Genomic DNA, 60,362 nt, shown 5'->3' on the forward strand with positions numbered 1-60,362 from the left:
CGAAGTCTTATATTTCGTAAAAAAAAAAAAAAAAAAAACCAAAACCGTGACTATACGAAATTTAGCCGGGCCCAGTCTTGCAGTATCTCTTAGATTGACCGAGTAAAAACGCCGAACACATCTTCGCTACTCGGAAACGACCTAAGAGGCTAACAGGTGGGCCGAGCTTAGACTCGCACTTACAACATATTAAACCAAGTCCTCACTCGTAAACAAAACAGGATAAGCCAAGAACTCACCTCGCACCTATAGCTTTATAGCCGAGTTTTAAACCTCGCATTTAAAACCTTTCCATACTTCTTAATCAAGCGACAACAATCGAAATATTCAAAGACCAAAAAAATTTTTTCTCTTAAAAAAGGCGTTCCATTAAAACGAGGCACAAAATAGCCCATCGAGCTACATCGCAAAGAGAAAAAGGGCAAGGAACAAAGAAGCGAGGCCAAACTAAACCTCAAAGAAAAGAAAAACAAGCTACTCCTCGAGCCGAGCATCCCCTTCAACCTCAGGCTCGTCAGCATCCGAACCCATTCTAGGGGTCTCGGGAAACGGAGGCGGCAGATCCCCATCCTCGAGGTCTGTCAATGTAAGATCAGCGAGCTTCGCTTCGCACTCTCGCTTCGTCTGCTTGAGCTCAGCTCGCATCTTCTCCTCAGATATGGAATCGTCGCCCTTCATAAGATCGAGGCACTCCAAAGTACCCCGGGCTTCGACGAGTTCAAACTTGACCGCATCAGCTGCGTTCCGCTCGGCGATGTGCGTCCTTAGCCAGCCAATGCGACCCGAGAACCTCGCTTCAGCTTCCACTCATATCTTGGTGGTCTTTGCATCGATCTTCTCTTCGGCGTGACGCTGTGCATGCGCGACCTCGGAGGCCATCGATTTCTCAGCCTTCAGCTTCGCCTCGTTCACAACCTGCAGATTGTTGATCAGATCCGTGTTCTCAAACTGCATCTCCTTGACCTTGTCGGTCAACTCTTTGATGCTCTACTCGATCTGAGCTTTTCGACCTGCCAGTTCTCTACGGCGGACGAGCCGCCTCACGTTCAGCAACGGCCTCTTTGCCCGCGGTTTGGGCATTCAACAGCTGCTTCGAGGCACTTCGAAGCAATCGGAGGTACTGACCTCGCATTTTATTGCAGCTTGCAATGAACTAAAAATCAAATGAAGACTTGTTATCGATTAGAACTATTAACCCACGAAATGTATCGAGTAAACAAAAGATGAAGAGTAAACCTTAAAGGCGTAGCTTGCCATGTCCTTAAAAATGGCGTCTTTGCCCGTGGGGATCTCCGTGGTAGAGCCCTTGATCATGTCAAACAGCTCGGCGCATTTCTCTTTGTTATTGATGAAGGGCTCGTCCCGGTTGCCGTAATCAAACTGGAAGCTCTAGTCGATCTTTTTGATCTGCTCGGCGCCAACAGGGCTCACCTTGGCCTTTTTGGAGGCCTCCCCACGAGTGACCTCCTTGCTCACATTTGCCTGCGAGGCGACGCACTTCTTCTTCTTGTCCTGCGATCGAGGAGCTTCATTCCCGGCCTCTTGTTCAGAGAGGCGAGAAGCCCCGATGTCATCCTTCTTCTTCCTCTCTTTCTTCTTCCGTCTCTTCATCGACCTGGCTGCAGACCTCGCCGCTTCTACGGTCACGTCATCAGTCTGTTGGGCCTCCCGTTGAACCTCGACCCCAATCCCGACTTGATCAAAGTTCTCGGTCTAGTCTCCGCCCTCACCTTCGCGGACGACCTCGTTATCGGGAGAGACCCCTTTTTCATGTTGAGGAGCGAGCTCTTCCTCACGCTGAAAAACGTTCTCTTCACGCCTGGGCACAGGGGCCTGACTCTCAGATCGGGATGCAGAGGCCCCCTGACTCGCCACCGAACCCTTCTTCTTTTTGGCTCGAAGCCTTGCGGCCAAGCTAGGAGCATTGACTTGAACTGGAGCCATCTCAAGTGCTTCTCTGGTATAGCGATCAACTCTTCCCCAACTCACTGAAACCAGAACATAGTTAGATCGATGTATACAAAAAGGAAAGAAGGCAAACGAGAAGGAAAAGCATCGAGATCACCATTCACAATCCGAGTAATAGCAGCTCGAACTCTTTGGCTATAAACTTCAAGCCAGTTTTGAATCTCAAAAGACTGAATTCTTGATGTCTTTCCAATAGTTATCCGGGAAAGCGCTGAAGTTGATGTTCCGATCTGGAAGAAAGAAGTAATCAAGATATCAGAGGCATAGAATAAAAGTCAAAGAAAAATTTGATTGAGCTTGCTATCTACTGATGTAACTGCTCCATTCATTCCTAAAATTCCGCGATGTGTCAACGACTAGCACGTCATTAACCTTAGCGAAAAAAAAGGTCGACTCCCAGCCCTGTGTCTTGTTGACAGAGTATACAAGCGAGCACCCCTTCCTGGCCTTGATCGTGTAAGTACCAGAGATCGAGTTGTTCTTCTGAACCATCATCATCTCCTCGAAGAAACGCCAGTCGACATTGACGCCAACCTCGATCCTGAACACGAGCGCTGCGACCATAAACCGAATCCCAGCCGGAGGAAGCTGAGTGAAAGCCACGCCTTGTCTGTCGACGTAATCAGTTAGAAGCCGAGGAAAAGGAACCCAGAGGTGGCATTGGCTGAACCAGGCCTCGTACAGCGTAACCCATCCTTCGGGAGCTCGCCACGGACGATCCTCATGTCCAGGCGATCTCAATATTATGCTCGGAGGAAAGCGATGGAGAACTTGCATCTCGGCCAAGCATTCTGGCGTCATTCGAGACTCGATCCTAAGCAGACGGTTCTCGATGTTCCCTTTCCGCTTGGAACCCTTCCTCCGAGTTCTGCCTCCGACGTTTTCTTCTTCTTCACCCTCTTCTTCATCTCCTTCTTCCTCGCCCTCTACCTCGACACCATCATCATCGCCACCATCCCCTATTTCCTCGCCCTGCTCTTCATCGCCATCTGCGACTTGGGCATCGGCGTCACTCTCACGTGCATCTCGATTGGGTTCGTCCAAGCCGTCGAGACACTCCCTGGTCGCGAATCCGAACGGCGAGCTCATTCGTGGATGAGACCTCACGATCCGATCGATTTTGGATCTCAACAAAGTAACAGGCGAGGAGCTATAGCTCACTGTGGCAGCCTTTTCAGAACGAGACCCCGACTCCAAACTCGACTCAATTCTCGAGGTCATATTCGATGTCTTTTTGACGGCCGTGAATTTTGGCGTTCAACGAAAATGAAACCGGAGACGACGGAGAAAATAAAATCTAGAGAGAGAAAGCAAACAAAATTCTAGACAAAAGTCAGAGAGAAGTTACCTTTTATCAGCAGGAGAAGAAGATGAGGAAAGCTGAGGTCTTGGGCTTTTTATAGAAGAAAAAGCGATGGTTACCGAGGAGAATAATCATGATGCGGACGCGTCTCTACGAAATAAATGAAGATCGGATTTCACGCGCCTTGATCCACTCAAGCAGTAAATCGCATCTCTTCGTCTTCTCGCCTGAAAGTCACGCGCGACTTTTCGCTTTCGTAACTACCGACAACGCACGTTCATCCTCCATCCATCTCCCACCTCGACAAAAGCGTCAGTAGAGGTCGAAGCTTGAGCTAAACCGCGATCTCCCCAGAACCGCTGAACATCGATGCAACATCTTCATTAATGAACTCGGGGGCTGAGCACAGTCCCTATTTAATAATTTAGCATCGGTCCAATAATTTTTCTTTAAGGCCCAAGCGACATCGAAGGCCCGCTATGGAAGCTAAAACGAGGCCGTTTTCATATGGACATTCTATGATCCGAATCATCAACTCGCCACTTCGACATTTTATGAGGCGGTCGGGCAGATAGACCTGACCGACCATTAGGCTACCCGTCTTAATTTAACTTGTAGTATAACTAACCTTGTAATTTCATTTATTACATGATCAGATTTTTACCGCAGAACAATTAATACAAAAAATTCAAAATTCTCTAAGTATTTATTCGACTTCTACTTCACATAAATTATCTCGCATATATCCTTTTTATCGAGCTGAAACTCATCAAACAAAGATCTCCAAATTTTACGTCTTATATTACTATTTTACCCTCTCGTTACTACAATTAGGTAGAAGATGAAAGAAAAAATTGTCTTTACTTCTCATTAATGAAAATATGAGAAAAGGAAAGTAAAAAAACAGGTATATGGCTCGATATAATTATTAACTTGGTGACCTACCCATGCTATCTTGACCACCAGACTATGCATCATTATTAACTTTTGTTACAATAAAGAAAATACGTATATATATATATATATAATAAAAATATAATATGTATATTCTTGATTTTTTTTGTTAGGCGTTAGTCCCCTCTCGACCGCGTAACCATTTTTTAAACATGGATACTATAGTATATATAGTTTGGAAAGTTCACACTCTTAAGTTTTATAATATTAATTTCTATTGAACTGATTTCCTGGGAAATGATTTAGATCTGGATCTGATTTAGATCGTAAATGAAAGATGGCAGTAGGTTGGGTTTTCTTTTATTCATCAGATCCAGATCTAAATCATTTCCAGATCTAAATCTTACGCTCATATATAATACATATATAATACTTTCATTTCCATGCTTACATAAAAGATAAAAACTGACAAGAATAAAAGATAGTTCCGATAAAAGAGTGAGTGATTTCGGCTAGGGAGAATGAGAAATTACAATAATAAATAAACTTAGTGTATACAAATAATAACTATTTTAGATATGAAACTTAACATAGTATTAAAACTACCAAAAAGATTTTTTAATTACTTATGTTCTCTTGTCAAACTTTCGTGTTCGCACATGCATAAAAGATAAGTACCGACAAGAAGAGATAATTTTCGTGAAATAAGGAAAAAATTCTGGAGAAAGAATAACAAAATTTATCTTTAAAATTAATTATAGATAAAACTAAACATGGTATCAAAGATAGTAAAAGGGATTGGTTAATTACATACGGTCTAATAAAATAGTTTAATGTCCATGCTTACGAAAAATATAAGAATCGGTAAAGAGAATCATTTCTACCAAAACATGGAGAAATTTAAGGTTAAAGAATGAATAAATAAATTAATGCGTAAATTTAATTTACACAAATAATTATTATTTTAGAGATGAAGTTTAACATGGTATCAAACTACCAAAAGGATTATTAATCTATGTTATAATATTTTTGTTTCGTGCATGTGCTTGCGTGAAAGATAATAGCCAATAAAAAGAAACAATTCCCATGAAACGGAGAAAGAGTTCTGGCTAGGGAGAACAAAAAATTTAGCAGTAATATCAAAGAAATAACTCAAAATTTTTAGTCATAAATCCAAAAAAGAGTCAAAGTAGAAGACTATGAACATTGTATATAAAAAAGTGTTTTAGACTATTTTTTTTAACTTGTCTTTTGTTTTATTTTAATTATCTTTGTTGTTTTGATACAATAATTGATTTTTGTTAGTTTTTATAGATATATATTATTATTACTTATGTTTTTTTGTTTGTTGATCATATGTCTTACAATATTTTTATATTTCTCTAAGTATTTATTCGACTTCTACTTCACATATCCTTTTTCTTGAGCTGAAACTCATCAAACAAAGATCTCCAAGTTTTACGTCTTATATTACTATTTTACCCTCTCGTTACTACAATTAGGTAGAAGATGAAAAAAAAAATTGTCTTTACTTCTCATTAATGAAAATATGAGAAAAGGAAAGTAAAAAAACAGGTATATGGCTCGATATAATTATTAACTTGGTGACCTACCCATGCTATCTTGACCACCAGACTATGCATCATTATTAACTTTTGTTACAATAAAGAAAATACGTATATATATATATATATATAATAAAAATATAAATATGTATATTCTTGATTTTTTTTTGTTAGGCGTTAGTCCCCTCTCGACCGCGTAACCATTTTTTAAACATGGATACTATAGTATATATAGTTTGGAAAGTTCACACTCTTAAGTTTTATAATATTAATTTCTATTGAACTGATTTCCTGGGAAATGATTTAGATCTGGATCTGATTTAGATCGTAAATGAAAGATGGCAGTAGGTTGGGTTTTCTTTTATTCATCAGATCCAGATCTAAATCATTTCCAGATCTAAATCTTACAAGATGAAAAGTGTTGCTGCTCTTTGATTGTATGTGAAATGTATGCTTGCGAGTAGATCTGGTTTTTTTTTTTCAAATCAAAGATTAAGGATTTGGACTATATTAGCATTTAATTAAGGGAAGAATAACATTTCGGAATAGAAAATACTAATCACATCTTGTAAGAATTCGATCGAAAGATTTATATATATACATCGACATGTCTTCCTCAAGGTAAAATTTATATTCTTCTTTTCACACTCGTGTGTATCAATATTAATGCATATTGTATAAAAAAACTTATGTGTCATTGTAAAACTTGCGACTTTTTTATTAGTGGTTTAGTCGTCTTTCCGTGAGGATGTAATTTAGGTTACGGAGAACGAAAATAAACTCATCTATAATATATAAAAAATAACTAATTTAGATTTGAAACTTAACATAGTATCAAAGCTAACAAATTAATTGTTAACTATACTCATATATAATACTTTCATTTCCATGCTTACATGAAAGATAAAAACTGACAAGAATAAAAGATAGTTCCGATAAAAGAGTGAGTGATTTCGGCTAGCGAAAATGAGAAATTACAATAATAAATAAACTTAGTGTATACAAATAATAACTATTTTAGATATGAAACTTAACATAGTATTAAAACTACCAAAAAGATTTTTTAATTACTTATGTTCTCCTGTCAAAGTTTCGTGTTCGCACATGCATAAAAGATAAATACCGATAAGAAGAGATAATTTCCGCGAAATAAGGAAAAAATTCTGGAGAAAGAATAACAAAATTTATCTTTAAAATTAATTATAGATAAAACTAAACATGGTATCAAAGATAGTAAAAGGGATTGGTTAATTACATACGGTCTTTTTTTTTTAACTTGTCTTTTATTTTATTTTAATTATCTTTGTTGTTTTGATACAATAATTGATTTTTGCTAGTTTTTATAGATATATATTATTATTACTTATGTTTTTTTGTTTGTTGATCATATGTCTTACAATATGTTCATATTTGTGTTTGATTTGTTATTAGTAATAAATTAATAATCTAGTTAATATAGTTATCTAATAAAAATTTTCGGTGCGCACCAAACACCTAGTTACATGTATTTACAAAGTAATACACTATTTAGAAAATGTTTTAAATTTATGAAGTTTATATAGGAATAGATTGATTTCTATAACATAATATTGAAAACTTGCGCTTAATGTGCCGATATTAGTCTAGTATATTAAGAAAATAGCTAATATTAACACAATAGATCATAAAATTATTACACTAACTATCATACATTCATACAAATCGAATATCAAAATATCTTGATCAAATTCATAGTCACAAAGAAAGAACAAAAGGTACATATAGATTATGTATTCGTCTCATTTCAATCATATGGTTCTTTTCAAGATTTTCTAGTTATCAGTTTTCAATTATATAGTTTCTATTTTTTTCTTACTCAGCTATTATTTTTTGAATTTATAATTTTCATTTTAAAAATGATTACCTTTTGTTTTTTTGGTATTTTTTTTATTTTTAAAAAATAAATAAATAACAATAAAAATTATATATTACTACATTGACACATATCAATCTAAATTAACAGTTGGTGAAATATAATCATCTTATATGTCTTGTTTATGTTGAAAGTATTTAACTTTATATCTTAATAGATTTAAAACCTACATGATCTCTTGTTTTATGTATCTTCTTTAAAGATGGCAGTAGGTTCAGGTTTCTTTATTGATTTCTTGATCAAAGTAACGTTGTGATTTGTATTTTTTTCTATTCCAAAATGCTATTTCCCTTAGATTAATGCTACCATTCCAAATCCTTGACCTTTGATTTGAAAAAAAGCCAGATCTACTCGACCACCATACATTTCAAATATAATCAAAGAGTAGCAACACTTTTTATCGTGTAAGAATTTGATTGAAAGATTCATATACATCGACATGTCTTCCTCAAGGTAAATACTATTTTCTTCTCTTCACACTCGTGTGTATCAATATTATGCATATTGTTTAAAGAGGTACTCTTACAAACTAAACACACTTAATAAATTTTAGGGACTCTTTCTTGAACGCTCTTAGTATGAATGGAGGAGAAGGAGAACACAGCTACTCTAATAATTCTCGTCACCAGGTATTGTACTTATATAGAGTTGTTATTAATGATGATTTTGATTAAATGAGGGCTATTCGTCTGTGTATTTTAAATTTTTATTGATATATATTCAAAATTTTGGCTTGGCAGAGAGATGTTATCTCTAAAACACGACCGATTGTGGAAGAGAACATCAGAGAAATGTTACTCAAGTTAAATTTTCCTAAGCATTGCATCAAAGTAACAGATTTAGGATGTTCGTCCGGACAAAACACGTTTTTGGTCATGTCTGAAATCATCAACACAATCACAAAATCATACCAACAGATAAATCAAAGCATACCAGAGATCGATTATTGCTTAAACGATCTTCCGGAGAATGATTTCAATACAACATTCAAATTGGTTTCTTCGTTGAACAAAGAGGTTAAAGGAAACTGTTTCATATCGGGAGTTCCAGGTTCTTTCTACTCAAGGCTCCTTCCCAAGAAATCCCTTCATTTTCTTCATTCATCTTATAGTATTCACTGGCTTTCTAAAGTTCCTCAAGGGCTTGAAGATAATAAGAAGAATGTATACATTAGTAGTGGATGCTCTCTAAATGTGTGTCAGAGTTATATGGAACAGTTCCAAAACGATTTCTACTTATTCTTAAGAATGCGTTCTGAAGAGATGTTGCCTAATGGACGCATGGTTCTCACGTTCATAGGAAAAAAAGATGTAGATCCTTTATGCAGAGACGGTTTCTACCTTTGGTCCTTGCTCTCTGATGCACTCGTCGACCTAGTTTTGGAGGTATTCATTTACTATACATGACTAGTTAACTAGATGTGTATTATGTCCTATATATAATATAATCTAGTGATTTGTGCTTATTTTCTCAATGCGACGCAAATCAACCTAATGTATGCTGTTGACAAAATAATTATTAGAAGTATTTTATACATAAAGATAGATGATGTACATTTGATCATTGTTCTCTCTATCTTTGTTTTATTAGAAAGTACAATTAATCTCTTTTCTATTTTAAGCTTTTTAATGAAAGCTTGTAAGTTGTAACGAAACATGTTATGACAGGAGGTTGTGAAAGAATCAGAAGTGGACTCATTCAACTTACCGTTCTACCAACCGAACGAAGAAGAAGTTAGGGAGGTTGTCCGAAAGGAAGGCTCCTTTGAGATTAAGAAAATAGAGACACATGAACTTCTTGTTTCCAACAAAACCGGTGAAGATGAAGATGATGACTATGATGACCAATCTCATGGAATCAAAATTGGGAAAAATATGGCAAATATCACAAGAGCCATCACCGAACCTATGCTTGTTGCTCATTTTGGTGATACCATTATCGTTGACTGCCTCTTCAAGAAGTTTGTACACCATGCGACCCAAAATTATGCTAGCTTCCCACGCCAAACAACGTTCAATATAATCATTTCTTTGATTAGGAAATAAAATCAGTTTTTGCGAAGAATTGAGTTTTTTTTTTTCCTATACCGCCTGTCTACAACTCTAAGATCATTTACATAAAATAATAATATCAATGAATCATTTAAAAAAATAATTTTTGTTTTGTAAAAAGTTTTTTTACATATTATGAAATAGGGCTAATAATAAAAAAATATCGATTTATCGATATGACCCTTTTAATTACTCGAATTCTAAAAAATTTCAACTAATTGCAACAAGTGCTTCGTTTTCTATAGTGTTCCAAAATTTAAAAATAGGTTCTTAATTCTTACTAGTCTATTCTTGTGTTAGACCAAACAAAAATTTTGGTTGTGAATTTGTAATCTATATTTTAATTTTTTTATTATACTAAACTGAAATATAATTTTTTTTTTATAAATGATAGTTGTTTTTTTTTTGATCTATTATTTTTTTTTAGCTAATTATAAGTTTTTCTTTACTTTTTAGGATTGGAAACCAACTATAGAATTTCCTTTTTAATAAATTTGTTGAAATATAAGAAAAGTTAGTTGAACAAGTGTCAAAATACTTTGAATCATTCTCCTATATATACTAAGATATTCATTACTGTGAATATATCTAAATTTGAAAATGGAAAAAATTCCAAACCAAATTTATCAATATGAAATGGTCAATATCCTGGTAACTAATTATAGGCAACAATTTTGACGAACCAAATAATCAAGTTGTGTGCCCAGCCCTACATTAAAAATTGACAGCATTAGGAGCAGTCAATGCGGTATTTTATTAGTTTTGATTTGGTTTTTTCTCTTTCAAGTTTATGTGATATATTAATACTCTATTTATTTCAAAATAAGTATCATTTTAGTTTTTTAATACAAATTTGGCATTAAACATCGTATTCAAGGCATCATATATTTTGAGGATATGATTGAAAATAATACTTATTATGAAATTGATAGAGGAGTAAACCATGCGCTGGTCAACTCCTATTATAAAATTCATTTAATGTTAACAGAAAATGAAAATAAAGTCCTTTTTGTTATAAACTATAACATATATTTGATCTATATGAAGTGAAATATGTGTTTTATATATAATATATATCTTTGTTATATTAAAGAGATTGAGATACGAGAGAGAACAAGTAAGAGACAAGAGAGAAAATGTTTTCTCTTCATCTTATTGTTGATCTATTTTCTTCTTAAACTTATGTACATATTTATAGCACCAAAGTTACCGACTTATTCAAGTCGGTGAAAGAAACTTCTAGTACAAATAAATATTAAACTATTCAAATGGATAATTATCTTCTAACATTTCTTTTTAATTATCCATCATATATTTTTTTTTTTAAAAATTGATATAATATTCTTGTATGTTATTTGATATTTCAGTAAAAAAAATAATTTATCTTAAAAAAATTTATAGAGACAAAAATCATGACAAAAAAAATACATCTATGCACATTATTATACTTCTTCTGGAAGTATTCTTCTTTAAATGTTTATCTTTTTGCGTCTTCTTTGCTACCTCGTTAAAAACCTCGTCATAGAAAAAATTTTTATGATAAAAACCATGATGAAGAAAAATGAATGCAGCCATACAATTCTCCTATTGAAAACATCATCTTCAGGAAATGTGTTCCAATTATATACACCATCTTTTTTGAGAATCTTTATAAGTAGAGCCTTCGTAAACAAACTTGTATGATCGTCATCCTCAAATCTTTGGACTTCTGGTCCGTAGTTCGAGTTAGTCATGCTCTTTTCATGAAATATATTATATATCCTGACTTTCCAAGATATCTCATTTCAAACTTTTCTTTTGATCAATGTAACTTGACCAAATAAAATTTTCAGATGCTTCAAACATCTTTGATCCTTCTGGGATATCAACACATTACTGTATGTGATTATATTCACGACCGAGGAACATCAATTTTCGGTCTTTGAGAAAACTTTTGTGCCACAAACCGGGCTTTATGTCTTGTAACTTCATTTTTCTCATTCTTTTCGAACAACGACCCATTTGGTCTCAAATGATATTACATCTTCAGGTGTAATGATTATAAGTCCTACGACATTTTCTTTTATTGATTTTTTTGGAATTCTTTCATTTTATTCTCTAATTTTCATTCTATTTAGGAGAATTTTATAGTCCATCGGCCTCCCATTTTTCACTGAACCTCGGGTTCATTTACTCTGCTCCAATGAATTTTTGTTCTTCAGGAACATTAATTTTTTGTGGAGCACTTCCAAGTTTTATGAACTTCAAGTTCGAAATATTTTGTAGGGAGGATTAAATAGTATTTTCTATATGTTAGATCCTACTGGGATATTTCGAGATGAGATTTTCAATTGGGATACCTATAACAAACTGAACATAATATTTCTTTCTTAAACGCATCATATCTTATGATTAAAATAAGGATCACTTTCTTTGATCCATGTATTGGTTAACCTTAACTAAAACTGTTAAACTATATGCAACATATATTCATCAAGTAGAGTTCCCGGGAACATAATTATGATATCATTAATCTTTCAGGATTATTTTCTTTGAAATTCAAGTCGCTCATTTTTTGCCAGACTTGATATTATTTTTAATGTTTGGACTGCTGGTCCAAAAATTTCTCATTTTTCATACGAGCTTAATATATATTTGATTGCCTCTTTTCACTTTTTGGCTAATATTTTCACTTTCTACACTCATCCATAGAGGTAGTCTTATGATCCTCATTCATATCAAATCGCGGCTATATTATTTATTGTCGATAATGAATTTGTCTTTGGTTCCATCTTTTTACGTAATGACATGGTTAATAGAGATCTCTTTATCATTATCAATGATATAATTCAGGTATCTGATTTTATTACTAAACATATCAACGTGTCTCTTCAGGAGATTCATCCTCTTTTCAACATATATTTGCTCCTTTCTTTTTGAGGATTTTATATTTGGAACCAAAATAGTCTATCACGTTTCTTACATGCCATAAAATCTTTATTGATAAATCGTCCTTCAGGGACATATTTTTGGAGCATTTTGAGTTAAACTGAGATTTTCTTTCATTGTATGTCTGGCATTTACATATGAATTATCCTTTGAACTTCAGGTTCAAAATCATTTATACTAGGATCCATAATTCCAATGATAATTCATTTTAAGAAATATCATTCATTTGCTGTTTCAAACCAAAACATGAAGATTAATTTTCACCATTTGTTGATTTTACGATCTTCTGGATCTACTTTATAAATTATCCATAAAACTCATTTCAAGTGTGAACATAATCTTCTGGATATTTGACTACTTTTGATATGGAATTCTTTAATTCTCCCCCTCGAGATGATGATATTTCAAGTTCATCCATCTTGAAATGAATCCAACTTTAGGACCAAAACATATCCAAATAACCAATCTTTGGGCCTTGTATTATGCATCAAATCCTTTAGTGGACTCTTAAAACCCCCTCTGATGATAGCTTTTTTAGCCCATACATCTTGAACTGATTTTCTTTAACTTAGGGTATAATTTGGGGACTGCTTAAAGAAATCCAACCATCATATCTAACAATTGTTCAACAAAAAATGGTGATTTATCTCTCATGATGGTCCTTTTTTATTTTCAACAAGACATGCTATGTGTGAAAAACTTCGAATTTTTTCACATAAATTCTCAATACCATTATTACATCAAGATGGCTTAAACCGATTATGTTATATACTAGTAAACTTCAGGTTTACTATCTTAAACAATTTGCCATATGTATGCATGTCTCCATCATATATTTTTTGATAGCATTTCGTTCTTTTTGGAGCTTTCCACTATCTTTGAATTTCTCTCTTGAAGAGTGTTTAGTTCTTCAAGAATTTCTAACATTTCAGAAATTTCTATCTCTTTCGACACTTCTAACTCTTCTGGAATTTTTAATTCATAAAATTTTTGCAGTTCCTAATTCTTTCAGAGCTTTCAACTTTTGAAATTTCCGGAGCTTTTTAACTCTTCGGGAGTTTTTTAACTCGCAAAGCTTCCAGAACTTTTAGCTCTTCAGAAGTTTTTTAGCTTTTGTAAAATTTTCAGAACTGTTTACTTTTTAGCTTTTTTAGAACTTTTAGTTCTTTTGAAAGTTTTTAGTTCCTCCGGGACTTTTAGCTCTTCCGAAACTTTTAGCTATTCCAGATTTTCTAGCTCTTCTGAAGCGTTTTCTATTTCCGATACAACTCGCTCTTCTGAAACTCAAATTTATCTTCAAATTATAATTATTCTTCTGGAACTCACATATTTAATTGACAAAAATAAATCAAATAGTTAAACAAATTAACAATTAAATGATAGTAAACATAAATTTAAAAACTATAATTAACACAATCATCTTCTAGATATAAACGTACAGGGATTGAAATTAATTAAACTTCATCTTTTTGGTATTAAAATAGATCTTCTTTATTCGATATCAGATCGAGAGACGATTGTGCTAATAACGTGTTATAAACTATAAAATATATTTTTTCTATACGAGGTGATATATGTGTTTTGCATATAATATATATCTTTGTTATATTAAAGAGATTGAGATACGAGAGAGAGAGAGAACAAGTAAGAGACAAGGGCGAAAACGATTTCTCTTCATCTTATTATTGATCTGTTTTCTTTTTAGCCTTGGGTACATATTTATATAGCACCAAAATTACCGACTTACTCAAGTCGGTGAAAGAAACTTCTAGTACAAATAAATATTAAACTATTAAAATGGATAATTATCTTCTAACACTTTCACTACAAGAAAACAATCGTTTTCCAACGGTCCATTACGACGGTTTTTAAATCGTCGCAAATTTACAACAATTTTACGACGATCTAACGTCTAATTTAAAAACCATCGTAAAACCATCGTATAAAAAAATCGTCGTAAACTCGACGTACAATTTACGACGAATTACGACGATTATACATCGATAATGAGAGATTTTCTAGTAAATGTAAAACCGTCGTAAATTCGTCGCAAAATTACGACGAGTATACGACAACTACATTTCGATGTACATATTACGACGATTTTACGTCGAAAAAGGAGTTAGGTGAAAAACATTTAAAACATGTTTACCTAACAATTGTAGATGAAAAATTTTATCGCAAAATCGTCGTAAACTCGTCGTAATATTATTATTGAATGTAAAACCGTTGTAAAAAGTCGTCGTAAAAGCGTTGTAAAGCCCGAAATTTTCCTATAAATAGATCTTCATTCCTTCATTCAATCACAACACATCATCATTCAAACATAAGAGCATCTTCATCTTGGAGACCCATTGTAGGTCTCTTAAATTTTAGTATAGTGTTGTAAATCCTTATATATTGGGTTGTCCATTGCCGGAAACCCGAATTAAGAGTTATATTACTTTGAAAAAAAAAGTAATAATATTATAAGGTTAATTTACTCTATTCACGTGGCTAGACGTGACACAAGAGACCATCTCCTTTATTGTCTAATCAATAAAAAGAGATAGTATTGTGAGTTTATTTTCAAGATGTCTATATACGAGCTAAGAAGTTGGATGTATATGTGTAAAGATTCAGATGGGGCGTTGACAGAAGAGTTCAAGAACGGGTAAGAAATATTTATGTATCAGGCTACAAATATGGAGAGAACGAAAGATAGTGGGAAGATGTTTTGTCCTTGTTTGAAATGCAAGAATACGAGGTATACACTAACCAAAACCGTGTGGACGCATTTATTAAATAGAGGGTTTATGCCGCAATATTTTGTTTGGTATCTACATGGAGAAGGATATGGCAGTAATACTGGGAATGCTGGTAGTATTAGTAATTATCAAAGTCATGTTGATATTGATGAATCGAATTATGGTCATCAGCCTAATCAGTATCAATATGACCAAAGTGTAGATCATGATAGGATGCATGAAATGGTGACTGATGCATTTCATGAAACGCATACAGGTAATGCTGTTGAGGAACCTAATGTAGATGCCAAACGATTTTATGATTTGTTAGACAATGCTAATCAGCCAATCTACGAAGGATGTAGAGAAGGCTTGTCTAAATTATCGTTGGCAGCTAGGATGATGTCAATTAAAACAGATCATAACCTGGCTGAGGTTTGCATGGATGATTGGGCTGATCTTCTGAAGGAGTATCTACCGGAGGATAACTTGGCAGCGGGAACATACTATGAAATTCATAAGTTGATTTTTAGTTTTGGTCTACCTTCTGAGATGATAGATGTATGTGTTGACAATTGTATGATTTTTTGGAAAGATGATGATCAGCTGGAGGAATGTCGATTTTGCCAAAAACCAAGATACAGGCCGCAAACTGGTGGGCGTAAAAGGATATGGTACCAACGTATGTGGTATCTCCCTATAACTGATAGGTTAAAACGGCTTTATCAATCTGAAAGGACAGCTGCATCAATGAGATGACATGCAGAACATACACAAGTAGATGGAGAAGTTGTTCATCCATCAGATGCAAAGGCATGGAAACACTTCAATATGGTATACCCAGATTTTGCTAAGTTCAAACGGAATGTCTATCTTGGTCTGTGCACTGATGGTTTTAGTCCATTTGGTATGTCTGGTAGATAATATTCATTATGGCCAGTAATCCTAACTCCTTATAACCTTCCTCCAGATTTGTGCATGCAAAGGGAATTTCTTTTCCTAAGTATTTTGGTTCCAGGTCCAAATCATCCGAAGCGAGCTCTCGATGTATTTCTTCAGCCACTCATACATGAGTTGAATCAGTTATGGTATACTGGCGTTCGTACATATGACTGTTCTACGAGGAAAAATTTTACTATGCTGGTTATGCTAATGTGGACAATAAGTGATTTCCCCGCTTATGGTATGCTATCAGGATGGACTACACATGGGAGGCTATATTGTCCTTATTGTCTTCATCGAACTGATGCGTTTCAGCTAAAACATGGTAGAAAAACTTGTTGGTTTGATTGTCACCGGAGGTTTTTACCGGATAACCATCCATATCGGAGGAACAAAAGGTTATTTATGAAGAAAAAAAGTGTACATGTCCCTCCACCCGTTAATTTAACAGGAGCTGATATACAGGCGCAAATCGATCATTGGAGGGCAGAAGAAACAGTAACTCGTGGGGGAAACTGGCACACTCCTGCAAATATGCCTGAAGGTTATGAAGTTCATCATAATTGGCACAAGAAAAGTATCTTTTGGCAACTACCTTATTGGAAAGATCATCTGCTCAGACACAATCTTGATGTCATGCACATTGAAAAAAACTTTTTTGATAACATCATGCATACAGTTATGAACGTAGCGGGAAGAACAAAAGACAATGGTAAGTCAAGATTGGACTTGCCTGATTTATGCAACAGAAGTGAGTTGCATCTACTGAGAAACGGGAAAGCACCAGTTCCTGTATTTCGGTTGAGTGCAGATCAAAAGTCAGCATTGTTCAGATGGGTTTCTTCTGACGTTAAATTTCCTGATGGGTATGTCTCTAATCTTTCCAAATCTGTTGAGAAGGGGGTAAAGTTTGCTGGGATGAAAAGCCATGACTGCCATGTGTTTATGCAACGATTATTTCCATTTGCATTTGCTGAACTCTTGCCCAAAAACGTCCATGAAGCTATTGGAGGCATTGGTGCTTTTTTTCGGGATCTTAGTACACAAACATTATCAGTTGATGTAATATCACAACTGGCATTGAATATTCCAATCTTGTTGTGCAATTTGGAAAAGATCTTCCCACCATCATTTTTTGATGTTATGGAACATCTTTCTGTTCATCTCCCACACGAAGCAGAGCTCGGTGGACCCGTTCAGTACAGGTGGATGTATCCGTTCGAGCGTTTCATGAAGCATCTTAAAGGTAAAGCCAAAAACCTAGCTAAAGTGGAAGGCTCAATTGTGGCGGGAAGCTTGACGCAAGAGACTTCACACTTCACTTCATACTATTTTGCACCGAAAGTATGAACACGCAAAAGAGCTACTCGTCGATATGATGATGGAGGAGATTTTCTTAATAGACCCTCGGAACAGGCAAGTTGAAGATTTTCCCGATGATACAGAAGAAGAAGGTGATGATGAGTTTGCTGAAACCGATGATGACGATTTGGCAGAAGAAGACGACGGTGATGGTGATGAATTAATAGAGGAAGATGAATCTGATTGAGTTTCATGCATTGTATTTAGTGAATGTTTGTTATTATGTAATTTGTAACTTTGTTTGTTTGAATTTTTTAAAAACCCTAAAATTCGATTTTACGACGGTTTTACGACGGTTTTTCTAAACCCTAAACCCTAAGTCTTTACGACGAACCATCGTAATATCGTCGTAAAGTTACGACGATTTTACGACGAGTACACTATTTCATCGTAAAATCGTCGTAATGTTGAAATCCAAGAATTTGAATCTTTTATATCTTATTGGTTGTAAGGTATTTCACAAATGTTTTTGATTGGTTATCTTATTTTATATGAAATGCTATCAATCTGATCAAAATCAAAAATTTGAAAAAAAACATACATATTTACAAGTTCATGCATGTTTTCGTAAATGTTAAGTGAAAGGTTATATATTAGATTACAGAATTTCAATTTTTACTATCTCATGTCATAAATCCATCATACATGCAAAGTTGTAAACCTTTTGTTATATGTTAGGATACAATAACTTTTGCATTGTTCTTTATGCAATATCCCATTTATAAGATTTAGGGTTTACTCACTTTTTTAAAAAACATCGTAAAACCGTCGTAATATAATCGTAAAGTTACGACGGTTTTACGACGATTAAACCCAAAACCGTCGTAAAACCGTCGTAACGTTTGCACCGGATAGGCTCTTGATCCGAGGTACGAGGTTATGAATGTTTAGACGTTACGACGATTTTACTACGGTTTTGGATTTAATCGTCGTAAAACCGTCGTAACGGTCAAATGCTCCCATCACGACACGTGTCATGTCATGCAGTAGACCGACTGTTATACAACCGAATCGTCGTAAAACCGTCGTAATGTTACGACGATTTTACGACGATCACAAAATCTATATAAGGGACGCGAGAATTCCTCTTTCGTCGCTCATTCCTCTCTTCCCTCTCTCTCTCTAGAAACCTCTCTATCTCTCTAGAAATCTACCTCTTCTTCTCTCCCTACTCTCCAGCCAATTAATTTGTAAGTATTTTTGTTAAATTAATTTCATTACATATTATTTTAGATTTAGGTTCGGAATTTAGATTTAGGTTCGAAATTTAAATTTAGGTTTCGGAATTTAGTTAGGCCCGGATTTTGGTAAATTTAAATAAATATTTGAAAAATTAGTAACTAATTTTTTAAAATTTTGTAGGTTCTATCGATATGGCTCCTCGGGCTAAGAGATTTCACTACCGACAGCTCGTCGATTCTGACGGTACGGCCCCGTCTACCTCGGCGACCGGATCAGCCATCCCGGAGTCCTCGGGAACACAACGGACGGTTTCCCAACCGGTCTTTGTTCCGCAGCCGGCACCGCCTCCACCACCACCAGCCGAACCAGCGGCTCCCGCACAGGCCGATCCTGAGGCTGATCCGATCCCGCCTGTACCGTATGCCCAGTTTACGGTACAGAATCTTCTGGCGCAACCCGGTCGTGAGACCATGAACAAACTCGACCCGGATCGAGCCCCGGGCACCTTTTGGTACGTAATTTTTTTCCTACAATTTTTTTAAATTAATTAATATTTATTCTTATATATTTGATATTAATTTACTTTTTCTCTTTCCATTTGACTAGGTTTACGACCGACAATGCAGTCGGTCGTAACGTTGCGGATATCATCAAGGGGTTTTTCGTACAACCCCATACCAGCTGGAAGAAGCTAGATCATGCCACACTTGACACTTGGTTCAAGTGTTTTGCGGTAAGTAATTTACCATTTCGTTTAATTGTAATTTTAAATTTTAACTTTTTACAATAATTACTAACTTCTTTTTTTTTCCTAGCAAAACTGGCATTGGAAAACATCCGCACACGGACGTGTGGAGACGGCCGGTTATCCGCCAGGAGATCGACCAGATGCGGACCCGGTATGAGACGAGGATCGACCAGCTCTACGGTCTCTTCGAGATCATGGGAGCCGACAACCCGGTACTCATGGCGCAGTTGGACAAGCTGCGCGCTGATGGGGTTGTCGGATCGTCTGCCGCCGGGTCATCCACTAGGACACAACCGCCGGTGCAGACGGACGAGGAGATGTTCCGATCTCTCGGGGTTGAGCCTCCTAGAGCCGGAGATAAGGCGCCAGCGGAAGCATCAAACCGAAAACCCGGCAAGGAACACGTCCAGGACGATGGGGAGGAGGCCGGTGACGGGATCGACGTGATCGACGATTTAGATTTAGATTTAGATCTGTAGGATTTTTATGTAAATTACAATTAATTTTAATTTCAAATTTTAATAAATTTTTAATTATAAATTATTTTTTTTAATTTAAATTTTAATTCGAATTAGTTTTTTTTTAATTATATTAAACGTCGTATAATCGTCGTAATAACTTTATTAAAACCGTCGTACATTCGTCGTAAATATTACGACGAATTTACGACTAAAATGTACGACGACAAATACGACGATTATACGTCCGTGCTTTATGATGATTTTACGACGAAATGATTAAATACTTTACGATTGATTTACACGATTTATGCGTCGTACATTTTACGACGATCTTACGTCGACCATTAACGACCATTTAACGACGGTCCAGGCGAAGACCAAGTCGACGCAATTCGATATAAAATCGTCGTAAACTGTACGACGCATTTACGACGATTTTGTTTCCCTCGATGTTACGATGAAACGAAACCGTCGTATATTATACGACGATTTTACGATGATTTGTCTATTACGACGATGATTTTACGACGATTTTGAAATCGTCGGTAGTCCGTTGTAATAGCCTTATTGCGACGAAATAACGACCATTTCGACCGTTGTAAAATGATGTTTTTCTTGTAGTGTTTTAATAAAACAAGATTAAAACATATATATATATATATATATATATATATAAAACAAAAACAATTTTCCTAAGTACTGGATCAAAAATACAAAATAACGATATAGGATGTTCTTCCGGAAACACGTTTTTGGTTATGTTTGAAATCGTGAACATAATCACAAGATTGTACAACCAAAAAAATCGAAACTTGCCAGATATTGATTATTGCCTAAACGATCTTCGAGAAAATGATTTCAGTACTACTTTCAAATTGGTTTCTTCCTTGAATAAAGAGGTTAAAGGAAACTGTTTGACTGTTTCATATCGGGTGTTCCAGGTTCTTTCTACTCAAGGCTCTTTCCCAATAAATCCCTTCATTTTCTTCACTCTTCTTATAGTGGCTTTCTAAAGTTCCTCAAGGGCTTGAAGATAGTATAAAGAACATATACATTAGAAGTGGATGCTCTTTAAATGTGTGCAAGAGTTATATGGAACAGTTCCAAAACGATTTCTACTTATTCTTAAGAATGCGTTCTGAAGAGATGTTGCCTAATGGACGCATGGTTCTCACGTTCATTGGAAAAAAAAGAGGTAGATCCTTTATGCAGAGACGGTTTCTACCTTTGTTCTTGCTATCTGATGCACTCGTCGACCTAGTTTTGGAGGTATTCGTTTACTATATATGACTAGTTAACTAGATGTGTATTATGTCCTTTATATAATATAATCTAGTAATTTGTGCTTATTTTGTCGATGTGTCGCAAATCAGCCTAATGCATGCTGTTGGCAAAATAATTATTAGAAGTAATATACATAAAGATAGATGACGTACATTTGATCATTGTTCTCTCTATCTTTGTTTTATTAGAAACTACAATTAATCTCTCTTCTATTGATTTTAAGCTTTTTATGAAATTTCGTAAGTTGTAACGAAAATATGTTATGAAGACAGGGGCTTGTAAAGGAATCAGAAGCGGACTCATTCAACTTATCGTTCTACCAAACGAACGAAGGAGAAGTTAGGGAGGTATTTCGAAAGAAAGGCTCCTTTGAGATTACAAAATAGAGACACATGAACTTCTTGTTTCCATCAAAACCGGTGAGGAAGAAGATGACGATGATGATGATGACTATAATGACCAATCTCATGGAATAAAAATTGGGAAAAATATGGCAAATATATATTACAAGAGCCATCACCGAACCTATGCTTGTTGCTCATTTTGGTGATACCATTATTGTTGACCGCCTCTTCAACAAGTTTGCACATCTGTAAATGATGATGATGTAAATGATGTCCCTTTACGACGGAATCAAAAGTAGGTGAATACATTAAAATATATATAGGGAATCAAATGAACCAACTGAGAAGTTGAGCTGACCCCTAAGTTTGAAATATTTTTATTTATTCATTTTCTTAGGAAATGAAAGTTTTTAATAGGTCCGTTTTATATTCGTTTATTTTGCTTGTTTTGGTTTTGTGCTTGTTATATTAAAATAAAATGATGTCCCTTAGAGAGGGAATCCAAAGAAGGTGAGTACGATAAAATTAAAGAAAACAAGAATATATATACCCCCAATAGGGAATCAAATGAACCAAGCTGATAAGTTTGGTTGTCTCCAAATTTTTTCTTTTATTACTCTATCGGTGCAGTCATTGGTGGCTACTCTTATTTTTGCGTCTTAAAGTATTGCTCTTTTGAGTGTTTCGTTATATCGTTTACCCAAGCCAGATCTACTCGACCATAATACATATAATCAAAGAGAGCAACACTTTTGATCTTAGTTACAAAAGAAAAAAACATTTTTGATCTTGTAAGAATTTGATCCAAATTATCGCCATGTCTTCCTCAAGGTAAAATTTTTTTTCTGTCTTCACATTTGTGTGTATAAATTGATTAAATGTGTACATGGTAAGATTAAACCCCTTCGTAACCCTAATATATTAAGGTTTTTCTTTATACATATTAGGAACTCTTTCATGAATGCTCTTAGTATGAATGGAGGGGATGGAGAACATAGCTACTTTAGTAATTCTGATAATCAGGTATTGCACGTGGTAATTCATTTGTTTTTTTCCTCTTCACGTAGTAATTCTTTATGATGATTTTATTAAATGAGATCAACAGTTCGTGTATTTTTCACTACTAACTTTTTTATTTTTATAATTTATTAAATTTGAATTTAGGATAATTTTTTTTTGTTTAGTAACTCTCACTTTTAATTAGGCATGTATTATAAATTTATTTTTTGGAAAACTCTGTTACACATGTTAGAATCTGATGTATTGATTTGACATGTATCACGAGAAAATCAGTTAGCAACTTTGAAACATTCAGTTTTATATAAAATGATATTTTTTTTGGCAGAAAAATATTATTTCTAAAACAAAACCAATCGTGGAAGAAAATATCAAAGAAATGCTACTTAAGTTAAACTTTCCTATATGCATCAAAGTGTCAGATTTAGGATGTTCTTCAGGACAAAACACGTTTTTGGTTATGTTCCAAATCGTCAACATGATCACAAGATCGTACCAACAAACAAAGCAGACCTACCAGAGATTGATTATTGCTTAAACGATCTTCCACAAAACGATTTCAATACATCTTTCAAGTTGGTCCCTTCCTTTAATAAAGAGGTTCAAGGAAAGTGTTTCATATCGGGAGTACCAGGCTCTTTCTACTCAAGACTATTTCCAACCAAATCTCTCCATTTTCTTCATTCATCATATAGTATTCACTGGCTTTCCAAGGTACCTCAAGGGCTTGAAGATAACATTAATAATGTGTACATTAGAAGTGGATGTTCTCTAAGTGTGTGCCATAGTTATATGTATCAGTTTCAAACTGATTTCTACTCATTCTTAAGAATGCGTTCTGAAGAGATGTTGCCTAATGGACGCATGGTCCTAACGTTCATAGGAAAAAAGGATGTAGATCCTTTATGCAGAGACGGTTTCTACCTTTGGTCCTTGCTTTCTGATGCACTTATCGACCTAGTTATTGATATTATATATAACTGAATATATAAATGTACATATACGTCGTTTTAACATATTCTTGTCAACATGCATTGGATTTTAATCTGAATTGTGACTCAGCAACGACACTAGGTAGTACAAATCAGTTAGGTGTTGGTCCATGCTTTGCATATATTCTAATATTATTTATTTTTGATATCAAATAATTTAGATTTTATCATTTTCTTTTATCTCTATCTTTGTTATTAGAAACAACGATTGATCTCTTTTTTTGTTTTTTTTTTACTTTCCATTACATAATGTAATGAACAATTGTGAGGACAGGGTGTCGTGAAACAATCAGAAGTCGATTCATTCAACTTACCGTTCTACAATCCGAACGAAGGAGAGGTTATGAAGGCTGTCCAAAATGAAGGCTCATTTGAGATTAACAAGATACAGACATATGAGCTATAAGAGTTCAAGCTTATTCTCATTGATGCATATACACATATATATAGTTACATGAGCTTATTAGGGTATACACGTAGAAGAGAATATTCACAAGATATTGTAGATACTAAGTATATCTACTTGACTATATCGAAGATATTGTAAGATCTTCTAATACGCCCCCTCAAGATGGACCTCGTGAACTGCGAGAAGCGAGTCCAATCTTGACAAACAACGTCCGAAAGCGAATAGACGGTAATAGTTTGGTGAGATCATCTGCTAGTTGATCGGTAGATGAGACATGAGACACTCTGAGTTGTCGCGACTGAACTAATTCCCGAACGAAATGATATGCTAGCGCGATGTGCTTCATACGAGTGTGGAACACCGGGTTGGTGCTGAGATATGTGGCGCATATGTTGTCACAGAATAGAACTGGTATAGTGGTTGTCGGAACCTGAAGCTCAGTCAGAAGAGAGGACATCCACCTAACTTCAGATGCAGCTTCAGAGAGTGCTCGTTACTCCGCTTCCGTTGAGGACCGCGCAACGCCGGTTTGTTTTTTAGCGAACCAGGAAATCAGGTGTTGGCCAAGGAATAAGACATAAGCACCAGTCGACGTGTAATCATCACGGTTACCCATCCAGTCAGCATCGGAGAACGCATGGAGAGAGAGTTTGTTGTCACGAGCCAAGAAAATATCGGTTTGAAATGTACCTGCGAGATAGCGAAGTACACGTTTAACGGCTTCCCAATGAACTGTAGTAGGCCGGTGCATGAACTGTGAGAGTTTGTTGACGGCGAATGCAAGATCTGGTCGGGTGAGTGACAGATACTGCAGGCTTCCAACCACTGTTCGATACTCCGATCCATCATTCAGAGCAATGCCATCGTTGATAGAAAGCAACGGTACATGAAAATCGCCGAGAAAAAGCTCCCTGCGGTACAGGCTAGCGCCAAGAACCTCCAAAAGACTGTTTTCACCATTTTTAAAGCTCTGATCACCATTTCTTTTCCTGGTTTTACTTTTTCAGCTCCAAATAGCTCCAAATACACCTGATAACTGGTTTAGCTGTAACCATGTTGGTGCGTCGCAGAAGATCCAATATGTATTTGCGATGGGATAAATGAAGGCCAGTAGAAGTCCGAGTGGCTTCAATGCCCAAAAAATATGAGAATTCACCAAGGTCTTTGAGAGAAAACCGTTGCCCGAGAGTATCGATGAGCCTGTTAACGCGTGATGCAGAACTTTCAGTGATGATAATGTCGTCAACGTGTACTAGAAGGTATAGCGTGACTGTGGCGTCTTTGTAGAAGAATAGAGAAGCATCCGCAACTGAGTTTCGAAAACCAAGCTGGAGGAGAAAGTTCTAAAGCTCTGTATACCAAGCTCTCGGAGCTTGTTTGAGCCCATAGATGGCTTTCCGTAAACGATAGACATGCGAGGTTTATCCTTGTCGATGAAACCTGGAGGTTGGGCCATGAAGACTTCTTCCGTGAGGGAGCCTTGGAGAAACGCATGGTTCACGTCTAGCTGGTGTAGAGGCCAGTCAAAGGACACTGCCACACTGAGTACAATGTGAATCGTCGGTACTTTGACGATAATTACGAGCAAAAGCGGGGTTTGTTGTTTTCGTTTTACTAAGCTTCAGGTTTTAAATTTATAACTCCTAAATGTCTGCAAGTGCACAGATGTGCGCTGTAGTACTTAGGGTATCGATCCACAGAGACTTAGTTGTTTCAGTACGAATTCACTGCAACGCTTAAATCAGATTAGAACTAAAAAAGTTTTGGTTTTGATTTTGGGTTTTTGGTTGTCACTAAATCTAAACTAGAAAGCAATTAAAAACTAAAAAGCAATTGAAAAAAACGAAAGCAAGTAAAGCAACTAAAAAGAGATTAAACTAGGCGATTGAAAACAAAGAACAAGCGAATGGAAAGCAAGCTAAATCAAAGGTTGTAAGCAATGAAAGGCAAATGTTGGGCATCAAGGAGAATTCGCAGGGGTTCATAGTCTATGCTAGGTCGATTTTAAACAAGTGATAAAGGTAATCAACTACGTATGTTTTAGAACTCGAGGCACGGAAGTATGAATAGCCTACTCTCGCAGCACTAAACAACTATCTCTCGCAACCCTAATCAGTAGGTTTCCACTCTGATTCTGGAAGGGAGAAGATGCAATAGCAGAACAAGACTCATCAATATTCACAACTCAACTACAGGTAGGTTTCCACTCCTATAGAAGAATTTCTCGTTTCACCCTAGTTCAGACAATCAATGAAAGCTTTCGCAACATATCATATCAGATCGGCTTCTAAGTGGCCAGCAAAGAATCACGCAGTAAGATTAAAGGCAAACAAAGAACATCTAGAAGATTATAAATCCTAAATCTATCGATTCATAAGCAAAGACACATGAAATTCCCTTTGAACAATCCCTTTAAACCCAACTGGGTAACTACTCAAACATATTGTAAACAATCATCACAGAGTATTGAAAGTTGCAGGAAATTAAAGAAAAGAAGGAAGAAGAACGAAGAACGGAAGCGACGACGGAGGCGCGATGTCTTCCTCCAGCGGCGGCTCCTCCTCCAAGGGCGGCGGCCTCCTAGGGTTTAGAAGCCGAAAATCTCTATCTCTCTCTCTAAGTTTGTCTCTCCTTCAATTCCCCTCTTTAGAATGACCTAAAGGGGGTACTTATAGCTTCTAGGGTGGTTCTGGACACTTAGGGCTTCAAAAATAACGAAAGGAATTGATCTGGGCTTTAATTAAGTCGTCGGGAAAGTGAACGACCAAAGTCCGCGGTCGCGGTGGCTCTACCCGCGGGAAAATGGGTGTTGGCCGCGGTCCCGGCACCTGCTCTCTTCCGGAACTGCATTTTCTGTCATTCTTGCATCGGGAGTATCTGAAGATCTAACCGTTGGATTGTATCCAAACCAAATGCATTATAAATCTGGTTGGGTCCTATATGTTGTCTCAAATTTTGGGGGTGATCGGACGGTGAGAATGTCTTCATCGCTTGTCATATTTCTGACGGTCTGCATTTATCCAAAATTGTTCATTTGTTCCAAATTGCATATCTTTTGCCCAAGTTTCCTGTAAAGTCTTTGGAAACTCTAAACATTGAAAACACTTTAAAAACATTGAAAACAGAGTTAAAATACCTGCATAAGATACAATTATGATCCATAAAAGTGGTCAAAATACGGTGTTATCAGACGACTGGACTGTACGTTTCATGAAAATCAACACCAGGTCTCTGATGAAATCTTTTAGCTACCAGACATGCTTTGAATTTGTCGATGGATCCATCCGGTAAGTGTTTGATCTTGAACACCCACTTGCACCCCACCAGATTTGTCGCAAGAGACGCAGGTACGAGATCCCATGTATGTTCACGAACTTGGTTATCAAATTCGGTGCTCATAGCTCATCGCCACCGTTCGTTTTCTAGTGCCTGTGTCACATTAGCAGGTTCAATGTCAGTGAGTAGTGTAGCAGTAAAACCATATTTTGGATTTGGTTTCCTGATTTGATTCTTCCCCCTTGTGACCATCGGATGTTGATTTTGCATTGCAGGAACCAGTGTAGTATCAGCCGGAACCGCAGGAACTGGTGAATCAGAGTGCGGTGATGATGCAGGTGAGGTCTCCAGAGGGAGTGGTGAGGGATCTGGCTCAGGAGCTGGTGAGGCCGGTGAAGAAGCTGGACCGGGGAGTGGACTAATAAAAGTCTCTGCAGGAGCTATTGACGGAGCCCATGCTTGTTCTGTTTCAAGAGACGAAGGAGAGGATTGTCGCGGGTAAGATAAGAGAGAGGAAAAAGGGAAGGAATGCTCACAAAAGTGGACATGACAGGAAATATAGAGGCGAGAGGAGCTCAAATCAAGGCATAAGTAGGCACTCTGGGTGTTCGAGTAGCCCAGAAAGACACAAGGGGTTGATCGCTGTTGGAGTTTGTTGGTAGTGTATGGACGTAACCATGGGTAGCACAGGCAGCCGAATATTTTGAGGCGAGAGTAATTGGGCATGGCTTGGAAGAGCTTCTGATATGGTGACTCCATGGATAGTATCTTCGTTGGCATGCGGTTGATCAGGTATACTGCAGTAGCAAAGGCATAACTCCAGTATGTGTTCGGAATGTGAGCATGTGTCATGAGAGCCAAACCTGTCTCGACGATGTGTCGATGTCGTCGTTCTGCCATACCATTGTGCTCCGGGGTGTGTGGTGGGGTGGTTAGATGGGAGATGCCGTGAACACCAAGGAAGCTTCTTAGAGCGATAAACTCGCCCCCATTGTCCGTGTAGAAGGTGCAGATGCGTTGTTGAAACTAGTTTTCGACGAGTGCTTTGAATTTGATGAAGATATTGGCTACCTGCGATTTCAGTTTAAGGGGAAAGAACAACACATATCGAGTGTAATGATCGACAATGGTGAGATAGTATTTAAAGCCATCGACTGAAATAGTTGGTGATGTCCATACATTGGAAAACAACAATTGGAGCGGGTGCGTGGATGTAAGAGAGGAGTCAGAAAAGGGAATTTTATGGCTTTTGTTAACAAGACACGAATTGCAATCCAACAAGTCTGATTTATTAAGGGGTAAAGTTGGAGAAAATTGAGAAACAATGGTTTTTAAAACTGGCAAAGCAGGATGTCCTAGGCGATGATGCCAGTCAGACGCTGAAAACTTGGAAACAGAAAAAGCATGCAGAGACTCTGTATTAGGCCACTCGTAGGTGCAGTCCTTAACCCGTCCGTTGAGAAGTGGAGCCCGAGTTGCCAGATCCTTCACCTGAAACATATCAGGGAAAAATTCAACAGATGTGCTGTTAGTCTTGCAGAATTGACTGACCGAGATCAAGTTCTTTTGCATAGTGGGAACACATAACACATTATCGAGCTTAAAGCATTTAGTGGAGTTTGAGAGAGAAGCTGAACCAGTGTGTGTTATTGGTTGCCCTGAGCCATTACCCACGACGACTGTGTCTGAACCACTGTATGGTGAGTGAAACGACAGTTGGCTGAGATCCGATGCGATGTGGTGTGATGCCCCTGAGTCAAGGAGCCAGTTCGCATCGGGGTGCTGTTGCGAGAGTGCTGCTGTATTAGCCGTTGGTCTCCATGACGGTGAGGTGGAGTTGGAGGAGTCAGTGATGCTGACAACTCGAAAGTTTGGGCATCGTTGCACCGAGTGTCCCTGTGTGCCACAGGCTTGACACTTTCCTAGATAAGGGCGCGGACCACGACCATACCCGCATCTCCGGTTGTACGAGTTAGCATCTCCTCCGCGCCAGTTGTTGTTGTTGCGCTAGTTGTTGCTATCAGATCTTCAGTTGGTGCCTTGCGACTTGGTTGCCGCATTGGCTGCAATGGGAAAAGCAGAGGGCTCTGATTGCGTGCAGAGAAGAGTCGCTTCTCTGTTAAGCAGCTTCTCGGTGAGTTCCGTGAAGGAAATAAGAGTGTCGCGAGCATTGACGGCGTCGATCTCAGGTTTGTAGTCTTCTGGTAAACCGGCGAGCACATCTTCAATGAGATCTTCTTGATCCATCAGTTTTCCGAGAAGCGCCAATCATCGGACTTAGACTTCATGAAACGCATGTATTCAGCAATCGATTTGGTTCCTTTGGATCCGCTACGTATTTGATGTCGCAGTTGCTTGGTGTGTCCTCGGAAGGAGGTGCCGTAGACTTCAGAGAGGATGGACCAAACTTCGTGAGTGGTCTTTGCGGTAGCCACAAGTGGCTGGACAGTCAAGGAGAGTGCTCCAATGAGAGCACTGTACAGGAGTCGATCTTGTCTTCTCCAAGGTGTGTAGTCTGGATTATCTGTTGTCTGGCCGTCAACAACAATGGTGGGCTCCGGAGTGGATGCGCTTTTGGTCAGAAAGTGGTGAAGTTTCGACTTGATGATGCCACATCAAGTAGTTGGCATTCATAAGTTTGGTGATGTTTCCCATGTTGACAGAGAGAAGGGAGCTGGCTGGATCAGCGGAGTTGTAAACAGTGGTGCGTTCTGCGGTGGACTTAGCGGTAGAGCTTGGTGTTTCCATGTCGCTGTAAAAGAAAATTTTAGGGTTTTGTGTTTTGTTGAGGTGCTGGCTCTGATACCATATAAGAGTTCAAGCTTATTCGCATTGATGCATATACACACATATATATAGTTACATGAGCTTGTTAGGGTATACACGTAGGAGAGAATATTCACAAGATATTGTAGATACTAAGTATATCTACTTGACTATATCGAAGATATTGTAAGATCTCCTAATATGAGTATCTTGTTTTCGACAAAACATATGAAGAAGAAGATGATGACCAATGATATATCATGGTTTTTATGGTTTTTAACCATAGTATATGTCTTATTTATAGAGTCTTTTTAGTGTGTCTTTCGAGTCTTTTGGAGTCTTTTCAGGTCATAGTTACGTTTGGAGCTTATCTGGAGACTTTGGAGCACTTTGGAGCTTAATCAGGATCAAATTCGTCAAGAATGGATTTTGTGCCTTAGTGTCGCTCGACACCATGGAGAGTGACGCTCTACACTTGTCAGAGAAATAAGGAAAAGGCGATTTTGTTTCCTATTTGAAGAAGGAGTTGGGCCCAAACGTTTTCAAGGAAGCCCAAGACGTGTCTTAGAGATGTATATAGGATTTTTATTCCCTTTTTACGATAACCTTAGATTTTTGAGAGAGAGATACTCTGAGTTTTCGGCTTTTGCGATTTCTGAGCTTTGGGAGACAAATCTGAACTCTATTCGTTTAGAGAGAAGATTTCGAACCCCTTTATGTTTCTTTTTCGATTTAATCTATTGCTTTCTATTTATCATGTTTGTTGTTTCAATAATCATGTCTAAGTAGATCATCTGTTAGGTTTAGGGTTTTCTTTGAATGTTTGATCAACTTGCTAGTTAGGGTTCATATCTGTTAGTTCTTCATCTTAGGTTGTTCTTAATGCTAATTCTGGATTGATCACCTAGAACTTAGATCTTAGGTTACTTAATTGACACGGAAGTGTAATTGAATAACTGGAAAGAACCTAGGTTGAGCAAAGTAGCTATTCGCAAAGGAATTTGGTTTAGTTGCTTTGTGAACATATCGAACTTGTGCATTAAGACTGGTTTAAATCTGTAGGATTTGCAAAGGAATTTGGGATTCTAGGATTTTAACTTAGATAATTCTCACAACGGAAGTTGGTTAAATATAATTCTGTGTTTCGAGTTCAAGAACTGTGCTTAAACCTGAACCCTGATTAGTTAAGTCGATCTGCATTCAGTGATCTCCTGAAAATCACCCTAGACCTAATCTTTATCACATCGAATTTACAAACCGTTTTCATTGCTGTTTTATTTATTTCTGTCGCATTGCTATTTGCTTCGCATACTTCGGCTTAGCGTAACTCCATCTACACAAGGTTTATTGAGTGATCTTTAGTCTCTGTGGTTCGACCCCTAGATACTACAACTGCATATATGTGCTCTTGCAGAGTAGCTTAGGGATTAAACTTTGAGCAGATCAACCAATCACATGGAATCAAAGTTGGGAGAAAGATCGCAAATAGAGCAAGATCAATCACTGAATCCATGCTTATTGCTCATTTTGGTGATACTATTATCATTGACCGCCTCTTCAACAAATTTGCACATCATGCAACCCAAAATTATAGCTTTTCCGGCCCAAAAACGTTCAACATCATCATATCCTTGATTATAAAATAAAGTCAGTCTATGCAATGAATTGGTTTTTTTTTTTTACAACCATGTTTACAACTTAAATACATTACCAAATTTTATCAATGAAATAAAGGTTTTAATGTCATATTTGGGAAATTTCATACGCTTAACTGTTATTATTATAAATTCTAATTTTTTGTTTTCTAGGGTAATAATTTGGATCTGGATTTTGGTCAGGGTTTCTTTTATTGAACACTTTTTTTTCCTTTTATTGTTCACTTGATCGAAGTGACGTTGTGATTTGTATTTTTTCTGTTACAAATTGTTATTTATCCCCTAATAAAATGCTAATATATTCCAAATCCTTGACCATTCTTTGATTTGAAAAGAGCCAGAACTATTAGATAAATATCCGCATATATTCCAGTTTATAGTAAGATAATAATTCGTAAAAAAAATATTAATAATAAAAAATAAAATAAAAATTATTTGTGAATATATGTAATATATAAATTTAAAATAAAATTATTAACAATCATAAAATTATTTAAACACAAAATAATAATAAAACTATAATAATCAAAACTTGTACATAACTAAACTAATATAATAATAATCACTCTATGCATTAATCTATCATAAATAATATAAAATATATATATATATATATATTTGAGCTTATGAACTAAAAAAATAGCAAAGAAAATTTTGGTTGTGGATTTTTAATCTATAGTTTAATTTTTTATACTAAACTGAAATATAATTTTACCTTTTTATAAATTATAGTTTTTATTTCTTTTATTTTGATCTATTATTTTTTCTTTAGCTAAATATAATTTTCTTTCTTTAGTTTTTAGAATTAGGAACCAACTATAGAATGACCTTTTTAATAAGATTTGTTAAAATATAAGAAAATTAGTTGAACATATGTGTCAAAATACTTTGAATCATTGTCCTTTATATAATAAGATATTCACTACTGTGTATATATCGAAAATTGAAAAACAAAAAAAAATTCCAAACTAAATATATCAATACGAAATGGTAAATATCCTGGTAACTAATTATAGGCAACAATTTTGACAAACCAAATAATCAAGTTGTGTGCCCAGCCCTACATTAAAAATTGATAGCATTAGAGACAGTCAATGCGGTATTTTATTAGTTATGATTTGGTTTTTTCTCTTTGAAGTTTACATGAAATATTAATATTCTATTTATTTGAAAATAAGTATCATTTTAGATTTTTAATACAAATTTTTCGTGCTTTAGGGACACACATAATCATGTAGAGCCTCCTTCATCCTTCTTTTTAAAAAAAAAAAAAATGTTCAAGGATGAAGGGAGGAGAGTTATTACCCAAATTTGTGTCCCTTGGCGCGTGATGGACCCTGTGGAAAGTGGAGCGAAGATTGGAAACTTGGTTTAAAAGAGCTAGAGTGATTAGAGGTTGTGGACCATCAATGAGTCCAGTTCTCTCTTACAATTTTGCGCGATATCCTGCATCCTCTATATTGTTAAGGTAACCTCTAAACACTCTAAGCTCCACCATCAAATGGCTTTCCTCACACCAAACCTCGATTTTCTAGCCTAGTGCCTTGAACAAGAAGCTCACGCAATCTTTAATGAAGGTAGAGAGTGTACTGTCTGGAAGTAAAACTTTTATGGGCTCAAAAATCAAGTATGGATTTGGGTCGGCTATGTTTGTTGAGGAGGTTTTGGTTAAAAAGTGCTGCTCTTGTTCTAATGTATGCGGTCTGCAGGTTGTAGTCAGGTTCACGGTCTTCTGAGTTTTTGCGAGTTCCCACCATAGTCCGATCATTTCTCTGGAATTAGATTTAGTTTTTTTTTAGGACAAACAAAGATCCAAATCTGGAGGAGTTGATAAGTGAAGATTTTGACTCATTCTAACATGTGTTTACTGATCGTTTTAGGAATCTTTAAAGTCTTTTTCAGTTCATTTCAGGTAACTAGGAGGCTTTAGGAGAGAATTGGAGTAACAAGGAGCACTGGAGCAAAAAGGAGATAAAGCTGAGCAAAAGGAGCCAAATTCACACGCTGATGGAGAAATTTTGATCGGAGCACCTGCTCCCGATTTCACCCATTCCTAGAGCACCTGCTCCAACTTCCGGAGAAAAATATGGAAACTGATTTTACCTATTACTGAAACGCGTGAGAAGGAATAAAAAGAGTCCAGAGCCGCCTACTTTGGAACTTACGCTTTCTTTTACAATTTTCTAGACTTTGGAGAGTTTTTGCTTGTAAGATTTGAGAGAAGAATCCTGCAACACTTGAGAAGAATTCTGAACCCTTGTTATCTTTCATTTTTATTCATGAATTCTTTTTCATCTTTTGTTGTTTCTCTTTTCTCCATGTCTGAGTAGATCTCTTTGCTAGATTAAGGCGTTGAGGATTTCAATGAGTTGTTGATTAAACGCAAATAGGGCTTAATTAGAATAGTCTTCACCATAGTTGTTCTTAATGCTTAGATTGAATTGATCACTCAATCTGCGATCTTAGGTTAACATGTTCATCAAAAGTATAATAGGTTGCTAGAATAAAATTTGGTGAGCGATTCGTCCTTAGCCAACGACAGTTGATGTTAAGGCGAATCGTGAACAGATTAAACCTGATTGTTAATGCTTGTCTGTGATTTTCTAAGTTCAAACCACAGTTTAGGATTTAGGTTGTTATACAAAGTTATCAGTGCCACGACAGCGGATTGATATTCATTTATGTTTGAGTTTGAGACTTGCGTTTATCTGTGTCCTGAATAGTCGTTTGATTTCCATCTCTAAAATTCCTGCGAATTGTGTTAGTCTAGTGCTTGTTTTAATTTGAATTTAAATTGTCTTTAGTTTGCTTTTATTTGTTGTTAAAGTCACAATCAAATCATCTTTTCTCTTAGCTTTGTTTCAGTCCTCGTAGATTCATAGAGTAACAATGGTCCTTTGGATTTCGAATTCTTTATATTATAATCTCAACGCTGTTCTATTGCAGTGGTAACTAGGAGATATATCCAGTGAATCACTGAATCTTGCAAGCTTCTGAAGCAGAAGAGGCATATCTGTTTTCACCCACGCATGAGCTCTAACATATTCCACTAAATCGGCATGCAATTCAACAGCATCAACCTTTCCAAGCAGAGAGATCTAGCTTTCCATGGTTTGTTTCTTCAGTTTTTGAACAGGAAAGCCCTTTCTTCGGATCCAAAAACGGATCAGATTTAGGAAGTCAGGTCCTGGATATGGAGATCACTGTTCCAGTGCGATGATCCAGCCATTAACAAACCATGGCCCTTTTTGAATCACGTACTGCATATCTCTCTCACTTTGGAAACTGAATTGGGCTCTGTTCTCGCCAACTCCACGACCCTTCACTTTCCTTCTAAATACCAGATCGAGGGGCGACCTTGATTAACCCACCCACCTTGTGGACCAAAAGAAATAAGCAGCGGACAACCACACTCATAGAGTTTTCTTCTATAAGATCTTCATCCTCGATCTCAGGGATGTCCACCAGGTCCCCGTCTTCAAGTAACCCACGCTCTTTCAACTCATCCAACAAGGACAGCTCCTTCTTTTTCTTTGGGTGATTCATCAGCATTAAGTCGCGACACAAGTAGATCTGGACTTTTTTCTTCAGATCAAACAAAGGGTGGGAAACTTGTAAAATAAAGTCAAAGGCTTAATGAACAGTGAAATCAAACAAATCTGACGCAGAGTGAGAGCAAGAACTTAGATTGGAATGAGTTTCACGGTGCGAAGAGAAGGGAGGCGCCGAAGGGAAACCCTAGCCATCCTTGGTAACTGAACCGCTTTAAGATGACCCAATTGAGGATTGAAAGAATATGTTTACTTTGTTTATTAGAATTGACTTGGTTTTGCATGATTTTTTGGCTTCAATTTCGCATGATCTTATTATTTGGTAAAACTTATATTTGTTTCAATATTTTTTTTTCAGTCTATGACAAAAAGTCATTGAATCATTCATTTAAGATCATTTTCGAATCCCAGCTTTGAGCTATTTGGATTTCATTGTAGCACTGATTTTTTGGATTTATGATTATTTTTATTTTGTGGATTACAACTGTCTTTTTGGATTTATGATTGTTTTAGTGCCAATATTGTGCATTTTTAAAATGACTAATGTAGGAGCTGCCATTTTGATGTTATTTTGAAAGCAACATGGGTTAGAGAACATGAGTTGAAGTTGTACAATCGGGATGTAATGATGTTGCCAGAAATGATCAAAATATGATTCTTGTTGTCAAGCGATTTCATAAAAGTTTTCTTAATCAAATATTTATCAGCTACATTGTACTTTCTCCTAATTTGTTCTGAAAAAGAAAAGAAGAACGTAATTTGTTTTTAATCCAAACATACTATATAATCATTGAGAAAACACAATTGATAAACCTTTTACATTGTGTGTCACCTCAAAAACCTTGTTCAACGTAATTGCTACATCATTGAGTAACACACAGTATGTTTGTGTTTGGGATTACTGAAAATTTTGATTTCATCAGGATGCTTTTAAATTGCTTGATACTTAGATTCGTTGGCATGTCCAATCGCAATCAGCCTACCCTATCTAACATAATCTGGATTGGATTGTTTCATAATGAAGTTGTTTGTCATAAGGTTCCCAATCTCATAGCCATCGGTGACCCATGCATTTTGATAGTCCCATATCATAGTGGCCTTAGTGACTTTAAAACAAGGGGTTCTTGCACATATGACCTCAAAATTGAAGTCAAATGCAAATCTAACCTCTTTTTCTCTCTCTTCAACAAATGCCATTTTCTCCCTACTATCTCTTCACAACCACATATATTCACGAAAATGCCATTACGTTTTCAATTTTTATTTTTTCTGAAAAATACCAAAAATACACAACCATCCTAAAATATATCACTTATTTATGAAAATACCATCTTCTTCAATTTTGCCAACCACCATTACCAACCAATTTTGAAGCTCTAAATGTTTGTCCAACCAATTTTGAAGCTCTAACTGCTCATTGTGTCGCTTATAACTTCATTTTACCTACAAATTTCTCTCCAATTTCATCTAAAAAACTCTTTCATGCTCATTTTCATAATTTTCAATTTCATAAATCATTTATTTTTGGAGATTCTTGCATAACAGCGACTTAGCTAGTTTGCTATCGGTGCTATACAAAAGTCTGGGTGTATGTCAAAGTTAATCGGGTTTAAATTGGAAGTATGTAAACATCTACTTCATTTTCTTTAACATTTAGCTCTGTTTCGCGAAAGCAGACTTCTTTTTCAGTCTGCTAGTCAACGCAAAGATTAGATTTGCAATTGACTTTTTTTCATATTTTTGTAAGCAGACTTCTTTTGAAGTCTGCGAATTGTCCTTTGTAAACAAAAAAAATCATGTAGACTTCTTTTGCAGTCTGCGAGAAAAAAGGTTAGTTTTGCATTTGACCAAAAAAATAGTCGATTTTTGACTTTTATAGCAGACTTCTTTTGAAGTCTGCTACAAAAAAAATAAATAGCAGACTTCTTTAGAAGTCTGCTTCAAAAGTCAATATTTTGGTCAATTGCAAAAATAACCTCGAGTAGACTTCTTTTGTAAGGTAGACTTCATAAGCAGACTTCTCTACTATAGCAGACTTCTTTTACTCGTTAGCTTTTAGAAGTCTGCTCTAAAAGTCAAACTTTTGGTCAATTGCAAAAATAACTTTTTCTTCTCGCAGACTGCAAGAAGAAGTCTACTACGAAAAGTCAAATATTTGGTCAAATGCAAAAATAACATTTTTTTCTAGAAGACTTCAACGTGAAATTTTCCCAGCGGACTTTGAACAGATGTCTGTATTTTTTAAAATTTTTAAAATGCAATTTTATAAAATATTTGTAATGTTTTTTTTAATTTTTTTTAAATTGTAAATGCATTTTAGGTATGATTCTTGCACCTGTATAAGTTTGGTGTGTATATGTGTTATAAATATAAAGTTATGAATTTTCTTGATTTAAAAGGTAATTAGCACATCTAAGCAGACTTCTAAAAGAAGTTTGTAGACGAAGTCTGCTGTTACGTATTAGTACATCATAGCAGACTGCATATGAAGTCTGCCTAATTATTTTTCTTAAAAATTCCATTTTGAAATATTTGTTACTTGTAAAAATGATATTCTTGTTTTGACATGTTTATTTGTTTTTTGTGTTGCATCTGTATGAGTTTGACGTGGTTATGTGTTTTTTTTATAAAGTTATGAATTTTCTTGAATGGAAAGGTAATTAGCACATCTAAGCAGACATATAAAGAAGTCTGTAGATGAAGTCTGTTGTTACGTATTAGCACCTCATAGCAGACTGCATAAGAAGTCTGCCTAATTATTATTTTTTAAAATCATTTTTAAATATTTGTTACTTGTAAAAATAATTTTCTTGTTTTGTCATGTTTATTTGTTTTTTATGTTACATATTTATGAGTTTGACGTAGTTATGTGTTATAATTACAAAATAATAAATTTTCTTGTTTAATTTGGCTCTTAGCGGATTTCTGTAGACTTCTAAAGAAGTTTTAGAAGTCTACTTAGTAATATGTGGTAAACGTCAAGTGATTGCTTGCTTATGCTTATATCATATTTATGCAGATTGCTTCAAAGATTGTAAAGTTAGGTATTTATAGGTTCTGGTGTTAGTAATATCCATTGTTCGTTGTTAACTAGGAATTTTGTGTGTATAAACTCTTAATTTTGTGTGTATAAGCTCAGTATTTTGATTTTCATGGTTCTCATCGAGAAAAAGCTTCATAGATAGTTATGATGCATTTGTTGTAGGAAAACTGCAAATGCTTCTTATTTGCATTTTATTCTCCAATTATAAAATTAAAATCTGTTTTCGCGTAAACAAGTTGCTTTGTGAATGCACCGGCCGAATTATTGACTCATCAGGATAATCATTAACCTCAATTTTTTTTTCTTTTTCTTATCATCGTTAAATAATATCAAAACTGAGCCCATGAATTGAAATACAGAGTACAAAGTGAAATACACAAAACATGAAGAACAAAAGAGAGAGAGAGAGAAATCAGATCAGACTTATGACGTTGTTTTGACCTTATTCTTCTTGTTCTTCTTCTTCTTTGAAAGGCCATTGGAACTCAATTTCTTCAGGTTTCCTCTTTTTCCTGCTAAGAGCACAAAAGTTAGTCTCCATTAAACTCCTCAAACAAGTTATTAATTCTGCCTACACCGACTTTACTTCAACACAGTTCTACAATTCATTCGTTATCTATCAGTATGTATCGATCTATAAGTAAAAAATCCGAAAGTAAACTATTTTTCTGATTTAAACAAAACTTAGATACCACACAAACTTGAGGATTACTTGAATGTATGTAGTACCAAAAAAAAAAGACAGATGAAAATCCATGGTACCTTGCAGGAGTTCCATCCAAACTATTCTCGCCATCTTCATCAACTTCCCCTATTATGCAGTGATCCAAACTATTCTTTCCATCTTCATCGATTTCACCTATTTTTGCAGGTTATTTCACCAAAAAAAAAAAACCAGCTTGAGATTTATGAACCCATCATACCGAAAGCAGTAGTAAAGGGATACACAAGTGAAAAAAAAAAAATTTGAACACTAAATCGTTGACTTCATGAACTCGAATTTGGTTGTTTAACCTCAATACCTTTCTTTTCCACCACCGATTTTCAGTAGCTCGCCGTACAAATCGACATCCCAGGTAACACCCAAATCTCTCTGCCAAATCACACCGAAACTCGTTTAAGGAGATCCTGTGACCGTCCTTCTCGGTATCAACAAGCACTCCGCCGCAATCGAAGAGAAGAGCAGAGGGGAGAGTCGCCGGAGAAGACGAAGCAGAGCAGGTGATTCCGCCGGATCAAGATGCTATGGATTTCACCGGTTTTGCTCTATAACCGTTTGAGTTCAATGACACATTCGATTCCAACATATTCAACAGATCTGAAATCCCGTTGAAAACAAAAATCAGTCACGAATTTGAACAAAAAACGAGGAGACAGAAAATCTGAAGAAAAAATAAAACAAACCAGGAAAAGCTAGCAGAGAAGCCATGAAACAGAGAGCACAGCGCCGTTTTACAGAGAAGGAGTCGAGGGTTTCTAGTTTAGGGTTACAATTAGTATGTTTCATTTATATAATAGGTTAAAAATATCCGGTTAGGTTAATTATTTTCGGTTTATGTACACATTTTAATTTTAATTCCGGAACGGTTTATGCAGACTTCTTAAATTAGTCTGTAACTCTAAATTAAAACCTATAATAAAGATATTTATCTTTGTTGGTTTAATTTGAATTGGTTATATTACTTTTTAATTTATATACATCAACATTGTTTATATTTGTTTTATGAAAACAAATTTCAGCTTAAATTATTTTTATATAATTTTAAATTAAAATATAAAGTTTAAAAATAGAGTAGACTTCTTTTGAAGTCTGTAACCCTAAATTAGAATTATTCACTTTTGATGTTTATTTTAGATAATTTAAAATGATTAATTTTTATTAAATTCTAATTTATATAGATCATATTTATTGATATTTGATTTATAGAAACAAATTTTAGTTTAAACTATTTTTACATAATTTTAAAATTTAAATATAAGATTTAATAATATAGCTGACTTCTTTTACGGTCTGCTGAGCAGACTTATAAAGAAGTCTACAACTCTAGTTTAGAATTATTCACTTTTGATGTTTATCTTAGATGGTTTAAAATAATTCATTTTTATTAAATTATAATTTATATAGATCATACTTGTTGACATTTGATTTATAGAAACAAATTTCAGTTTAAATCATTTTTATATAATTTTAAATTTTAAATATAAGATTTAATAATATAGCAGACTTCTTATAAGTCTGCAGAGCAGACTTCATTAATATTTGCAGACTTCACAAGGTTAAAATCGTAATAGAACCCTCCGTTTTTTATTTACTCATGTAGGAGATAATAGTAATTTCTCTACCCCTTTGACCTATTTTTGCAATAGGTTGAATTTGGGGTATACTTTTGCATTTGGATTCAAATTGTGGCCTATTTTTAGCAATTCCCCCTTAAAACAAATACTGTTAAAATCTCAGATATGGAATCAAACCCCCCTTGCAACAAAAACAAATCTATTATATAAAGACTCAGTTGAGCCTCACCAACTTGACACATAAGCTTCTATCTTTAAGACACATCATTTGCCACATCAGTTTAAAATGATAAAAAAAAAATTGATTATTCTTCCTTTTCTTTTTTTTCCTTCGTCATTTTTCTCACTCACGCATTTACAAAGGTTCAATCCCGCCGTCAATCTCTGAAGAGTTTCAGCTTCGCCGTGAGTTTCCAGACACCGGGTAAGGACCACCACAGCGCCGTGTTCTACTTCACCATGATGAACCAATTCACTCCGGCTCGCTTCTTCACCGGTTTATCAACGACAGCGACTCGTTCTGGAATCAGAGGTTCAAAATCGTCAATCAGATCATGAAAGGACCCTGGGTAGTGAAAGCCGCGGTTGGGAACTATAGTGTGCCTTCTATGCAAGGCCATGGCGTGCAATTACCATAGAGGTCCTAACTGCTACTTTGAGAATTGAGATCGATGTCGACATAAGCAGCTCGGCCATCGCAACAGCGATTCTGTGGCTGGCTTTAAGGTATGTCACGAGTGTGACGATTGACATGGGTTCTTAGCGGAGGCGCATACGGAGGATGAGCGGCCGGAGAGATTAATCGGAGCTGTTAGGGTTTATTAGTGCAGGTAAATCTCACAACTATCTCCTCTCTAAGCTGCAGGGCTTTTACTCTCAACCTTCTGTAACATCAACTTCTTAAACAACTTAAAAAAAAAGGAAATCTGGAATGAAGTTGGTGAGAGCTATCTCAGCATTGTAAGTGCTCTCACGTCTAAATGCAATATGAGATGACTATGGACTGATTTGATGTATCTGTCTCCATTGCAGCCAGATAAGACTTCAGGAACCATCAAAGAACAACTCTCTGCAACATGCGCTTGAACAACTTTGGCAACAGAAAGAGGAAAGGGTCTGAGAATTTTCTGAATTAAAGTTTTTTCTTTTTGGGTGCAAATGCAGGTCTTTGTCGCTGTTTGTTTTTGATTTTACAATCTGATTAAAGCTTTATCTGCTTTTGTTAGTCGATTATCTTCTTCTGCAATGAATGTCGAATAAAATCTTAGTTTTCCTTATGTTTCTCAGACTGAAATTTGTGGAGATCTGGGACATTGTTGGGTTTTTGATATGAGAATTCGAGGGTTTAAGAGACAATGACTGAAATGTCATTTGGACTTCGTTACCGAGAGTTATGACAGACGTGAATGTTGGACATATATTAGCCATGGGACCGACGTGAATGTTGTTTTGTTAACTTATGATCAAAACACCTTCCCTATTTAATAACCACTGAAATAGTTGAACTTTTAGACTAAATTAATTGGTAATAGCTTTAGTGCAGTTATATGCTAATTAACATTTTCTTTAGTGCTAAAAGAGCGAGTAATTTTGTTATTGAAAATACTTTCTGTGAGTACAAAAACAATAACGGGTCCAACAATCGATTTTAATAACAGCAATTCAAACTAATTTTAATACATTTCAGCACTGAACTTTCATTTCAAGATTTTTTCTCATATTATAAAGTCCCCAACTGAGATAAATTAAATGTCTGTCATTGGTCCACAATTAATTAAAATAAAAACACTTTAAAAACGTTACAAATTCTTTTCATGCACGTTCAACTTTCTAACAATAATTCCTTCAAACTTACAATAATTACTCTTTTTAAATAAAATACATTGTATCTTAATCACAACGTAAACTTCAAAAAGAAAAACATTACAATATCCATTGTTGAACAAAAAAAAAAACAGAGAAACAGAAGAGAGTAAACAAAAAATATCTGCAAGTTGAAGAAATTTCAAGTTATAGTAAAAGTAAGTTATTCATTACAAAACGAAGACTGTTATTAAAATACTGTTTTTTCATATATTGTAAATACATGCGGATATCAATAGACAATTAGTTTTCACTATTTTCTTAAAATTATGGGTTTTGCTAATTGTTGTATGTTTTGTTTTTAAAAACACTTCAAATCAAAGTTCATTTCTCTGTCTTTATAATTTAAAATAACGTCTTACAATTTGAAGTTATATTATTATAAATATTCAGAAACTAACGGTGAACTAATAAGATAGATTCAAAACAACTGAAAGACTACCAACCAAGAAATGTTCAAGAAAAAACGTCAAAAGCTTTCATTATGGATTCCCATAAACGTAAAGAACCAACAACTACTCCAGAAGAATCAAGATCAAATAGGTCCAAAAGAGCACAGTACAGATCCAAAAACAACAAAAAAAAAACACAGATACAGTCACAAATCCTTCTTTAAAAGGAAAAAAAACTTCTCATTGTCTACCAAAAAAAAATCAATTTCTTTTAACAAAAAAAAACGTCCATTTCACATTGATCATACTCAGAGATTCGTCCACGCCTGTGCAACAGAATTAGCCGACAGCAATACTATACGCAAAGGTTAAACCATTCTTTACCCAATCAAACGTCAATTATTATATTAATTTACAAGATATTTGCAAAAGAGCAAGAGATCATAGACGTGCAATTCTTCAAACCAAGATATGGTACCAAGCGAACAAAAGTAAGTACCTTACTATATTGGCAACACATCTATATTTAGTAAAATTGTTCATAATGTAATATATCAACTCCAAATACAATTCTATAACAGGGATAAATAAAAAACTCACGGCAAAGATAATATCTAAAGGCAGGGGCGGAGGCAGTAAGCATGCTATGGAGTCACGTGCCCCCTATTAATTTTATTTTTTTAAATAATTTAGTTAAATTAAATCTTAATAATTTTAATTTAATAGTAAAAAATAAAATGTTATTCCTAATTAATTTTTTTTCTTTATTTATCAAAATTTTGCCCCCAACCAAATTTCTTTCTAAATCCGCCACCATCTAAAAATGCATAATCTATTCATGAATATTTAAGTAGTATCATCTTCTCATTTAAAATTTCAAATATTTATCAATATGAAAAAGTATATGGAAAAAAGAAGGAAAATACTCTACTCAGATTAGACTTCTACAATTAATTATGAAAACCTTATTATAAAAAACTAAATACAATAACAAATATATCAATAAAAACAAAATAAACGTTATTTTTATTACACAAACCCGCATGTATACGCGGATCTCCTCCTAGTTGAACATAATAACTCATACACATCAATGAATCGAAAACCCAATTCCAGATCCAGAGTGTGATTAATTCCAAAAGTAATCAATATTGTATCGAATCAACTACTTGATTTTTAATACTTCTACACAAGAAGATTAGAGTTTCAATTCTCGGAAGATGCAATTTTTGTAAATTATTAATAAAAGCAAGAAACTTTTAGTATAGTGTAAGGAAAAATGTTCCTTATGGTCCCAGTCTGCATAGATTCAAGTGAAATGGATAAATTTTCAGTTGAAAAATTATTCTCACAAAAATAACATATATTCCGTTAATAGCTTTGGTCTCCTGAACCAGTGGATGGCTTTCTAGTATATATAAAATGAACCAAAACATTGTTAGCTCCTCGAATAGCGAGAAGTAATTGCATTGTCCCCTAAATTTTTCTTATTTTAATTACTCTAGTTGGTTAGCAACGCAGATTATGTTATTTTTTTTTAAAGGAATTCAGAGACAGAGATAAAGATTCAATATTATTCTGTGTATTGATCAACGAATATATAAGTACATATATAACAGAAAAAGTAAAAAAAAAAAGTTTCTTAATTTAGAAAATCTATACAATTAAGAGGCAATTACGGTTTGATGTAATTGGAATCATATCCCTGAAATTTTGAGATGGATTGTGATTAAGAAGATAGAAGAAATAGAATTATAATAGAATTTTTTATGTAATTAAAAACAAAAATCAGTAATTACAAGACTATTATTTTTAATATATATAACTAAATGTTTCAATATTGTTAACTTGAATGATCACAACACATATCGATTAAATTTTAATACAAATGGATTTATCTAAAGGTATATATCTATTTCATATTCTAAATTTATGTATTATATATACAGATATTTATATTTTTTAACACTACTTTCATAACCTATTATAAGTTATGAAAACTATTACAATAACAATTATAACAATTATACAATAGACAACCGCACGTCATGCCAAATGGTTCCATCTGCATGCTATGAAATATTTTTAGTTATTTATCTCCATTAATTTGAATAAATATTAATAGATCACAATCTTTGGGATTTGAAACTTACAGTAGAAACTCTATAAATTAATACTCGATAAATTAATAAACATTATAAATTAATAATTTTTATAGTCTTGAGTTGGACCAGTTCAAAATATAACACAATTCGATAATATAATAAGATAATAATTTTAATAAAACTTCTATGTAAATATATGGTTCCATTAATATCATAAATTAATAATTACTATAAACAAAATCTAATATAAACATATACGTAAAAAAATCTACTACTAAAATATGAATATAGTGATGTTTTTTATTCATTTTAAATTAAAATCTTTTTGGAACTCATCTTAAATTTTAGAAAGAACTGTTTAAAAAGTATACAATCTCTTTTAAAATTGTTAAGAGATAAAAAAAATATATTTTTTAATTTGAAATCTATAAATTAATAACTTTATAAATTAATAAAATATTAAAGTTTCAACATTATTAATTTATAGAGTTTTAGTGTAGTTTTCTTCGTGTATAAATATTAATGAACTCTTATTCAACCATTGAACCTAGGGATTTTCACAAACACAATCTAATAGTTTAGTATATCTATATTTTATAGTTTAAGAAGATTTAGTGGTTGAGGTTCAATGCAACCACTGTCGGCTCTTTGTTAACTTTTTCTATATGTCTATATATTCCAAATAAAAGCATATCCACGTATCGTTTACCCAAACCAGATCTACTCGACCATCATACATTACATACATATAATCAAAGAGTAGCAAACACTTTCGATCTTGTAAGAATTTGATCCAAAGACTCATATATAGCCATGTCTTCCTCAAGGTAAAAGTTCTACTATTCTGCTTTCACATTTGTGTGTATCAGTAACTGATTAAATATCTTTAACTAGTAGAGTAATCCCTTCGTAACCGTAATTAAAAAAAAAAGCTTTTTCTTTATATATTTTAGGAACTCTTTTATAAATGCTCTTAGTATGAATGGAGGAGATGGAGAACACAGCTATTCTAGTAATTCTGATAATCAGGTACTGCACATAGTAATTCATAAATTATGATGATTTTGATTAATTGTGATTACATATATATATAATTTTTTTTTTTTGGCAGAGAAATAGTATCTCTAAAACACAACCGATTGTGGAAGAGAACATCAGAGAAATGTTACTTAGGTTAAATTTTCCTAAGTACTGCATCAAAGTAGCAGATTTAGGATGTTCTTCTGGACAAAACACGTGTTTGGTCATGTTTGAAATCGTGAACACAATCACAAGATTGTACAACCAGAAAAATCAAAACCTACCAGAGATTGATTATTGCCTAAACGATCTTCCAGAAAATGATTTCAATACAACTTTCAAATTGTTTTCTTCCTTGAATAAAGAGGGTAAAGGAAACTGTTTCCTATCAGGAGTTCCAGGTTCTTTCTACTCAAGGCTCTTTCCCACTAAATCCCTTCATTTTCTTCACTCTTCTTATAGTCTTCACTGGCTTTCTAAAGTTCCTCAAGGACTTGAATATAATAAGAAGAACATATACATTAGAAGCGGATGCTCTCTAAATGTGTGCAAGAGTTATATGAAACAGTTCCAAAATGATTTCTTCTTATTCCTAAGATTGCGTTCTGAAGAAATGTTGTCTAATGGACGCATGGTTCTCACGTTCTTAGGCAAACAAGATTTAGATCCCTTAAACAGTGACGGTCACTACATATGTTCCTTGCTATCTGATGCACTCGTCGACCTAGTTTCAGAGTTACGCATTTACCAAGTATAACTTTTGTTTTTGAACATTTAAGTATAATAATTAACTAGATGTGTATTCCGTCTTTTTATATATTATAATATATATTCTATAGTGGTTTATATTATTGCAGTTGATGTGTCGCAAACCAACGTGATGCACGTTGTTGACCAAATTATACATATAAACAAATGATGTACATTTGATAATTTTTTCTCTCTTTCGTTGTTTTATTAGAAAAACAACAAATATAGTCTAATATTTTTAAATGAAATATTGTAACGGAAACATGTTATGAGGACAAGGGCTTGTGAAGGAATCAGACTTGGACTCATTCAACTTACCGCTCTACAAACCGAACGAAGGAGAGGTTAGGGAGGTTGTTTGAAACGAAGGATCCTTTGAGATAAACAAATAAGAGACACATGAACGTCTTGTTTCATTCAAAACCGGTGAAAAAGACGATAAAGATGATAACGATGATAATGACCGATCTCACAGAATCGAAGTTGGGAAAAAGAGGGCTAACATCACAAGATCCATGACCGAACCCATGCTTGTTGCTCATTTTGGTGATACCATTATTGACCGCCTCTTCGACAAGTTTGCACACCATGCGACCCAAAATTATGCTAGCTTCCCTCGCCAAACAGCGTTCAACATCATAATTTTGATTAGAAAATAAATAAATTAAGTTTTTTTTTCCTTTTTCTTACAGGCATGTCTACAATATTAAAAATCAGTTGTGTAAGGTTATAATATCAGTGAAATCGAGGTACTGATGTTGTTTGCACACAGAAAAAAAAGTCGTGATGTTACACGCATATGTTAATTTAACTATATCATATGAGTCCCTTCGCCCTTCGGAGACATCCAATAAAAAAAAAATCTATATCATATGAATAGTGAAATACTGAACATATAATTTTTTTAGAGAACGTTAAAAATAGCAAACTGATGTTCAATCATCAAGTTTTCATGTGTGTTTTGTTTTTTGGTGTTAGTTTTCATGTGTGTTATAAAAGTGATTCTGCATTTTTGACATGTCTATGGTATATTACATCATCACTTTTCTAAAGACATGAAAATTTAATGAATTTTCTAAATATTGAAATAGCGAAATCACTATTTTTTTCTTAAACATTCATGCAAAAAGATGATTATTAGTTTTTCATTAATTTGGATCGAAGTTAGCTTCTAACTTGGGTTTGTTTCTGCCATTAAATCATATAATTTAATATTAGAAAGGTTTTTTTTTTGTTTTAACCTTATATTTTAAAGGATTTTGCAAAAAAGACTTTTTTAGTCCATAAATAATAAGTACGTTTTTACCTTCAGCTTGCAAAACATTTAGGTTGAAGTCGAATTGAACCCACAATAATATGTTTCTTTGCCGTGAGAGATTCGATTTGATATATTATTCATCATTATTCATAATTTGAAATTTTGAATAACAAATAATATTTTTGGTTAAATTTCATTTATGTTTATGTATGTTGATCTTCATTTTTTAAAATTAAAAATTGTTAGAGGTGAACTATGTACATCTTTTTAAGGCTCAGTTCAACAAAGTTATAAACCTAACAAATCGGTTTTTTTGGGTTGGTAAAGCCCAACAAAATTATAAAACCCGATAAATCTACAAAGTCCACCCAGTATAACCATACCCGCCACAAAAAAGATTGATGAAAGAATAACACTGAAATTTGAAAGAAGGTGATCGGTCTAGTCTAGCTATCCGATCGTACGACCTATATAACCTGAGAATGATTTAATCGTTTTACAATCATTTAATATGGAATCCGTAATCTGAAATAAATGCTTTATACTCTTAATTTCAATACATCTGATCTATTTATCAATTAATCACAGCTCGCTTAAGTATTGAACTTAAACATCTTTTTACAGTTAGCCATTTAATCGATCTATAGACCTGATATGAATACGTAAATTACGACCTATTTATTCCCTCCGAACCCAATCATTGTCGATTTACAAACTCTATCTCAATGAATATCTTCGAGCTCTTCTTTCATATTTATCGAGTTCTATCCCTTTGTGCATATCCGTAACAACAAATATGAGCTTTCAAAACATGTTATTTGAATGGTTTTTTATTTTCTTCAGAAAAGAAAACTCCATTTTAAAAAATGTAGTTCAGTTACCCACACAGGGTACGATCCGGCCACCCGCAGACCCGAAATTATTTCCCGGGTCAACCTTGTTAACCTCAAAACGCTGCGTTTTAAGAGCTTCCGCTTCATCAGGCTAAAGAAGCCAACGCCGAACAAAGAAAAAAAAAACACAAACCCCTAATTTTTGTCTGTTGTTGTTTCACTTCCTCTTTCTCCTTCAAGCTTTCGTAAATCCTTCGGCCATGGCGCACGGAGGTTATGCCAAGAGAAGGGTCTCGGAACCGAAACATACTGCGGGAAGCAGCAGCAGCCGGAGGTCGAAAGGATTGCGTGTGGAGAAGAAACCTAAGATTGTCTCTCTCAAGAATCAGATTCGTTCCGTCGAACGCTTCCTTCGTAAAGTAAGCTCCTTTTCTCTCACTTCTTAGTGGGTTTTCTGAATTTAGCGTTTTATGTTCGAATTTCTGTTAAATTTCCAGTCTTTTTAGCGATTGAATTAGCTTGTTAGGAGTATCATCTGTGTAGAGATTAAGGGTTCTTGTTGAGGTCTTGGTTATCTATGCTCAGTTAGAAACAAGCCTTGTGTCTAATTTGATGTTGATGTATTGATATTAAGTATGTGGAACATTATACTGATCTGGCGAATCAATTAGCTTTGTCTGGTGTGTTTTTTATGTAGAGCTTGAGGGTTATTATATTGACGTTGATTCTGGGTTGTGTTCTTATAGAGAATTTGATCATCTATTCAACATGCCATGTGTCTAATTTGATGTGGTGACTGGTGATAGAGAAAGGAATGGTTTTTGATACTACGTATGTGGATGATCAATGTCTGTAGGATTTGCCTCCTGAAGTAAAAGAGACTCTAAAACAGAAGTTGGAGTATTTGAAGAAGCAGCAAGATGACCATACTCGTCTTGCTGTAGAGCGTAAAATATTCCTCAGGAACAGGAAGATTAAGTTCTTTGGTAAGATTAGAGGCACTTACTTGTTTTCATTTGGCTGTGTGTGTGTCTCTAATTCAAAATAATTACTACTTCAATTAGAGCGGAGAAAGATTGAAAGGAGCATTAGACGTCTTGAGAAGCTGCAACGTACTTCATCTGCTCATGTGGGAGATGCAGATATAGCTGAGCAACTCAGTAAACTCAAAGAAGATCTTGAATATGTTAGGGTAAATTAATTTCCTTTCATTAGCTTGCTTCTCCTTTTTACTATCTGTCATCATTCTGCTTATTACTTATTCTCTGGCAAACTTCTTTGAGTTATGAATGAGAGTGAGTTTAGCTGAAATCGTCTGTTACTGAGTTTTCTTAAATGTACAATTGCAGTTCTTCCCCAAAAATGAGAAGTATGTTTCTCTGTTTACTGGAGCCGAGGATTCAGACGTGATTGAGCGAAGAAGTAAAATGCGGAAACAGATCAAAGCCAATATTATTGTTGCCGCTGCTAGTGGAAAAGAGTTAGAAGGTAAACATGATAAGAGAGGCTTATTTGTTTCCTTTTTCCTGGAAATATTAGCTAATAAATTATAAACTGTGTGATGTTACGGTTGTGGACAAACAGAGACAGGTAGTGAAGATGATGGTCTTCTGGACCTTAGTGATGATGATTTCTTTGATAAAGGGAGTTCAAGCGATGAAGCAGACGCGGATGATGAATTGACCGATAAAAGCACAAAGTACGCTTAGTAAATTCGGAATACTTACATTTAAACGTCAGTACTTCTAATTTCTGACTATAGTATAACATGCAATTTTTCAGGGAGGCTGCTTCTAGTGCTTCTGGTAGAGCAACATCTGGCATGTCTAGTGATGAAAGGAACCAGGTATGATTAGTTTTCGTTTTATTTCAAGCTGTTAAAAAATTGTGAAACCTTATGGATGTTGTATAGTAGAAGGATGTGTGAAACTCATAATTGGTGATGCCACTGTTTACTACAGACATTGTTTCTATTGACAAACTCCAGTTTACAAATTTTAATGTTTTGGAATCTTGTAGAAGCAAAACTCTGCTAGGGCATTAATGCCACCACCACAAGCAAGGTTTGGATCAAATCCTAGGAAGAATTCATTTGTGCAGAGGAATGAGATGCCATCATCCTCAAGAAACACTTCAAACAGAAGAAGTGAGTCTTCACATAATGCCAGGGCTGCTGCCGCAACTTCATATAGCAGTCAGAGTAGCAACTTGAGCTCCAATTCTGATGCTCATAAACCCAAAAGGAAGAGACGGCCTAAGAAGAAGAAGCAACAGGTCAGTTTACGAGTTTGAAATTGTAGGAGAAAGATCTTTGAATACCAGAACTATCTCATCAAAGATCGGTTTCTTTTTTATATGTAAACATGACTGATTCTTCTTTTTGATGCTTTTGCAGGCGTGATCGGGTTCTCGGCTTCTCCAAACACACACTAGAAACTCTTATCAGTTCTGTTTGATTCACTTGCTTGCTAAGGTCTCTCTGCTGGGATCTAATGCAGATATATATTATAATATATACATTTTGGTGTGGTCATGAATGCAGAGAGACAAGTGTCTGTTGCTTTTGGAATATGAAATGGAAACCCTACAAACTTATGGGTATAAACTCCCTTTTGAATCTCTCTTAAAAAAATCAGAGCTTTTGCGTTTTAAAGCAGCGCTTTATCACCGCCCTACCAGCCAAAAACGCTGTTTTGATGTTAACGATTGAGAGTTTGAGACGAATAAAGTCGTTTTTGAGGAAACCAGAGAACACCCATATATTTTATTAGTTTAAAATGTGACACAATTCAATAAGATAATAATTTTAATTATCTGAAATGGAGTCGGATATCCGGACTTTTCAAAGTATCCGAATTTGGATTCGGCGGATAATCAATTTTACTATCTGGATCTGAATCCGAAAACTTTGGATATTTGGAGATCGGATATCCGGTTTTGTTGATTTTAAAAAAAAAAAATTCAATTTTTTCAAATTATAATAAGATAACAAAGATACATAATTAAAATATATCATTATAGCGAAAGTTACAAGTAACAAAAATTAAAAAGCATTTAACTAGCATTCAAATATCACAAAATTTAAAAATTTACATAGCAAAAGAAAAAATAGTAATAGAGAAATTAATTTATCTCCATGTCCATTTGTTATCTATTTTCATGTTTTTCTCTATTATCATGCAATATGAGAAATTCATATGTAAAAGAATTAAACTAAAAATAATTTTAAAGTTAAATTTTAAAAATAAATAAATATTATCAAAATAAATAAATATTTAACAAATGGATAACGGATATCCAGTTTTAAAAATTTCTATTATCTAGATCCGTATCCAAAATAACCGAATACTTCATTTCATTATCTGGATCCAGATTTGAACTACACAGATATTCGGTTTTTACAGATCAGATAAGACCGGATACCCGAAGATCGGATACCGGATAATAATTTTAGGCATAACTTTAACAAAACTTGTATGTAAATATATGGTCTCATTAATATCATAAATTAATAATTACCATAAACAAAACTGATGTAAACATAAAAATGAAATAATTTATTAAAATATTAGTTTAGTGGTGTTTTTATTTATTTAAAAATAAAGTCTTCTTGGAACTCAACTTTAATTTAGTTAAGAATTGTTTAAAAATTATATTCTTACAAAAAAATATTTTAAAATTAATAAAAATATTTTTTATTTGAATTTTATAAATTAATAATTTTATAAATTAATAAAATATTAAAATTCCAATATTATTAATTTGTAGAGTTTTTACTGTAATGTGTAAAGCAAAGACATATAACTACATTTTCTATACAAAATTTTTTAAAAGATTGTCCATAGTTTTAGATTTTTTCCAATATTTTTTTTGTTTTTATATATTTTAGACATCATTGAAAGTAAACTAGACATGTCGTGCAATTCATTAAAGTTTATAGTATGATCAAAAAATGGTTTTATGTTAGTCAAGAAAGGATTGAATTCGTTTTTATTGTTTTTGACTAATTATGGCTGAAATAAGAAACAGATATTGAAATAAAAATGTAGAAGAAAAAAACTTCCTTTAAAAAAAATTAAGAAGAAAGAAAGAAAAAACCCAAAGATTTATTGAGCGAGCCACCGATTGACGCAGTTGAAACACATGAATCCATTCCACGCGGACAATAGATCCAGGGATGTCTCAGATTAATCTAACACAGAGAACTTGGTGAAGAAACGTAATCAGAAAGCTGATTTATTATATACTTTTCTGCCAAAGAGTTGATCTTGAGGGGACAGGAGGAGTGAAGAGAGGAAGAAAAGAGATGATTTTGATGGAATCAAATCTCAGGTGGGCTTTGTATGCCATCTTGATCTCCATGACGTTTTCGGGTCTTGTTCTTGAGCATCAAGTTCTCGCCGAAGGTGTTAAGCCTGATGAAGCTAAACAGCTTAGAGACGAGGTAACTTCCTCAAACAGATCTGGATTTCCTCAGCTCTCTACTCCGATCATGCGTGTTGGTGTGTTCTTGTTTTTAGGCTCTGTTAGTTAGAGCAATTTAGTTTTCTGGGACTTAAAGTCTTGGTTTTGGAAATTGTAATTACTCAATGATGTTAATTAAGTCGTAAAGGTAAGTTCTTTAGCCTTTTGAGATTGGCAATTAGTAGTTTTTGCACAGTAAACTAGCTGAGATCACTTGGTTTGGTGGTTTACATTGCAGGGTGTAGCCAACTTCTTTGGTATAGATGTGTTCTTTGTTGTTCGATAATTATTTGATGCCTTCTGCATATTTGTTAGAAGATGGGTTTTGATTTGATCACAACGAGTGTAGGTACGTGAGATGTTTTACCATGCTTTTGATGGATATATGAACAACGCGTTTCCACTCGATGAATTGAAACCGTTGTCCTGCCAAGGAGAAGATACTCTTGGAGGCTATGCGTTAACCCTGGTAAAATATTCATATTTGATCTTCTCTTGTTAAAGGCCCGGCGATATCTACAGTTGTATGTAAAAACTTAAAGATGTGTTTGTCCCTTTTGTGCAGATTGACTCGTTGGATACATTAGCTTTGCTTGGTGACCGAGAGCGCTTCACTTCTTCTGTTGAATGGATTGGTAAAAATCTTCAGTTTAATATAGTGAGTAATGATCGTTATTGGTTTCTAGCCAGACCTAAGTTTTATTTGATATTTCCTCGACTTAGCCTTTCAGCTTTTGTATGTAAGTCATAACCTGGTAGTAAAATTGATGCACTGATACTGTCTTTTTAACTGCAGAACAAAACTGTCTCTGTGTTTGAGACAACTATCCGAGTCCTTGGGGGTTTACTATCTGCTCATCTGATTGCAAGTGATTATGCAACGGTACTATTTGCACATTCTTCAGCTAGAAAGCAGAAGTACTTTTTTGCACCCTCTATTATGTAGCTTATTGTGCAGCTTGTCTTAAACCTTTTTATTGGTCTTCCAAATTGTAAAAACCTCCTTATGAAAGTGGTTTTGGTTGTTTCCCCTTTGAGCTTGATTTGAATCCTATCTGATGACAGGGAATGAGAATTCCATCGTATGACAATGAGTTACTAGTCTTGGCTGAGGATTTGACACGGAGAATGCTTCCTGCATTTGATACACCGACTGGTATGCTCTTTTACTTATCACTTGTGAATAATCTGGCGTGCATATGAATATGCAAAAATGGGGAATTGCTTTGTCATCTCCATCTTCTCTTTTTTCTCTGTAGGAATTCCATATGGATCTGTGAATTTGATGTACGGTGTCGACAAACATGAAAGCAAGGCATAACATCTTCTTATTCCTTCATACACATTTTTGTTCTTTGATCTGTGCTTTTGGTGACGCGACTGAACAAACAAAACCTAGACTGCTCATATTTAGCTTGCGGGTCATTTCTTTTGATTCATTTACTGGAAGTCATATTTGTAGAAAGTTACATCTTTGTTTTGTTTTTCAGATAACATCAACTGCAGGTGGTGGTACTTTGAGTTTAGAGTTTGGTGTGCTTAGTCGCTTAACAAATGATCCTGGTGAGCGAAGCTATGGAGATTTGATATTTCGTATCTAATCATAAATCAGTTTAGCTCTCCTATCATTTTCATTTGGATTTCCAGGAATGTAATGTTGATTATTATAGTTTTTAATTTGTTTTTTTTTTTACGTTTTCTTACATGGTGGTCCAACTTTTTAAAACTGAAGTTTTCGAACAAGTTGCAAAGAATGCGGTGAGGGGACTATGGGCACGTCGTTCAAGTCTCGACTTGGTTGGTGCTCACATCAATGTCTTTACAGGTGAATGGACACAGAAGGTAACCCCTCTTTATTTCGTTGAGAAACATTGCTTCCACAATATAATTGTTCTATTTTGTCTGTCACTCAAATTTTGAATCGTAGTGTCTACTTGGCAGGATGCTGGTATAGGAACAAGCATTGATTCCTTCTATGAGTATCTCCTCAAGGTTAGTAAGTGTTGCCCTTGATAAGATCATTTCAAGTATTGGGATATAATGCGCCAAGTTCTAGAAATCCAGAATCCAATAAATCTGGATTCTTTTCTTTAACCTGCGTAAAACTTGAGCAGCACTGAGATTTTCCTCGCTTGTGTGTTTTGTTTGACTTGACAAATACAGGCTTATATACTATTTGGGGATGAGGAATATTTATACATTTTTCAAGAAGCTTACGGGTCTGCAATGCAATACCTTCACAAGGATCCTTGGTAAGGTTTTCTATATCTTTTGTGTATTAGAAACATGAAAAAGCAAATCCTTTGTTTGGACTATTGTTTTTTCTAGTTTTGTCGTAGGTATGTAGAGGTCAATATGGATTCCGGAGCTATTGTCTGGCCAGTTTTCAACAGCCTTCAAGCTTTCTGGCCAGGACTTCAGGTAAAAGTGATTGTATGTTAGAAGAAATATTTGGTAACATTTTCAGGCCCAGATAATTAAACTATATGCTGTTTTTGTATCTCTATGTTTCTCTCTCAAAAGGTTTTAGCTGGAGATGTCGATCCGGCCATTAGAACTCACACTGCCTTCTTTAGCGTCTGGAAACGATATGGTTTCACTCCTGAAGGTTTTAATCTTGCTACACTTAGTGTCCAGGTAGTCCATTCTTAATTTTAGTGTCTCTGTGATGTTAGGTTCCATTTTCCGATGGCACTTTAATGTTACAAAACTACATAGCTAGTCTTCATTTTTCCATAACAGTATGGTCAAAAGAGTTATCCACTGAGGCCGGAATTAATCGAGAGCACATACTGGCTGTACAAAGCTACCAGAGATCCAAGGTAGGCAATTTAATAGATAGATGTTTCAAGTTCTTATCCTTCATCATATGATCGGTGTTTTTGAAACTAAAGTTCGAAGAAATCTCCTTCTTTTTCGACAGGTATCTTGACGCAGGACGTGACTTTGTGGCTAGTTTGCAATACGGGGCAAAATGTCCTTGTGGTTATTGTCACATCACAGATGTTGAACAACATAAACAAGAAGATCACTTGGAGAGCTTTTTCCTCGCAGAAACTGTAAACAAACGAAAAAAAAAACATTCTTTTTCTCAGTATGCATTTACTTACTTACCTCAAAGCCTCATCTTGGTTTTCACAAATATTTCAGGTCAAATACTTATGGCTACTCTTTGACTTAGCTGTTAACTCAGATAACCTCGTCGACAATGGCCCTTACAAGTAACCCCACATTAACCTCTTGATCTCACAATTAATTACTCTTTCACTAATCTTGTTAATCTTGTTTTTTTGATAAAAATTCTTGCTGTCTATAGATACATCTTCAGCACTGAAGGACACTTATTACCATTAACTCCGCAAATATCTCTAGCTCGAGAACATTGCTCTTACTTTGGCGGATATTGTCCTCGCAATGCCACTAAACCAGAACAAGAACAAGAGAGTACTCTCAGTAACGTTTACCCTTACCACGAGTCCTTTTCAGTTACCGGTTTGATAAAGGTCAGTATACATAAAGAAAAGATTGTTTCTATCGTTCGTTTTGGATTTCTAACAACAAATGTGACAAAGTTTGTTTCTTCTGTTTGGGTTTTGTAGGGTTTATGCCCAGGACTAACTCATGCTCAGAAATACGGTTTCTCTTATGTTTCACCGGAGAAGACAGAACGTGAAGATGTTAACCGAGCTAAACCGGTAATTACAAGCCGTTCGATTGTATTGGTGTCTGATCAAACAGTGGAAAAGAGACCACAGGTTGATGTAGAAGAAGAAGAAAAGTTTACTTCTCAGCCTGAACCAATTATGAGTATCTCTGGTGGTAGTAGCAGCGACCAAACTGGTCAAGAGCTAACCTTGTTAGAGTCAGAAACTGATGATCAAAGATTATACTCTTCTTAACTTTCTCTGATTTATTTTACATTTTCCCAAAAATAGAAAAGGTTACAGTTTTGCTTTGTTTTTAAATGTAGATTATTATCAAAACTCATCAAGAGTCTCGAATCCTTCTTATTTAAGATCAATCTTTGCCTCGAATCCGTAGGCATTGTTCATTGTTCAACTTTCTGTTGTGAAGTTCGGGGTAAAAGTTTTTTACTTTATATTCATCTTGCACCAAAAACATTATGATACCTGATCATTGTATTAGTTAGCACATGAAAAAACAAAAACATTGAGTTTAAATGTAAAAAACTAGTAGTTGGCACAAAAGACAGTTTCCTCTCAGAAACACAAATTCAATGAACCTATACCATTTAATAAGAAAAAAAAAGACTGAGACTTCAAGGTTCTTAGATATTATCAATTTATTATTTAATTAGTCTTGAGGTTATTTAATTGATAGTGGAGACAAATTAGCACAGTTGGGTAGATTTACTTGTTTAAGGTGTGGGGGACCAAAGTAACAGTAGGAATCAAACTAAACAAAAGATAATATAAACATTTACAAAGTCCCAAAAATTATTCTCACTGCTCGATTAGATTTCATATTTGTTTAATCTTCTCACACACACTCTCTCTCTCTCGTGATATAATATTTATAATCTAAGTTTAAAGAAACTAGAATCCAAGGAAAACTGCTTAAAAGCTGGCTTTTTATATTTATTTCTGCCATAAACCAGCTTTGGTTTATTGATTTGTCTTTGTTGTGTTCATTTGCAAGTTAGGTTATAGCTTCATCCAATCAAAACCCATTTGATGGACTCTGGACTATCTTAGTTAGAGCCTAATCTTAATATGAGATCTTGGTTTGAAGATTAGTGACATTTGCTCTGATTAATCGTAATATGAGATCTTGGTTTGATGATGCATTTTTCAAAAGTTGTTTCGGATCTTTTTAAGCAACTACAAGATACATAACACAAAAATGGGTTCTGTTACACATTACAAAAAAAAAAAAAGAAGAAGCAAATTTATATTAGATCTTAGAACACAACATTACCATTTTCTTGAGAAAACAGAGTTTACAGCTAAAGTTTAGCTTTAGATCTTTCTCACACTTATGCTTAAGACCATTATAAGCACCTCTCTGATACATTGTTACCATCAGAATCAAGACAACAAGAAAGTGAAATTTCTTTTTTACCGATGAGGTAAAATTTCACAATTATGTTCATATGAAACATCTCTCCTCGAGAACACAAGCAGATTTCAAAGCTTTTTAATTTCTCTTAAAAACAGAGAAAACAAAAAAAACTCTGTTTTTGAATCTTCTCTTTGATCTTTTGTCTCTATTAAGTTTTTCTCAAACACCACAACCTAAACCTTTAACTTCTGATCCTTTCATGATCCTTAGCCTCTTACAAGACGAAACAAACATCCTGTAACAACAATAAATAAAAACATCATAAGTACATAAAAACAAAAACTGTGTTTATGTTATTGATTTGAGAGATGAATGAAAGATTGTACTTACTCCCAAGGAACATCTCCAACAAGCATCCAATCTCCATCTTTGTCTTCATAAGTAGGCACAAAGTCTGATCCTTTATATCCTTCTCTCTCAAAATACTCTCCCACAGAGAATTTAAACATGTTTTCAAGTGATTTCATCAATTCTGGATATTGCTTATACACCGTTAGATCTATCTTCCTCAGATATGGAGCACCATCCATACTTACTTTCACATACATTCCTTGACCTTCAGATTCATTCTTCTTTGTTTGAAAACTGTTCTTCCTGTATGATCTAACAGGTGGCCACCCAACAATCTGAGCCCTGCAAATCAAGAAATTGCAAAATATTAATTTAGATCTACAATTATCAATACACTTTTTTCAGACAAAGCTTTTCTTGGATTTGATTTAAAACACTTACTTTGGAGGAGAAGCTTCGGTTTTTCCGGTAGATTCAATCTCTTTCTCAGTTTCAGGTAATGCTCTTTTGTTGCTTTTACCGCAAGAAACCTTTTCTTTCTCTTCTTCACATCCATCTTCTGTTCCTGGTAATCCCAATCTCAGCTCTGTTGCCTTTAGGTTAACAAAATCATCACAAACACCAACTTTTTCCATTTCTTAGATTAATCTTCAAAGAAAGAAAGTTTGTTCTTGTGTGTGTAAATGTCTTGAGAGAGAAAGACTTGTTGATAATATGAGGCTTTGGGAAGAAGAGTGTTTTATAGGAATTGAAAGTCGCTTTTGGTAAATTAGAAAAAAAGGGATTAACTTGAATTAAGGACAAAGGCAAAAGCTATAGCTGTCGGGTAGTAAACAGTAGCAGCAACTTTGAGGCAAAGTGTGTCCCATCATTTTGGGGACATTGTGGGACACTTTCATCTTCAACCAAAAGATACTTTCTTGATCTTAATGGACGGTCAAGATTCGTTTCATTCTTTAACTCTAATTCAAGGAAGTGAGATAAGGTATGGTACACTCATGTGCAGAATATAAAAACCCTTTTCTTTGGTTGATCATTTGAGTTTGTAGGGTAAGCAGTACATGTGGTCATATGTCACCTCTCTCTCTTAAAGCCAAGAACTTACTCTTTCTTCTGTGGTTCTTGATAACTCAAGATTAGATCATCCTAGTCAATTCAGTAAAGTCAAACAAATTTATATTTAAGTTTTGTGTTCAAAAAAAAAAAAAAAAAATCTTGGTGATTGTTTCAGTGTTTGTTCTCTTGTTATTGAAAGAACCACATGAATACTTATTAAAATGACTCATTGTTTTACTTTACAAGTCATGAATAATCCCAACTTCCCAAGTTTGTCTCTATGTCGCTATGAAACTTCTAATGATCTTTCATATCTATGAATCTTGAAACAAAGTGACAAGAAATCTACTTAAAAGGTTTTGTCTTTTGACAGTTCATCATCTATGGGGCCTTATAATTTTTGTTTTTGATTTCTCTCTTGTCTTTGTTCATGTTACAGCAAGACAATTGCTGTAGATGTTAATGGTTTAGTGAACCAAACCAAACAAATCAAGTTTTGGAAGGACCGGATTTTAAGACCTAATTGTGAAATATCATCAACAAATTTTAGTATCTGCAAATGGTTTATTCGAAC

At 34.8% G+C, this 60,362-nt stretch overlaps 4 protein-coding genes and 3 pseudogenes across 4 annotated transcripts; 6 read left to right on the plus strand and 1 right to left on the minus strand.

Moving 5' to 3' along the window:
• The first annotated feature begins 8,081 nt into the window (after positions 1-8,081).
• LOC18020477 (salicylate/benzoate carboxyl methyltransferase) lies at positions 8,082-9,687 on the plus strand. The gene is made up of 4 exons (XM_006403137.2): positions 8,082-8,095; positions 8,196-8,271; positions 8,383-9,027; positions 9,310-9,687. The coding sequence occupies exons 1-4, from the start codon at positions 8,082-8,084 to the stop codon at positions 9,685-9,687; spliced, it is 1,113 nt and encodes a 370-aa protein (XP_006403200.1).
• Positions 9,688-19,303: 9,616 nt separating this feature from the next.
• LOC18020478 lies at positions 19,304-21,922 on the plus strand (annotated as a pseudogene).
• Positions 21,923-22,487: 565 nt separating this feature from the next.
• On the plus strand, positions 22,488-24,085 carry LOC18020479 (annotated as a pseudogene).
• Positions 24,086-45,742: 21,657 nt separating this feature from the next.
• Positions 45,743-47,196, plus strand: LOC18020480 (annotated as a pseudogene).
• A 1,878-nt stretch (positions 47,197-49,074) lies between these two features.
• LOC18020481 (rRNA-processing protein EFG1) lies at positions 49,075-51,512 on the plus strand. Its single transcript, XM_006403141.2, has 8 exons — positions 49,075-49,314; positions 49,752-49,881; positions 49,960-50,087; positions 50,245-50,383; positions 50,480-50,594; positions 50,678-50,741; positions 50,915-51,169; positions 51,291-51,512. Exons 1-8 carry the CDS (start codon positions 49,156-49,158, stop codon positions 51,294-51,296), a joined length of 996 nt encoding a protein of 331 aa, XP_006403204.1. The 5' UTR covers positions 49,075-49,155; the 3' UTR covers positions 51,297-51,512.
• A 1,471-nt stretch (positions 51,513-52,983) lies between these two features.
• Positions 52,984-57,418, plus strand: LOC18020482 (alpha-mannosidase I MNS4). The gene is made up of 17 exons (XM_006403142.2): positions 52,984-53,339; positions 53,709-53,828; positions 53,925-54,017; positions 54,156-54,242; positions 54,425-54,515; positions 54,619-54,674; positions 54,850-54,922; positions 55,092-55,201; positions 55,301-55,351; positions 55,523-55,611; positions 55,699-55,780; positions 55,883-55,996; positions 56,102-56,181; positions 56,283-56,418; positions 56,510-56,580; positions 56,676-56,862; positions 56,959-57,418. Exons 1-17 carry the CDS (start codon positions 53,202-53,204, stop codon positions 57,256-57,258), a joined length of 1,878 nt encoding a protein of 625 aa, XP_006403205.2. The 5' UTR covers positions 52,984-53,201; the 3' UTR covers positions 57,259-57,418.
• Positions 57,419-58,189: 771 nt separating this feature from the next.
• LOC18020483 (auxin-responsive protein IAA4) lies at positions 58,190-59,502 on the minus strand. The gene is made up of 3 exons (XM_006403143.2): positions 59,174-59,502; positions 58,772-59,074; positions 58,190-58,676 (listed from the first exon to the last, which is right to left on the minus strand). The coding sequence occupies exons 1-3, from the start codon at positions 59,365-59,367 to the stop codon at positions 58,601-58,603; spliced, it is 573 nt and encodes a 190-aa protein (XP_006403206.1). The 5' UTR covers positions 59,368-59,502; the 3' UTR covers positions 58,190-58,600.
• Between the last annotated feature and the right edge of the window lie 860 nt (positions 59,503-60,362).

The sequence above is a fragment of the Eutrema salsugineum genome, unplaced genomic scaffold (assembly GCF_000478725.1).
Source record: "Eutrema salsugineum unplaced genomic scaffold, Eutsalg1_0 scaffold_17, whole genome shotgun sequence".
Lineage (NCBI taxonomy): Eukaryota > Viridiplantae > Streptophyta > Magnoliopsida > Brassicales > Brassicaceae > Eutrema > Eutrema salsugineum.

Excerpts from the sequence above, each read along its gene's own strand:
- LOC18020477 (XM_006403137.2), top strand. Across the intron at positions 8,272-8,382 it reads CTAATAATTCTCGTCACCAG|AGAGATGTTATCTCTAAAAC; the intron begins GTATTGTACTTA and ends TTGGCTTGGCAG. Across the intron at positions 9,028-9,309 it reads TCGTCGACCTAGTTTTGGAG|GAGGTTGTGAAAGAATCAGA; the intron begins GTATTCATTTAC and ends ATGTTATGACAG.
- LOC18020481 (XM_006403141.2), top strand. The coding sequence starts at position 49,156 with ATGGCGCACGGAGGTTATGCCAAGAGAAGGGTCTCGGAACCGAAACAT. Across the intron at positions 49,315-49,751 it reads TCGAACGCTTCCTTCGTAAA|GATTTGCCTCCTGAAGTAAA; the intron begins GTAAGCTCCTTT and ends CAATGTCTGTAG. Across the intron at positions 50,088-50,244 it reads AAGATCTTGAATATGTTAGG|TTCTTCCCCAAAAATGAGAA; the intron begins GTAAATTAATTT and ends GTACAATTGCAG.
- LOC18020482 (XM_006403142.2), top strand. The coding sequence starts at position 53,202 with ATGATTTTGATGGAATCAAATCTCAGGTGGGCTTTGTATGCCATCTTG. Across the intron at positions 55,781-55,882 it reads CTTTCTGGCCAGGACTTCAG|GTTTTAGCTGGAGATGTCGA; the intron begins GTAAAAGTGATT and ends CTCTCTCAAAAG. Across the intron at positions 56,419-56,509 it reads GCTTTTTCCTCGCAGAAACT|GTCAAATACTTATGGCTACT; the intron begins GTAAACAAACGA and ends CAAATATTTCAG.
- LOC18020483 (XM_006403143.2), bottom strand. The coding sequence starts at position 59,367 with ATGGAAAAAGTTGGTGTTTGTGATGATTTTGTTAACCTAAAGGCAACA. Across the intron at positions 59,075-59,173 it reads ACCGAAGCTTCTCCTCCAAA|GGCTCAGATTGTTGGGTGGC; the intron begins GTAAGTGTTTTA and ends CTTGATTTGCAG. Across the intron at positions 58,677-58,771 it reads GTTGGAGATGTTCCTTGGGA|GATGTTTGTTTCGTCTTGTA; the intron begins GTAAGTACAATC and ends TTGTTGTTACAG.